The 72089-nt window shown below is 45.2% G+C and overlaps 1 protein-coding gene and 1 pseudogene across 2 annotated transcripts; both read left to right on the forward strand.

Annotated features, from left to right (window-relative positions):
* Nucleotides 1–12520: 12520 nt before the first annotated feature.
* Nucleotides 12521–13175, forward strand: LOC311615067 (securin-like; annotated as a pseudogene). The gene has a single exon. The product of its transcript is annotated as a securin-like (transcript).
* Nucleotides 13176–18191: 5016 nt separating this feature from the next.
* Nucleotides 18192–48922, forward strand: LOC311615079 (mucin-13-like; the record flags this gene model as incomplete). The annotated part of the gene is made up of 12 exons (XM_084870275.1): nt 18192–18196; nt 27642–27769; nt 30815–30928; nt 33859–33965; nt 36071–36126; nt 37921–38081; nt 40599–40724; nt 41090–41219; nt 41858–41895; nt 43378–43459; nt 45867–46083; nt 47719–48922. The coding sequence occupies 11 exons, from the start codon at nt 18192–18194 to the stop codon at nt 46081–46083; spliced, it is 1164 nt and encodes a 387-aa protein (XP_084726401.1). The 3' UTR covers nt 47719–48922.
* Nucleotides 48923–72089: the final 23167 nt, after the last annotated feature.

Here is a 72089-nt window from a genome sequence, read left to right on the forward strand (position 1 = left end):
CTGAAGGAAATTATCCAGCCAGTGTTGTGATGCTTTGAAGTCTTCGGGGGCTATGTCAAACTGTGGTGCCATTGCAAGGGCAAATTCTTGAATCTGAGCCCTAGTTACAAAGCCTTTGCTCTCCTGTCAACAACCCATTCACAGATCAGGTCTTCTAGCCCCGAAAATAATGGTTGCCGACCTGATCCACACTTGTCCACTTGTTCAATGAGGTTACCATACTCTGCTCGCCATTTTCGAACCAATCGGATACTCAGCATCTTCTCTTTGCAAAAAGCAGTAAGATTTTGGCTCAAGAGTCTTCCACGATTCCCTTCTTGTACTCCACGGAGTAGCTTTCTCTTTTTGCACTCATTTTTAGGGGTTAAAAAAAAGGAATTAGGGTATCAAGGTGGGGGGAGGGGGATCACTTAAAATGACACAGGGTTTGGCTCAGTGGTAGAGCATTGGTCTGCGGACTGAAAGGTCCCAAGTTCGATTCCAGTCAAGGGCATGTAACATTGGTTGCGGGCACATCCCCAGTAGGGGATGTGCAAGAGGCAGCTGGTCGATGTTTCTCTCTCATCGACGTTTCTAACTCTCTAACCCTCTCTCCTCCTCTCTGTAAAAAATAAATAAAGTATATTTAAAAAAAAAATGATACAGGGAGGATCAGAGGGGGGAATCAAAATGGCACAGGAGAATCAGAGGGGGCGATTACCATTTTAGTAACCCCTTTTGATACTCCTGTGTAATTTTGATTGCCCCCTCTGATCCTCCTGTGTCATTTTAAGTGATCGCCTCCCCTCATCCCTGTGCCACTGAACACCTTCACCAGACACCCCCCCTACCCCTTTATCAGACATTTACCCCCTGGGGCCTGCCTGGGGACTGTCACTGGGCTTGCTGGGACTGGATCTGGGGGGTCTGCCACTGACTGAGAACTTTCAGCCATCATGAGGGCGGCAGCGAGCATCAGGTAGTGTCACCAGAGACAGACCAGCACTCACCACCTTCTCCGCGTCCGTCTGCTCTACCTCTTGTTCTTCATACGCATCTGTGAAACTCTCCTCCCCCTCCCCGTGCTCACAGCTCACTCCAACCTCCGCTGCGCCTCCACACAGCAGTGACATGAGGACTCAGCGTAATGTCACTGGTTGCTAGATGCCAGTCGGGGAGGCCCTAGCGACCAGTTTACGGTAAATTAATTTTCATTCTGAGACAGAGCCTAGGGGGGGCCTTATTTTTTGGGGGATGCCTTATATTTCACTCAGAAGGAAACCTTAAGTAGGTCTTATTTTCAGAGGATGTTTTATTTTTAGGGAAACATGGTAGAAGGAGTTTGGAAGTGTTCCTTCCTCTTGAATTTTTTTGAATAGCCTGAGGAGGATAGGTTTTAGTTCTTCCTTGAATGTTTTGTAAAAGTCTCTTGTGAAGCCATCTGGCCCAGGGCTTTTGTTTGCTGGAAGCTTTTTGATGACTGTTTCAATTTCTTCCCAAGTCACTGGTCTATTGAGATTTTTAGATTCTTCCTGATTGAGTTTTGGAAGGTTGTATTTTTCTAGGAATATGTCTGTTTCCTCCAGGTTGTTCAGTTTGTTGGAATAGAGTTGTTCATAGTATTTTGTAACGATCCTTTGTGTTTCGGCGGGGTCTGTTGTTATTTCACCTCTTTCGTTTCTGATTTTGTTTATTTGAGTCTTCTCTCTTTGTTTCTTGGTTAGCCTGACTAGAGGTTCATCAATCTTGTTTATTCTTTCAAAGAACCATCTCTTGGTTTTGTTGATCTTATGTATTGTTTCTTTGGTCTCTATGTTGTTTATCTCCACTCTGATTTTTATTATTTCCTTCCTTCTGCTTACACTGGGCTTTTCTTGTTGCTCTTTTTCTAACTCTTTGAGTTGTTGAGTTAGATAATTTGTTACCGTTTTTTCTTATTTTTTGCAATAGGCTTGTAGTGATATGAACTTCCCTCTCAAAACTGCTTTTGCTGTGTCCCATAGATTTTGGATTGTTGTGTTTTCATTGTCATTTGTTTCCTGGATGTTTTTAATTTCTTCCTTGATTTCTCTGGTAACCCAGTCCTTGTTAAATAGCATGCTGTTTAGTCTCCATGTGTTTGATTTCTTTGGATTATTTTATTATAGTTAATTTCCAGTTTTATGCCACTATGATCTGAGAAGATGCTTGATATGATTTCTATCTTCTTGAATTTGAAGAGACTTTGCCTATGTCCCAACATGTGGTCTATCTTTGAAAATGACCCATGTGCACTTGAGGAGAATGTATATTCTGTGGCTTTGGGGTGGAATGTTCTGAAGATGTTGATTAATTCCATCTGGTCTAGTGAGTCATTTAGGACTTATATTTCTTTGCTGATTTTTTGTTTAGATGATTTGTCCAAAGGTGACAGTGGGATATTAAAATCTCCTACTATGATTGTATTGCTATTAATCTCTCCCTTAATGTCCTGCAGCAGTTTTTTGTTTTGTTTTGTTTTTGTTTTATGTATTTGAGTGCTCCCATATTGGGTGCATATATATTTACCAGGGTTATTTCTTCTTCTTGGATTGCTCCCTTTAGTATTATGAAGTGGCCTTCATTTCTTTTGTTATGTCCTTCACTCTGAGATCCAATTTGTCAGATATAAGTATTGCTACCCCAGCTTTTTTTTCATTTCCATTCACCTGGAAAACCTTTTTCCATCCCTTCACCCTCAGTCCGTGTGCGTCTCTTTTTAAAAAGTGGGTTTCTTGTAGACAGCAGATATATGGGTCTTGTTTTTTATCCAATATGTTACCCTATGTCTTTTGATTGGAGCATTTAATCCATTCACATTTAAAGTTATCATTGATAGGTACTCATGTGACGCCATTTTTATTCTATACCCCTGTGTTCCTTCTTCGCTTCCTATTTCTTTATTTTTATAGTAGACCCTTTAGCATTTCTTGCATTGCTGGTTTGGTGGTGGTAAATTCCCTTATTCTGTTTTTGTCTGTGAAGCTCCTGATTTCACCTTCAATTTTGATTGATAGCCTTGCTGGGTACAGTATTCTTGGCTTCAGACCCTTCCTTTGCATGACTTTGTATATTTCATCCCATTCCCTTCTGGCCTGATGAGTTTCTGTGGAGAAATCAGTTGCTAGTCTGATGGGGGTTCCTTTATATGTAACTTTCTGTCTCTTTCTGGCTGCTTTTAAGATTCTTACTTTGTCGTTGGTGTTTGCCAGTTTAAATATAATGTGCTTTGGTGTCGGTCTTCTGGGGTTCATTTTGCTTGGGACTCTGCGAGCATCTTGGATTTGTGTGGGTTTTTTCTTCTCTATCTCAGGAAAGTTTTCTGTCATTATTTCTTGAAATACGTTTTCCATGTCTTCCTCAGTTACCTTTCCTTCTGGAACCCCTATTATTCTAATATTGTTTTATTTTGTATTGTCCCAAAGTTCCCTTAGGGCGGCTCTCCTCCTGCTTTTTAATTTTCTTCCCCAGAAGCTGCTCTAATTGGGTATTTTTTTTCCATCTTGTCTTCTAGCTCACTGATGCCTTCCTCCGCTTTTTCTAGACTACTCTTGATGCTTTCTATTGACTTCTTTACAGTAGTGATATCATTTTTTATTTCTTCTTGGTTATTCTTCATTTTCTCTTGGTTCTTACTCATATTGTCAAATTTGTCTTCCATTCTTTTTAGCCATCTTATGATCATTATTCTGAATTCTTGCTCTGGTAGGTTGCTTGCCTCTAACTCATTTATTTCCTTTTCTGGTGATTCCTGTTTTTCTTTCATATGTGGGCTGTTTCTTTGTCTCCCCATGATCTCTCTTTTCAGGATGTCTGGTTATGTAGTTCTCTCTCTCCTGCTTTGATTTAAAGGCACAAAATACAACACAACAAGGTACAACACACAAGGCACTGAATATAAATGTGTTTGCGAAATTAATAACCTTCAATAACGGTGACTATAACCCAGCTAACAAAAACATACAATCAAACAAAAAGAATAGGCAAACCAATCTTACAAAAAACCATAAAACTTCAATATAGTTAACTTTCAACATACAACTACAAAGGGATAGAGAGAAAGTCTGTTTTTTGCTTGCTTTTTTTTTTTAGGACAGCGATGAGGGAGGTGTGAATGGGCTTGGAGCAGGGGTTTGGAAAATAGATATACACAAGTAGGGTGAAATTTTAGGAGGGGGTAAACAGAAAGAATAGGGAAAATCTAGAGCAGGAAAGGGTTAAGATAAACAGGGCACCAAAGGGAAAATGTTAGGAAGAGAGTGATGGCATAAAGGTAGGGTTGAGATAGAATAAAGCGTTGGAGAAGGAAAGATAAATATAGACTGTAGAACAGTAATCCCAAAGTAAAACAAAATAATAATAATAATAATAATAATAATAATAAACAAAAGAAAATAAGATTAGAAAGATAAAATAGTAGTAGTAATAATGTTGATTATGTATACAATGTAATAATTTAAAAGGTAAAATCAAGTGAGGAAAAAAGAAAAAAAAATAGTTTCTTGAGTAAATGCAAATAATGAAAAAAAACTAAATATTAAAAAAATTTAAATAAAATTTACAGTAATGAAGGTCATTCACTTCCTCTATTGTTCTGTTTGGCATGCCTGTTTCCCAGTCCAGAGAGTATTGCATTTCCCTGTGTTTCACTGCTCCTCAGTGTTATAATCCGGTCCCGATTTTTAAGCAGGTCTTGCTTTGATTTTATTACACTAGGGTCAATTTGTGATTTAGCCCCTGGGTGGTAGTGTTTCTAGGTTGACTTCTAGGGCTCTAAAGCCTCTCTAGCTTTTTCTTTTTTTTTTCTTTTTCTTTTTTCTTTTCCCTATCTGCAGCACTGATCTATGGAGGGCAGGGGGGGGGGGGGGGCGCGGCATGTCCAAGCCAACTGTACTTCCATGTAATTCTCCGATATCCCTCCAAGTCAGATTTAAACGTGTTGCTCTTTAGATATCTCTAGGAGCCCCGTCCACTTTCAAGGGTGACACCCGCCTTACAGCCAGGGGCTTCTATTTGTAATCACTGCCTCTGTCCTCCAGTTTCCCCACACCTAGTGCGCAGCCTTTTGTCTTCACCTGGAGCACTCACTCACCCTCTCCCCCCGAAGTCTGACCTTTTCGCCCTGCGGTGGGGCACTCCTTTGAGTCCAAGTGTTCGCGCCGCCTGTGAACAATGTTCTGGGAGTCACAGCTGCTTGGTGGTCGCTGCGGCTGTTGATATTCAGGCCTCTGACACGATCCAATCTTACTCTCAAGATGGCGAGATTTCCCCGTCCAAGCCCGTAGGTAGCTCTGGGAAGGGTCCTAGCCCTGCCGTGGGTGCTTCTCCTGTTTCGGCGGCCCCCCAGTTTCTCCTGGTGTTCGGCTCTCTCTTGGCTTGCTAATAAACACTCCCAGCATAACCTTCAGCTGCTCTCTCTTTCTACTTTGGGACAAAGCTTAGAATCCACCTATCTATTCTTCAGCCATTTTGTCTCCTTCGCTCCCTGCATATCTTAATAACTCCAGTTACTAGAAAGTTCTTTCCTACTTTCAACCCAGTTATTTCCCCCTTCTGGATAAAAGTCCTCTTGGGGGGATGGATCAAAGTGCTTGAAGAGATGAAAATACTAGTTTAGGTTAGGGCTATATGGGGACAGATTTGAGTGAAGCTAACAGGAGAGAAAAGAGGTGAAGCTGGGATGGAGGGTCTGTATGAGGGCAGTGGGCCCAGGTGCAGAGACACACTGTGATAAAGGACACAGGCTCTTCTGCTCTGGGTGAGCCACAAACAGCTTCTCAGGGACACTTGAAAAGGGTGTGAGGGGAAAGAAGTCCTTGCCCACCTCTTCAACCTTCTCCCAGCCATCCTATGGGCATGACAAGGTGGAGTAGAATGGGACAGATGACCCTGGCTGCTCACATAGACTTTCTGGATTCACATCCCCATTTATAATATCACTTATTAGCTCTGTGCCCCTGTGCAATTTTTTATCTCTTTTTAATTTCTCAGGTGTAATAATATAGAATGTACCTCTTAGAGTTGTCATGAGAATTAAATTACCATTACTTTACGTGTAATAAGTGCTGTGTGTCTGTTAAAGGGAAAACATTTTAGAGTTCAAACTAAAGGAACCAAGAGTTGGGATTTATGTTTCTGTAGATGATTTCATGTACTGTCATGTTTATTTTATTTTCTTTTTTATTTTTATTTTATTGATTTTTCGCAGAGAGGAAGAGAGAGGGATAGAGAGTTAGAAACATCGATGGAGAGAGAATCATCGATCAGCTGCCCCTTGCACACCCCCTACTGGGGATGTGCCTACAACCAAGGTACATGCCCTTGACTGGAATAAAACCCGGGACCTTTGAGTGCACATTCCGACGCTCTATCCACTGAGCCAAACTGGTCCCGGCTGTCATGTTTCTTTTTTAATTACATTCCTGACAACCTCTTAAATTATGAAACAAGTTGAGAAGCACATTATAATGAAAGAGGCATTATATTGAAAGTTACTGAAAGGGTAAATCTTGAAAGTTCTCACCACAAAAAACAAATGTTATGTGAGGTGATGGATGTTAACTGAATTTATTGTAGTAATCATCTATACTAATAAAGGGTAATATGCTAATTAGACTAGGAGACCTTCTGAACATCCTTCCGGACAAAGCCATGGTGGTGGGGCTGAGGCAGAGGCAGTTAGGGGTGATCAGGTCAGTGGGGGAGGGGGAGAGTTTGGGGTGAGCAGGCTGGCAGGCAGAGTGGTTAGGGGTGATCAATCAGGCAGACAGTTGAGTGGTTAGGAGACAGTGGTCTCAAATTGTGAGGGGATGTGCAATTGCTGGTTTAAGTCTAATCCCCGAGGAGTCACAGATTGGAGAGGGTGCAGGCTGGACTGATGGATGCACACACCTCCTCTGCATGAATTTTTGTGCACCAGTCCACTAATTTCACTATATAACCACCTATCAAACTATTATGTTGCATACCTAAAACTAATATGATGTTATATTTCAACTGGTGCCCTGGTGCATGGATTCATGCACATTGAAAGGAAATTAATTAGAAGGTGGCCAGAGGGGTAGGATTGAGCGAAATGGGCCAGACATGCCCTGGAGCCAACCTTTGGAGGTCCCTCCCCAGCTGCACCTGGGGTGGTGCCACAGCTTGAAGGGCATCTGAGAAGTGAGTGAGGTCCCTCCAGAAGGTGAGGGTCTCTTGGCCTGGCATGTGGGGTTTAGGTCAAAACCAGCTCTATGACATCCCCCAAGGAGTCCCAGATTATGAGAAGGCAGTTCCCGGGTTACACAACTCAGAATCGGGATCCCTCCTCTGGGTTCTGGGGTGCATTACCTGAGAATCACCACTGCCATGTCACTGCAGCTCAGCAGCTCCTGCATTGAGTATTTATCCCCTGGGGGTCAGTGCACATTATACCTACTGGCCAGTTGGACAGTAGAACAGCCGCTTAGCCTTTTATATATATAGACTAGAGTCCCAGTGCATGAAATTCATGCACAGAAGGGGTTGTCCCTCGGCCCAGCCTGCACCCTCTCCAATCTGGGACCCTTCCAAGGATGTCCAACTGCCCGTTTAGGCTCGATTCTGGTACAGTCGGGCCTAAATGGGCAGTTGGACATCCCTCTCGCAATCCAAGACTGCTGGCTCCCAACTGCTGGCCTGCCTGCCTTCCTGATTGCCCCTAACCACTCTGCCTGCCAACCTGATCACTCCCTAACCACTTCCCTGCCAGCCTTATTGATAGCTAACTGCTCCCCTGCCAGCCTTCTTGCCCCTAACTGCCCTCCCCTACAGGCCTGGTCACCCCTAACTGCCCTTCCCTGCTGGGCTGATCACCGACAACTGCCCTCCCTTACAGGCCTGGTCCCTCCCAACTACCCTCCCCTGCTGGCCATCTGTTGTGGCCATCTTGTGTCCACACAGGGGCAGGATCTTTGACCACATGGGGGCAGCCATCTTGTGTTTTGGATTGGTGGTCAATCTGCATATTACTCTTTTATTAGATAGGATAGAGGCTTAGATAGGATAGAGGCTTGGTGCACAGATGCAGGGGGGGGGGGCAAGGGGGACAAGGGCAGCTGGTTTGCCCTGAAGGGTGTTCTGGACGGGGGTAGGGGTTCTCTTGGGTCATAGGTTGGCCTGAGCGAGGGGCCTGTGGTGGTTTGCAGGCTGGCCACACACCCTGGTGACCCAAGAGGAGGTCCTGGTATCTAGAATTTATTTATATTCTATAATTGAAACTTTGTAGACTTGAGTGGTGTCCAAAGTCGGCCAGGGTGTGTGGAAAGCTTGGCTTCCTCCATTGCCAGAAAGAACCAAGCCTCCTGCTCATTCCATGTCCGCAGTCATCTTGGTTGGGTTAATTTATAGATTTTCTCCTGATTGGCTGGTGGGCAGAGGTATGGTCAATTTGCCTATTACTCTTTTATTAGCTAGGATTACATATCATTGGGGTGTGGGGGAAAGGTCTCCTGAAAGATGAAGAAAGCAGGTGGTAAGGGTTGTAAGAAGGGGAGGAGAGAACGTCTGAAATGGCTGATTCGGAATATGGGAGGAAGATGGCCAGGAAAGGAGTATATTGAACACAAGCTAAAAACAGGTTTGGGGTAGCAGCAGTCTCCACATTAAATCACTTTACTCTAGCAGGGCTCAGCAGTGGGTATTAGAGCAGAGAAGGGGTCAATGGACTCACCCAAAATGGAGGTTTTGTTTGGACGATGGCACAGAACGGGAGAGTTTAATGGACTTGACCACAAGCCTCTGGGCCTGGAAGACTTGACCTCGAGCCTGTGGGTCTGGACTTAGAAGAGGGGAAGGTTAGGTGAAAATGAAGAGCCAACAAAGGTTAATATCTTTAATCCAAACATTTACCTAAGCACCTCATGCACCTTAACTAGAACATTATGAATAACTCTCCCCTTAAAACAATAGATAAAAATCAGGAATAGGAAATACAAATAACCTAACAAATACATGGGGAATGTTTAATCTCATTAGTGGTCAAATTAATGATAATTTAAACAGTAAGGTGTCCATTTTTTACCTACCTACTTTATAAATGCATATACTTCATGCTGATGGAAGAGAGGACAACTGTAGGGGTGTAAATTAATATAAATCTTTGAGAAGGTCCTTAGGCAACAATTTCTAGAAGCTTTAAAAATCTTTAACCCTTGAATTAGTAATTTTACCCCCTAGAATTTATGCTAAATAAATTACAAAGGCAGGTAAGTCAACCCCCCACCCCTATTGATTCCTACATTTCTATAATTCCTAAGTTTCTGTTAGCTCCTTGGTTATCACCCACTAGACTGTGAACTTCTCAAGAGACCTCAGTTTTACATTGTTTTAAACCTATTTGTTTTGTATTCACCTCCACTCCCTTTGGCTAGCACTCACATGGTAGATGCCTAATAAATATTTGAAGAATTGGCTGTTATTCCAGCTGTTTCTCATTCCAAAATGCCCCATTCTCTAACTGCTTTAGTTTGTGCATTGGCTGAAGATCAAGTTGGTCTGTTTATTCAGTTAATTATTTTTTTCTTTTTTTAAAATATGTTTTTATTGATTTCAGAGAGAATAAGTAAAAGGGAGAGAGAGATAGATGACACATCAACGATGAGTGCGAATCATCAATCAGCTGCCTCCTGCATATCCCCTACTGGAGATGGAGTCCACAACCTGGGAGTATGCCCTGACCAGGAATCCAACTGAAACTCCTGGTTCATGGGTTGATGCTCAACCACTGAGCTGGGACAGTTAATCCCCCTTCTTCTTCCTCTTCTTCTTCTTCTTCTTCTTCTTCTTCTTCTTCTTCTTCTTCTTCTTCTTCTTTAAATATATTTTATTGATTTTTTTACAGAGAGGAAGAGAGGGATAGAGAGCTAGAAACATCGATGAAAGAGAATCATCAATCAGCTGCCTCTTGCACACCCCCTACTGGGGATTTTCCCCCAACCAAGGTACATGCCCTTGACCGGAATCAAACCTGGGACCTTTCAGTTGGCAGGCCAACGCCCTATCCACTGAGCCAAACCAGTTTTGGTGATTTAATTATTCTTAAATGTTCTTGTGTATGAACCATTTGGATATAAAGTCTACTAATGGATTCTTGTCATGTACCTTAAAGCAAGGTTCAGAGTCCATGCCTCTTTGAGCCTATCAATATAATTCTTACTAATAAAAGAACATGGTGATATGTGGGTAATAAAACATGGTAAGGAGTCAGTTGACTCATAGAAAGTTAAAACTAGGAAGAAGCTCAGGAAATGATGGCATTATCATTCTACAGATAAGGAAACTGACGATCAGAGAAAGGAATTTTTCCCAAAGTTGAATTCTGGTTCATTGGAAGGGTTGGGATAAAAGTCCAAAGTCTAGGCATCCAGTTTATTACTATTTCCAGTTATGTATGGGAGAGGGCAAGGCCAGCACACCCAGCTGTGTTTACTGACGGGCTCCACAATGGAGACAGAGGTCATGGTGATTCTGGAAGCAGGCCTGTTGGAGGACCTGGGAAGGATGTGGGGAAGGCATAGACGAGTGTCTATGAAATAGAACCAGTGTGGGATGGTGAGTAGAGTCTGGCCTTTGAAACCTGGAATTCAGTCCCAGGGCTGCCACACAGCCCCTCGTTACTGAACACCTCTAAGACCCAGATTTAGTCTATAAAAATTTGCCCATAGAACTGACTGCTCCGAATGGAGTTAAAGGAGACAATGAATGGGCAGTGATATTCAACACAGCCCTGGAAAAGAGCTCTGGAAGATGTGGTTTGTGACACCTTCATGGGGGTCAAGTCTTGTGGTTCTTCAATCTAGGAGGTTAAAAGTGAACACCCAACAGCAGAATTTCTTCCTAAAATTAAATAACGAAAATGAGGCTGCAATCAGAGCAAGTTTCCAAGTGGCTCATTTGTTTGCCAACCAAAGAAAGCCATTTAGATATGAGTTCATTAAATTGTGTTGGATTGAAGGAAAGAAACTTGTTTAAGACTGTCAGTCTTCAGGATGCTACGGACAGGGATGAGCTTTGACCTTGGTGAGGACCCTTCCCCACTGGGCTGACTGCACTCTAGAGCTTGTGTTGGCACATACCATCCCATGGACCAAAGTCAGTCAGCTGTCTGTTTTTGTAGAACCCACAAGCTGAGAGTCATTTTCACATTTTTAAATCACTGAAAAATATCAAAATAAGAATCATATTTTGCTTGATGTGAAAATTATGTGGAATCCAAATTTCAGTGTCCTCAAATGAAGTCTTATTGGAATGCAGCTACACGCATTTGCCTACATATCTATATACACTGAGTGGCCAGATTATTATGATCTTTGAATGCATAATAATCTGGCCACTCAGTGTATATCCTATATAATAAAAGGCTAATATGCAAATTGTCCCCTCGACCAGGAGTTCGACCAGCAGGCAGGCCGGCCAACTGCCCATGTTCCCTCCCCCTGGCCAGGCTGGCCAGACCCCACCCATGCACGAATTCATGCACCGAGCCTCTAAAATATATAGATAGATGATAAATAGATAGATAGATAGATAGATAGATAGATAGATAGATAAGATATAGATATAGATATACACACACTGAGTGGCCAGATTATTATGCATTCAGAGATCATAATAATCTGGCCAATCAGTATATATAAAAGCCCAAGCGACTGTTATTACCAATTGACTGAACTAACGGTTGATCGGTTACTATGATGTGCACTGACAACCAGGGAGCAGATGCTCACACAGAAGCTGCCCCCTGGTGGTCAATGCGTACCCTCAGCCAACCTCCTTGTGGTCCCTCTCCCCAGCCAGCCAGCAAGCCTTGATGGGCCCCAATCAGTACTGTGAAAGACAGGAACCCCACCCATGCATGAATTTATGCAACAGGCCTCTAGTTGTGCTATAATAGCAGAGTAGAGTAGTCAGATATTATATATGATGGCTGCTCCACACATTATGTGTCACAGAGATGCAGTTATAGCTCAACAATGTTTTAAATGGCATGTAATAGTCATGCTGTGACATTTTGTTTGCTTTTTTAAATTACTAGCATATAACTGTCATGTAAAAACAGGAAAAGCAAAACAAAGTGGACTTCCCATGTCATTTTTAAGTTACAGTATGGATTATTTTGAAATATGGATTATTTTGTTATCCAATTAGATGGCAAAGCATTACTCATTAGACCATGACACTATAGGTGGGCTGAAATAATAGATTCTGTTAATATTTCCAGACTAAAGACATATCACAATATTTCCAACTCAAAGGAAAGCACCCATCAGAAGAAAAAAAATAAAATTTTAAATGGAATGTCTCAGCACAGCATAATTTATTCCTAAAATTAAGTAACAAAAATTAGGCTGCAATCTGAGCAAGTTTCCAAGTGGCTCATTTGTTAGGCAAGCAAGAAAAGCCATTAGGAATGATTTAATTAAGTTGTGTTTGAGCAAAGAAGCCCACGCAATGTGTCCACAGGAAAGAAACTCGTTTAAGACTGTGGCAGCGAGGCTGAATCATGGGAAATGTGGGCTGTGGATCCCAACTTAATACAGAATGGCTACTGATCTTTGTGGATAAGGAAAATGAAGAACTAGGCGAGAGCGACTCCTAAGAGCAGCTGAAGCTGGGGTCCCTCCTGGCCTTGGCCTTCAAAGCGATAGATGGGAGATCGCAGGTTGCAACACATGTTGATGCTCCTCCAGCCTTGCTTAAGGCTCCCAGAAAGGCTTTGGGAACTGTCCACAGAGCTACAGAAAAGTCAGTAAAGAGTGATGCACCTTCAAAGAGAAACAGACAACCTTCTCTGCTATTAATAAAATGATGACCAGGAAGACTCTTACAGCAAAAGGCTCTGTTCCTGCCTCAGAGGACACCTATCCAGAAATAGAAAAATTATTTCCCTTCAATCCTCTCGATTTTGAGAGCTTCAACCTGCCTGAAGAACTCGATAGCACAGGTCCCCTTGAGTGGAGTGCCTCTCATGATCCTTGATGAGGAGAGAAAACTTGAAAAGCTGTTACACCTGGGCCCCCTTCACCCCTGAAGGCGCCTTCTCTGCCATGGGAGTCCGATCCGTTCCAGTCTCCCTCAAGCCTTCTGTCGACTCTGGATGTTGAACTGCCAACTGTTTGCTATGACTTAGAGATTTAAGTTTCTTAGTGCTTTATAGTTTGTATGTAGGAATAGTTTGTATTAATAAAGACATTCTTCAACAGGAAAAAAAAAAAAGACTGCTGCAGCAAGAACAGTTGCTCAGAGAGTTGAGAACATTGAGGATAGTATCAAATGGTTCATTAATAAACAAGGCACATAACTTTGAGTGGTTTTCCTTGGTTTATTGATGAGTTGACAGATGTTACCAATACTATTCAGCTCTTCATTCAACGAGTCAGTGACAAATTTGAAGCGACTGAAGAATTGGCCTCTGTGAAAAGCCTTTGTGAAACAACTATAAGAATGTTTTTAAATGAAATCACACACTTTAAATGAGTGTGCTGTGTGATAGGTGAATTAAACCTCAAAAAAGTTGTTTTTAAAAAAGTGATTTTCAAAGGCATTGAGAAAACATTATTTCAGTATGCACTGAAGTAGAATCTGCTAAGATGTGTTACAACTTGAGGTGGTAGAAATATGTGTGGAGCAGAAAAAACTATAGTGTAATTCATTTACAAAGCTTGTGAAAATGCTAGGCATTTCTCCTGCCATTGTTGAATGGGTCCACCTAGGACATCAATCCTCTAAAACTGCGGTTTACATATGTAGAACTGTTAGCCCAATTATTATTTCAAATTAGGAAAAGTTGTAAACAGCTTAGAGGGGAAGAGCCCCAGTGTATCTACCTCACCCTCACTGGGAAGCAATTAGAAATGTTATTTCAAACTGATATAAATTGGCAAATTGGGTTAAGTGGATATTCAGGGGAACTTAGCTGTCACCTATTAAAACATAAATTACTACAGTTTTTATATAATACCGCCATAATTATACCAAAAAATACTAGGCAGGAACCTATTCCTGGAACTTTAACTGTTTTTACTGATGGATCATCAAATGGGAAAGCTGCCTATCATACAATAAATTCAGACTGAGTCATACTGACCAGTCATACTTCTGTACAGAGAATTTAACTAGAAGCTATTAAGGCTGCATTGCAGGATTTCCAAGAGCTTCTTAATATAGTCTCTGATTCCTTTTATGCTGCGAACTTAGTGAATAGAATTGAAACTGCGCGGTTGAAATGGCTTAGTGACCAAAGTTTATTTTTACTATTCAAACAAGTTCAGCAGATTGTACAACAGAGACAATATCCTTTTTATATCACTCATATCAGGGCTCATAGTGTTTTGCCTGGTCCTTTAACCAAAGGAAATGCACAGGCTGATCACCTGGTTGCTTTATTAAAAGAAGCCTTAGCATCTCATCAGCTTTTACATCAGCCTGCCAAAATGTTGTCTAAACAATTCTCAATCACTCGACAACAGGCAAAACAGATATTAAGGAATGTCCAACTTGCATGTTACATCTACCTCAAGGGCCTAACACAGGAGTCAACCCCAGAGGTTTGCTGAGAGATCATATCTGGCAAATGGGTGTAACGCATTATAATCCCTTTGGATGCCTCGGGGCATTACATGTCTCTGTAGATACTTTTTCAAAAGTAATATGGGCTACTGCATCTACAGGCGAAACTGCAAAACAGGTCATTAATCATTACTTAGCTGCTTTTCCCCGTCATGGGAATTCCAAAAATTATTAAAACTGATAATGGGCCTGCTTACACAAGCTGTCAATTTCAGGAATTTTGTAAAAGGTGGAAAATTCAGCACATAATAGGAATATCATATAATTCCCAAGGACAGGCCATTATTTAATGACAGCATCAGCAGCTCAAATCCCAACTTGAAAAACAAAAAGGGATGATGGAGAAATCACCTGCAGGTAGGCTGCACCAAGCCTTAATTACTTTTAATTTTTTCACTTGTAATGATGAAGGTAGGACACCTATGGAACTACATTGGCATCAGAATAAAACAAAAGAAAATGGTCTAGTAAAATGGAAGGATCCCGAATCTGGTTTATGGAAGGGACCTGATCCATTATTAACCTTTTTGCAGAGGGTATGCTTGTATATTCCCAGAGAAATTTTCCAAAACAGTGTGGATTCCTGCTAAAAATATTAAACTGCAACAGGGATCCAAGAGAGAAACTAGCCAGATTAATGAGGACCTTGCACCTGGAGCAACACTATGCAGCTGCAGACAATCAACTACCTCAGCCACAGAGAGCAGCGACTCCAATGAGTCCACTGAAGATGAGAAGCAAGAGGAGGATAAGCCAGACAGCAAACAGCCCGGAGACCACCTGACACATGGTAAAGAAGACAGTACAGACGCCTAACGCCCAAGAACACCTTTCCTGCCATGCTAACAGTGATCATCTGTACGGTAATATTACCTGGGACAAATGTGGAAATATTTCATACTTATGCTCCTGACCCTTCAGGGGTAAGAACCCTTACATGGGCTGATCCCTCACCTATTGTAGTATCCAGGAGGAACATGGATGGGGCAAAGAAGTAGGGGACTATCACTAATTTCTCTTGGAAGAGGTGCAGAAAATGTAACTAAGACCTTATCTGTTAAAAAAAAAAAAAAAATTGACAGCCAGTTTAAAATTGAATTTCCATGGCCTTGAGTAAAGAATATCCTTACATGATATTATTCTACCACGTCATTATAATTTTTGACATCTTACACCAGTATATACCAAACAAACTTACAAACTAATTCTTTGAATATTTGGCAGCAATTTAAAAGCATATGAAAGGATTTAATCCCTTCCACTGTGTGAAAGACCCCCTGGGAAGGCACTTGGGCGTTCTATATTGGCCCTTCTTGCTCTTTTTGCCAAAGAGGGACTAACTTATCACAATTCGATTGCTCACAGCTGTTGCCTGAGTTTTCAAATTATGCTGAGGTTGAAGCCTCATGGTGGTTGGTACCATGGATCTCTCTCTTGCCCAATGGCATAAGCTGGACCCTCCCTGGAGAAGAAACCTGGGTTCCCCAAGATATCAATGCCAGGGCCCCACAAGCAGGCGAGGGGATCCCAAGGCACGTACTGGGCATGGAGGCCATAGGGGCATAAGCTACCAAGGCGACAGAACTAAACCTCACATCACCCTGCTTGGCCCTCGAGGATGGCTAGTTAGCCAATGATGGGTAAGATTCCTCAAGAGAGGGACAACCTAAGACAGGCACAGTCACAGAGGGGCCATCAGGAGAGGACTTGGCGGTCGACAGAGGTGGGGCACAGATCCTCACCCCCCACCCCAACATTGCAGGGGCTTGAAACTTCGCCCCTTCTGAGGGAAGTCTCCTGCCCCATGGCTGCTTCGTGCTTCCTATGCCCAGCTCAGATCAAGACCCAGGCAACAAACGAAAACTTGTCCAGCTCAGATTGGGACCCAGGCTACAGAGACTTGGCTGACAACAGCTGCCCTTTATCTAAATCTAGTCTAATACCAAGAATGTTTAGAGCTTTCTCAAGGATGCAAATAATCCTTTGCATTAATATTAACAGGGTAAACTAAAATGATTGTTAGAATATTAAGTTTTATAGTAAAATAGTAGTCAAGTTTTCAGATTAACTTAAATTGGCTATTTGAAATAAGTAAATATTCAAGAAAATTTCATTATACAAAAAGTTGTTTCTAAAGTATTAACTAGAATTTCTATTGGTAGTTCATTTTGTGATAAACTTGCTTAACAAAAAAATAAAATTTGAAGACTGCATTATAAAAATTTCCCAAAAGCCTCCTAATAATTAAATCAAAATGGGGGATAGTGGAAAAAATATTAAGGAAACATATTCAGAAAAATTTTCTTTAAAAAACTAATTAACAGCAGAAGAAAACACACATGATGTCAGAATAAGCAAAAGGAAAATCGTTTGGGCAAAAAATTAAAAGGATCCCAAGTAAAACTGATAGAAAAGATTCCATTATTAATTTTGGTCAAGAATATGTTTGTGTATTTTCAGAAAATAACTCCAAGACCATGTGGATTCCTGCAACAAAGGAATTGACAGGAATACTCTAGCCATAAAAGCAAGAGGAGAGACAATCCAGAGATGGAAGATGCTGACGACGCTTGCCATACTAGCTGTCAGCAGATATGCATCGCCACAGATTGCCCAGACCAAACCAGAGGTCAGACTTGCATTGCCACCATTTGTCCACCATCTGGATACCATTGCTGAGGTGGACTTGGAACTATTGGACATTGAAATTTGGACTAAAAAACTGTTGGACATTAAAATTTGGACTAAAAAAACTGTTGGACATTGAATCTGGGATTCAAAAACTGTTGGCCCAGAAAGAATGATTTCATTTGACTCTCAGCATATCCATTGTTGTTTGTTTCATTTTTTTGTTTATTTCTAGTCTGCATATGCAAAAGTTTTTTAAGGAAAGAAAACGGGGGAGATGCTGGAAAACAAATCAGTTTCACTAAAACAGAGATGTTGACAGGAAGCCAGGAAGTCTGGTCAACAACCTTAATTGCTCTAACCTTTAGTTGAGATATTGTTAGCTGAAGCAGCCTCCACCTTGTTTGTCCTCCCGAGGCAGTTTTTGTTATTTCCTGCCTAAGGGCTACATGTAAATTTCTGTGTATGTTGCCTGAGATGTTTTCCCCAAAGCCTCAATAAAAGGGGATGGCAGGGCCCGAGCAGGAATAGTTCTCCCACTAGAGTTGGACTACCGCCTGGCCCCCCATATCGCCGAGTTGAATGCCTTCAGGTCTCAAGTCTCTACATTTGTGTGTGGCCATTCTCCAGAAGCCAAACCCTGAACTGGAACTCTTTCCACGTGGGCCGTGAAAGAGAGTCCCACAGAACAGTATTTCCAAAATTTGTGCTCAATTACTATTATATTTTAATATTTTTTTGGAAATGTGTTTTTTCTCTTGTTTTATAAATGTCTGCATAATATCCTCAATTTCACCTCTTAGCCCACAGAGTCTAATGTACTTATTATCTGACTCTTCAAAGGAAAGGTTTGCTGACCCCGATCTAAGTCACAGTCCTACCTGTGCTTCAAGCTCCAAGCTATAATATGGGTATAATAATAGTAAATCTACTTCATGCCTTTGAGTTAATAAATGTAAAGTATGGGGAATGGTGACATGAGGTAGGTGCATTTTAGGTGTAAGTTGTTATTAATAACTACATCTCTATAGCTCTTCTCAACTATACAGAGTTATGGTCATTGCAAAAGTTCTGTGTAGGCAGAGGGAGATCTCTGGTGATACAAATTTCCTTTTAGATGGTCCTCTCTGAAATTGCACTGGTGTTGTATCTACCTAATCCATCCAGCTCACTTTGAAAAACATGTTTTTTATTGATTTACAGAGAGGGGGAGAGAGAAAAAAACATCAATAATGAGGAAAACATCAATCGGCTGCCTCTTGCACACCCCCACTGGGGATCGAGCCCACAACCCAGCATGTGCCCTGACCAGGAATCAGAATCGTGACCTCCTGGTTCATGGGTCAACACACAACCACTGAGCAACACTGACTGGACCCAGCTTACTTGTTTAAAATGTTCTTTATTTATTTGTTTCTTTGTTTATTTTGGGTAGTAGCACAGCCTTTGAAGAGGGAACATTTGCTGATATGTATTATAGACCTTTAAAAATGGATGCAACCTTTGACCCAGAAAGTCTATTATAGCAATTTATTTTTCCTAAGAAGATAGCCAGACGCTTGAGGGGCGGGGCATTTCCCCAGAAACAGGTGTTTATCTGATTAAAGCCAATCGGGAAATAACTCAGAGCTCAGCCCACCCCATTTTCTTTTACTGGTATGATGTGGCATTTTTTCGTGTTGTTGATATTGAGTATTTCTTTTTTACTTCATTCACCTGTTTGCTTCCCCTGCCTCCACACTTTTAAAGGCCCTCTCCCTCAACAGCCATTCAACCGTGTGTCCCCGCTCAGTGTTCTCCAGGCCTCAGCCCATTTTGTGTCGCCCTCAGATTCCCCTAGCTCACGGTTTCGTTTTCCTCTGTTTTACACACCTGAGGCAGGTCACAGTCCACCTGAGCGACCCGGGCGGGGCCCGCCCTGTTCTGAGCAGTGAGGACATCTCCCGCCTCCTGCTGGCTCCCTCCCTCCCTCCCTCCCTCCCTGCCTCCCTCCCTGCCTCCCAGGACACGAATTGCCCCTTTTATCTGCTCTGGACCAGCAGCCCACCTGTTCGTCACCTAGTAGCTGGCCATGTGAACGGGCGATTGTCACGGCATCCGAGCGCTCGTGTTCCAGTCACCCTCTGTTTGCTAAATCATGACCCCAAGGGCCAGAGGAGGGATGCTTGGCCACCGCCTATGCCCACCACAGGCCGCAAAGTGCTTCCTTTCAGTGAAAAGGTCAAAGTTCTCAACTTGAGGAGGAGAAAAGTGACATGTGAGATTGCTAGGATGTACGGTGAGAAAGAGTCTTCTATCCATGAGGTTGTGAAAAGGAGGGGGGAAATTCAGGCTAGTTTGGCTGCCTCACCTCCACCTGTGAGGGTTAGGGCCGCCATGCACGGGACGCGCTCAGAAGGGGAAGACGTGGACAGAAAACATGGTGTGACTGGCGCCAGCATGTTGCACCAGAAAGCATGGCACTGTGATGAGGACGTCAGCACGGGATCCCTAAAGCAGTGACAGTGAACCATTTGGTGCAGGGAAGGGATGGTTACACAGATGCAGGAACAGGTTTGGCCTGAACAATGTGGAAATCGCTGGAGAGCCTGCTCTGCCCCTGAGGACCTGCCGCTGTGGTCTGGCAGAGCTGCAGGTGGGCAGGGTTTGGGATCCTGGACCACGTGCCCTGTGGGTGAGGGGGAACTGCGCTATCGTCTTTACTTCTATTTCCATAATCCTTTTCCTTTAAGATAAGTGAATTTACTTTAAAATAAACTTTACAGCATCACCTCATATAAAACACTAGTTTTCTTTGCCATAAGTAGGAAGTCCCCATAAAATAAATACAATAAAAGTAAAGTGGTATTGGGTTCTGGGTGTGGATCTTTGATTACCAGAGGCTCCGTGCAAGGCCTGCTCTCACTTCCTCAAAAAGGAAAATGTGGGCGCATGTGAGAGCCAGGGAAAGATATACCCGCAGTGAATGAGACTTCCTCCTGGTGTAATCAGAACGGCTACAATAAGTTTGAAAGGCAATTGGTTCCCACCCCCCAACCCCCACGTAGTGAATCTGTGTCCCCTATGCTGTGTCCATGGACCACTTGAAATCCTTGGCAGATCACAGTCACCCGGGGTCTTGTTAAAACTCATCTACCAAGAGTTTCCAAGTCACTCTGGCACTGCTGGTCTGGGGAACACAGTTCCCGTGTCACATCCTCTCTCACTTTGGGAATAACTGACAGGTGCAAACCAGAAACAATTGCAAACCCCAAACAGGGGCAAACCGCTCCCATCTGTGGTTGGCAATTTTCCTCCGAAAGAGCAACAAACCCAGGCCCAGCACTAGCATCGCTGAGAGCAGTTATACCCCCTGGAACCTCTCACTTCCTCCGGGAGGGAATCTGAATGATAATTTGTAGCTGCCTGAGGACAGCTTTCTGACCTTAGTCAAGCCTCCCCAGGACCCCTCCCTTCCGGTGAGTGGAGGAGGAAGTAGGTGAGAGGTCAAACTACTTTCTGGGGAAAGCCCCATCCATATAACTTCTCCAAGAGCATGTGAATTCCAGAAGATAGATGGTGATAAGATTTTTTTTTATTTCTTTTGTTTGTTTGTTTGTTTGTTTGTTTTGAGCTGACTAAAGTCAGTGCAGTGATTAGATAAGCGATGGGAGAGTTTTATAAGCCAAAACTCCAAAATCCTATTCCTGTGCTTTTTAATTTTTTTAAACATATTTTATTGATTTTTTTTTTTTTACAGAGAGAAAGGGAGAGGGATAGAGAGAAACATCAATCAGCCACCTCCTGTACACCTCCTACTGGGGGTGTGCCCACAACCAAGGTACATGCCCTTGGCTGGATCGAACCTGGGACTCTTGAGTCTGCAGGCTGATGCTCTATCTACTGAGCCAAAGCAGTTAGGGCAATTCCTGTGGTTTGTAAATAGAACACATCTCCACTAACTAGAAGCCCACAGGGCGGCCTTTGAACCTCTCCTGAGCCTCTGACACCCTGTGTGTATGAGCAGAGAGAAACCAGGGAAGAGAGCTCAACCACACCACTGCCTCCCAACAGATCCAACCACATTCATTTCTCCCCATTGCCCTCTAGTGAGCTACCTGGTTTCTATGGAAACATGGAGTCTTTGTTCTGGACTTACAGCCTCAGCTCTGGCATGCAGCAGGGGCTGTGCTAAAGAATATCACCCCTTTTCCCCGCCCAGGGTCTGACTCATGTCAGAAAACAAAGAATGTGACAGACGGAGACAAAATATCTCTCCCCTGGGAGAACGTGGCTCCGGCTTCCAAATGCTGACCCCCTTCCCTCCCAGGCACAGCAGTTGTGAGCACCCAGGTTCTCTCCCCGAAGTGAAAAGGCAGGGTCAGAGGTGAGTAGTCCCAAAGTGTTCTGAAATAACTCACGTCGCCTCTCTCAGGGCCGTGAATAAAGCAACGCCCTGAGCCAGGAGGGTGGCCTCACTGAGTCCCCTCCATATGGAAGGACCCATGAGCAGCAAAGAAGCCTTTCCCGGAACGAGAAGCTCCGTGCGCCCCTGTCTGCAATGCTTCAGTGTGGGTGTTGCCATCGGGTGTGGTCTGTTGGGAGGGGACACAGAAAGGGATGACAGCTGGTTCGCACTATCGATACTGCCTGACTTGTTTCGTGGCTGAGCTTCCGGGTGAGGCCCGGGGTGAGTCCAGAGGGCTGGTGTTTAGCAGGCCTCCCTCCGAGCCGGGTCATCTGCGTTGTCTGCCCAGCAGAGAAGTGGTATGGAAAACCAGGGTCCGTGTTGACCGGCTGTGATATGGTGTCGCTGGCAGACACTGGCAGTCCCGCGCTGTGGGCGCTGCTCCCTGACTGCCGGGACCCAAGACAAGAAGGAGCCGTGGGCTGTTCCTGGTTTAGGAGGCAGGAATGGGGACCCTGCCTTGGAGACCCTGCAGCTCATCTTGTGACCTCAGGCCATTTCTAGATTTTCCTAGGTTCCTGGTTAGCCTTTTATAAAGTGCGTGTATAAGCTTACAATGATTGAAATGCATGTAAAAATGGCAAAGGGAGACCATCTATACAGCATACATATAAAGAACTCTTACAATTCAAAACTAAGGTGACAAACAACTCCCATTCAAGGGCATATGCCTGGTTGCAGGTTCGATCCCAGCCCCAGGTGGGGGGGGGGGGGGGGTGTGGGAAGCTACCAATCAATGTGTCACTCTTACATTAATGCTTCTCTCTCTCTCTCTCTCTTTTTCTCTCTCTCTCTCCCCCCCCCCTCTCTAAAAAAAAAAAAAGAAAGAAAAAAATGGGCAAATATTTTACAAAAGAGATGAAGTGGCTAATAAACACAGGCTGGGGAAACATGTAAGTACTCCTCGGGGATTCTCAAAACTACCAAGGGAAGAAATTGGATTTCCTCCATTCAAATGGGGTGAGTAACAGCCCAGGTTGTATTGTTGAATATTTTAAGAAATGGTGACCTCCTAAAAGGTGGTAGCTTGAGGACATTTGGGACATAAAGAGAGGAACCGCCACTCCCCCCACCCCCAACCCCGCCCCCACCACCCCAACTCCTAAGGATGCTTGGACTGTCCTGAGCTATTTTTAGACCATGCAATAAAAAAATAGATCATAAGGCCAGGCTCATCTCAGAAGTTCACCTGAGACCTATGGTGTATGACCAAACTCTAACAAGTAATTGCTTTTGGCAGATGTGACGTCAGTCAATGGCTGGACTTTGCACCTGAAAGAGAGTTAAATCGGGAGGCAGCTGGGGGAAGACCATTTCCACGTTGGGCTACCTAGCAAGAAGATCTAAAATGAAAGCCTTCACTCACCTCCCTCTTCTCATCCTCCTTTTTGGTAAGAAACATTTAAATTTTTAAAATTATTTTAATGTGTTTGTTGTCTTTGCGATTGAACCAACAGGCTTTAGCTGTGCCCAACAGATGGATTATTCTGGGGGTGAAATTTTCCCTCCAACGGGGCTCACAGACACAAGGCATTTCAGTCTGTGAGGAAGGAGCACAGAGCAGTCATAAGGAGGCCCCCGGACTAAGATTTGGGGTTCAGTAACCAGAGCTATTCCCGAGGCCGGAGAAGAGCGACTTAGTAGGTCCCAAGGGCCCAATGGCCTTCTTTGGCCCCCAGATGTCATTTGGGTCCCAGCAGTGTTTCCCAAACTTTTGAAATATGTGTACCCCTTCTATAGTTTTTGTAACGCTGAGTACCTCTTGTACTCATGAGAACATGGAATTAGGCGCAGCTAAGCACGGTGCAGTGCATATCCCCAACAAACTCTGGTGAAATGTGTATCCCCACCAAACTCTTCCCGTACCCCTGGGGGTACTCGGACCACACTTTGGGAAACACTGGGTCCCAGGAAGCAGGTTTAATCCCTGCTCCTGGCATCAAGACTTTTTGCCCCCTCACATGTGGGAATTAAGGGTTTAGCCGGTAAATTTCTTACTGCCTCTGAGTATTGGTGCACCCTTCTATCAAATGTGTCTCTCGTATCTTTGTCCCAGGGCCTGTCAGGCATAGGGTAAGCCCTTGATAAATGAGAACAGTAGGAACAGGAGGAGCAGCAGTCAACATGACTGGCTGGTGGACCATTCTCTGGCCCCTGGAAGAGCAATTGCTTTTCTCCTCCCCACCTAGGAATGCCTACGCTGGGCCCGTCAGGGTGCAGAGCCAGATTCTGCTCTCTAGAGATTCACAGGCCCAGGGGGAATCAGGGAGACTTTCAGCAGCTTTCCATACTCGAGGGTTTAGAAATTGCTTTCTCTCTAAAAATTGCTTTTTCTTTTAATCATGTGTTTAACCGATTGTCAATGTCAGAGTTCCAAAGACAATTAAGGGTTTAGGAAACTTATCAATGGGTCACTAAGCATTTACTACCCGCTACATCCAAAAGTGTCTAAGAGTTTTAAAAAATATGTATATGATGATCACCATAGCCCTTAGGGCTGCAGTTCTCAGCCTGTGGGTCGTGACCCCTTTGGGGCTCGAATGACCCTTTCACAGGGGTTGCCTAAGACATCCTGCATATCAGATATTTACATTAGGATTCATAACAGTAGCAAATTTACAGTTATGAAGTAGCAAGAAAAATAATTTTATGGTTGGGGTCACCACAACATGAGGAACTTTGTTAAAGGGTCGTGGCATTAGAAAGATTGAGAACCACTGCCTTAGGGCAAAGATCATCTCTATTCTTCTTACTCTTTAAAAAATTCATGTGATTGCAGTTTTTTGGAGTTTTAATAGACTTTTAATGAGACTTTCTAATTTCATCACCCTTTAAACACACCCTTTCCCTTCTCTTCCTTATACCTGTCAACAGCTTTGCCATGTAATGAAAAATTGGGACAATCGCCTTAAACTGTAAAAAGACAAAGAAGTCTATTTCCAGGTTATATCAGCGCCACCTGGTGACAGATTGACAATTCTGTAACATAAGTGATATTAATTGTTGGTATTCATGAACTCTATGTCATATTTTAATAACATTTTCCCAGTTTTGTCTGTTCAATTTTTAACTTAATTTAATGTGAGTTGTGTGTGTGTGTGTGTGTGTGTATCTGTGTGTGTGTGTGTGTGTGTGTGTGTTTAAAGGAGTCATGTATTTAAGTTTTTAATGTTGTCAACTAAATAGTAAGTCCTCACCTTGTTAATAAGTTCTGCAACTTAAAGCAAAATGATATATATTGAAACCAGTTTTACATAAACTAATTGATGCAAACAGGAGTTAAGTTCCGACATATCATCAACATTATTGAAAAAAAATGTTGAATCAAACAACGTTATTAAAGAACCTGTTGCATTTATTTTTCAGAAAATAATTAATTGAGTACTAATTACAGCTGACTCGTGAACAACACAGGTTTGACTTTTAAAATCCGAGTATAAGTGGACTCAGGCAGTTCAAACCTGTGTTGTTCAAGGGTCAACTGTTGTATTAACTAACTAGCGGCCCTGTACATGGATTTGTGTACCAGTGGGTTCCTTGGCCTGGCCTGTGCCCTTTCACAATCCAGAACCCCTAGGGGATGCCAGAGGCCTGGTGCACAAATTTGGCCCGATCCCCACAGGCCTGGTGGAGGGACCAGACTGGTGTATGAATCAGTTTAATCTCTTCCTGCCCTCCCTCTTCCCTCTTCCCTCTGAAATCCATCAGTCTGTTCCATGTTTCCATGCCTGTGTGTTAAACATCTGCCCCCTGGTGGTAAGTGTGCATACAGCTACTGTCAAACAGTCAAAAGGTAATTTAGGCTTTATTAGTCCTATCTAATAACAAAGGAATGTGCTAATTGACCCTTGCACCATTGCCAAGATGGCAGTAACCACAGGCAATAAGGAGGGAATATGCTAATTGACCGTCATGTACTCAAAGATGATGACACCCATAGCCAATAAGGAGGGAATATGCAAATTTAATGCCATACCCTCAAAGATGGCAGTGCCCACAGTCACAAGATGGTGACACACAGTCCCCTCAGCCCATTGGGGCACCTGCCTCCAGAGTCCCCCAATCCCCTTAGCCCCTCAGCGGCCCAGGGCCACTCAAGGCTCAGGTAACCAGGGCCGGCTGAGACTTGCGCTGTGGGTAGTGATAGCAGAAGAGGTGTGATGGGAGCATCACCTTCCCCTAATTACACGGTTGCCTCACACCCCTGAGGGCTCCTAGACTGTGAGAGGGTGCAGTATGGGCTGAGGGATAACACCCCGTACACGAATTTTATACAGCAGGCCTCTCTACAGGTAGGTAGCTAGGTAGGTAGGTAGATAGATAGATAAATAGATAGATAGATAGATAGATAGATAGATAGATAGATAGAAATGGTCATTGTATAGTTAGTGTTCTGCCTTCTATAACTAGGCATCTTTGTTCTTCCAGCCATCGCAACTACTGCAGACCATGACAAAAACCCGATTTCGTCAAACACCATGACCACCCCGTCTCCCCAATCAAAAACCACCACCGCGGCTCCCGGAACCAGCACCACCACCGCGGCTCCCGGAACCAGCACCACCACCGCGGCTCCCGGAACCAGCACCACCACCGCGGCTCCCGGAACCAGCACCACCACCGCGGCTCCCGGAACCAGCACCACCACCGCGGCTCCCGGAACCAGCACCACCACCGCGGCTCCCGGAACCAGCACCACCACCGCGGCTCCCGGAACCACCAGCACCACCGCCGCGGCTCCCGGAACCACCAGCACCACCGCCGCGGCTCCCGGAACCACCAGCACCACCACCGCGGCTCCCGGAACCAGCACCACCACCGCGGCTCCGGGAACCAGCACCACCACCGTGGCTCCCGGAACCACCAGCACCACCGCGGCTCCCGGAACCACCAGCACCACCACCGCGGCTCCCGGAACCACCAGCACCACCACCGCGGCTCCCGGAACCAGCACCACCACCGCGGCTCCCGGAACCAGCACCACCACCGCGGCTCCCGGAACCAGCACCACCACCGCGGCTCCCGGAACCAGCACCACCACCGCGGCTCCCGGAACCAGCACCACCACCGCGGCTCCCGGAACCAGCACCACCACCGCGGCTCCCGGAACCACCAGCACCACCACCGCGGCTCCGGGAACCAGCACCACCACCGCGGCTCCCGGAACCACCAGCACCACCACCGCGGCTCCCGGAACCAGCACCACCACCGCGGCTCCCGGAACCAGCACCACCACCGCGGCTCCCGGAACCAGCACCACCACCGCGGCTCCCGGAACCAGCACCACCACCGCGGCTCCCGGAACCAGCACCACCACCGCGGCTCCCGGAACCACCAGCACCACCGCCGCGGCTCCCGGAACCACCAGCACCACCACCGCGGCTCCGGGAATCAGCACCACCACCGCGGCTCCCGGAACCACCAGCACCACCACCGCGGCTCCGGGAACCAGCACCACCACCGCGGCTCCGGGAACCAGCACCACCACCGCGGCTCCGGGAACCAGCACCACCACCGCGGCTCCCGGAACCACCAGCACCACCACCGCGGCTCCCGGAACCAGCACCACCACCGCGGCTCCGGGAACCAGCACCACCACCGCGGCTCCCGGAACCACCAGCACCACCGCGGCTCCCGGAACCACCAGCACCACCACCGCGGCTCCCGGAACCACCAGCACCACCACCGCGGCTCCCGGAACCAGCACCACCACCGCGGCTCCCGGAACCAGCACCACCACCGCGGCTCCCGGAACCAGCACCACCACCGCGGCTCCCGGAACCAGCACCACCACCGCGGCTCCCGGAACCACCAGCACCACCACCGCGGCTCCGGGAACCAGCACCACCACCGCGGCTCCCGGAACCAGCACCACCACCGCGGCTCCCGGAACCACCAGCACCACCACCGCGGCTCCGGGAACCAGCACCACCACCGCGGCTCCGGGAACCAGCACCACCACCGCGGCTCCCGGAACCAGCACCACCACCGCGGCTCCGGGAACCAGCACCACCACCGCGGCTCCCGGAACCAGCACCACCACCGCGGCTCCCGGAACCAGCACCACCACCACGATCGCACCTACCTCCAGCAGTGTCATTTCACCAGGTAAGAGCAACTCCCTCAAAGACACCTCACTGAGCAGTCAGCGTTGTGGAGGGTGGCAGGCAAGCATGTTCTGCTGGGCTAGGGAAGTGGTTATAGAGACTCAGGGTTTCCTTGGTATGAGCCCTTGGAATTCAAAATTCTGAGTCACAACAGCTAGCTAGTAGTGATGGCCGAGGCCCTAAAAAAATTATCCACCGTTTCATTCTTTTCTCCTTTCCTTACTATCCATCCTCCCTCAAGCTATTTGGCAGATGTGGAATATTTTTATGAACTTGGACTTTATGAAAGGCATTTCTCTAACTGCCCCACCCCTAAGAGTTTTCAAAAATGTCTCGGCTTCTCTGTGAAGGCCAGGTCCAAATATCACCAACACTTCAGCCCCACCTCCCTCCCCCTACCTGGTCTAGCTCCTTTACCTAAGGAATGAGTCAGCTCTACCCTTATTCCTTCTCAGGTGTTATTGAAAAAGAGGACAAGTTATGATGGTGGGATTTGAGCCTGAGGGATAAAAAGCCAAGCAGCAGCAGGGCTCAGACGGTCCTAGACATGACCGTTCCATTGTCCAAAGCTAGATGTGCGGGGAGGACTGTCTAAGAGTTGAAACAAACCACTTGACTCATTTCCCAAAGCTTGGTCCAGCATACAGGTCAGCAGACTTTATCGATAAAGGCAGACTAGTAAATATTTTAGATTTTTTGTGTCACAACAGGGACTTTATTGCAACTGTTCCACTCTGCCATTTTGACATAGAAGCAGTTATAGTCAATCTATAAATGAATGAGCCTGGCAGTGCTGCACCAATAAAACTATATAAGAACAGAAGATTGACCAGATTTGGCTCATGAGTCATCATTTGTCAACCTCTGGTCTAAAAGAATCCTCAAACCTAGGCTTGAAGGGTCTCTGGATTAAACCCTGTTGCTCTCAGACAGGATAACAGAGGCCTTAAGAGGGCAGCCACTTTCCTGAGGTCACAGATCAAGTTGAGTCTCCCTACACTTACATCTTTCGACTTCCCCAATGTCCTCTGATAGATCTAAAAAAAAAAAAAAAAAAAAAAAAAAAAAGTTGCTTAAACAAATGGAGCCCTTATGTAAGACCTGGCTCCCAGTCTTTTGTGTTTGGAGGGGCCACTAGTTATGAAAAAAAGAAGCTTAAACAGGGTAAAGGGATTGTCAGTGAAAACTAAATCTGCCTCCTGTCCTTAGGCTCCAGGTTTCTAGTTTCCTTCCTCAGAGGCCAGTTGTATGGCCAATTTCTTGTGTTCTTGTGTCTCCCTCCATAGATAACCTATATAAATATAAACATACATATTTGTGTGGTTTTGTGTATTCCCCCCTCTTCCCATATATTTTTATTGATTTTAGAGAGCAAGAAAGGGAGAGGGAGAGAGAGAAACATCAATGATGAGAAGGAATCATCGATTGGCTGACCCCCGTGTGCCCCATGCTGGGGATGGAGCCCGCAATCCGGGCATGTACCCTGACCCAGGGCATTGAACCCATGGCCTCTTAGTTCATGGGTCAATGCTCAACCACTGAGCCACCGGCTGGGTGTGCATTGCCCCTTTTAATCACAGAAAGAGTATGCTATACACATTGTACCTTATATGTAGATTTTTTTAAAAAGTTTTATCTACCTATGGGTTCATAAGCAATCAGACAGCTCTGAAGGTTGTCAGACACTTCATTTATTCAGAAATCAAAGCTCAGAATCATTTATTTTGACAGAGATGAGTAAAATGGCCAGCCAAGATCATCATTTGGCCACTGACCTAACTTTCTTACTTGGATCCCATCTGATCTCTGGAGATTAAAAAAATGAAAATAAAAGACACTGCACCCTGCCTGGTCTGGGGTCCCAGCCAGCAGTGAAGAAAACAACTGCAATATTAATCCTAACCATTTATTCAAGTAATCCACTCAGAAAGCCAGAGAGTGGAGTGTCAGTTCATCAATTTCTCTTAGAATTGGCACTGACTCAGTCCACATTCTCCCCTTAGCATTCCTTCCTTTCATTATGGATCTGCATATCATGCATGCTAACCACAACATAACATCTAGTTTCTTTTTGGGGCTTCTTGCCTGTTCATCCCTATAAGACAGTTACTTATACCTTCCTTAAAATATATTCTTTCTGTAATTTGAAAGAACATATGCACCCCTATGTTCATAGCAGCTTTATTTACAATAGCTGAGATCTGGAAACAGTTCAAGTGCCCACCAGTAGATGAGTGGATAAAAAAGCTGTGGCACATTTATACAATGGAATACTACTTTGCCGTACAAAGGAAGAAAACATCACCCTTTTAGACAGCAGGGATGGACTCGGAGGACATTATGCTCAGTGAGATAAGCCAGCCAGAGAAAGACAAGTACCACATGATTTCACTCATATTTTGGCTTTAGTTAACACACTGAACTACCAAGCAGACTAGAGCCAGACTCATAGATAGAGAGTAGGCAGACAGCTAGGGAGGAAGAGTGTTGAAGGGATTGAGCAAAAATGAGAGAGAGAGAGAGAGAGAGAGAGAGAGAGAGAGAGAGAGAGAGAGACTGACTCATGGACATGGACTACAGTGTGGGGATTGCCGGTGGGGGTGGGGGTGGGGGTGGATGAGAACATAGAGATAAATGGTAATGGAGAAACAAAATAGATTTTTTAAAAATATGATGATTTCTACAAAATATTATAGTTGGGGGACCCCTATCTGGGGTTAGAGGGTCAGTCACCAAGGCTCTGGAGGTCCCCTGAGGTGCAGAGATTCCTGGCTCCTGGGAATTAGAAGACTGCTCTGAGCACAGCCTTGCCACCAAGCTCTGACCTTTGCTGTTCACAAGCACCTGATCCAGAATTTCAGCAACAAGCTCCCTAGACACATAAGGAAATATGTATTTATTTCTGGCTCCTCTCAGGGTGTGCCCTGGAATAACACAACCAAGGGATAGAAGGCTCCCAGGAGGGAGGCATGAACATTGAAAAGTGTGTTTCTGGTTGTTATTTGTTGTTCTGTGGAGTTTTCACCTCTTTCTCCTCCATCTCCAGGTCTCTGCAAAAACGATTCCTGTAGCAGTGATGCTTCGTGTGTGGAACTGAATAATAAGCACTTCTGCCTGTGTATTGATGGGTATTACTATAATTCTTCCACATGCAAGAAAGGTGAGTTATAAAGGATGAACCGTGCAGAGCTGCATCTCATACTTAAAGTGGAATAGGTCCTAGCTGGATTGGCTCAGTGGATAGAGTGAACTCAAAGGTCCCAGGTTCGATTCCTGTCAAGGGCCTATACCTGGGTTGCACGCTCCATCCAACATGCAGTAGGCAGCCAATCAATGATTCCCTCTAATCATTCCCTCTCTTCCTCTTTCTTCCTCTCTGAAATCAACAAAAATATATTTAAAAATAAAAGAAGGAAGAAAGAAAGGAAGGAAGGAAGGAAGAAAGGAAGGGAAATAGAAAACTTAATGGCAAAAGAGCTTCCAGAATAGGAGAGATAGAGGAACATTTGGAGGCAACAAAGACCAGTAAACTAGAAGGATGGCTCCTGCCTTTGTCTCCGGGGAAGCAAGTGTGAGAGGAAATGGGCTGTCAGGTTTGTGGGCTCGTCCTGAGGTCTGGGAGTGGATGTGTCCCTTCACTTTTCCTGTCCAAGGGAACGGTGCCATGAGGACAAAATGGGAGTGACAGGTGGTCGAAGGCCCTGAGAAGGTACAGCAATGGTACAAAGTAGTGCTGTCACGTGGGGACCCTGCGGCCGAATGAGGGGAAGTGCCTAAAACCACGTGGTCAGAAGGCATGGTTGGTTCTCTGCCTTAGGGTTCGCTGGCTCCATAAAGCAAACCCCATTTTCAGAGACGTCAGAGCCTCTCAGGTCTAGAAATGGACACTAGGAGCAAATGGCCATAAACCTGACGTACACCTTTGTGGTTAGGTCAGCTGGGTGCTATGAAGTTTCCAAGGCTGTTTCCTGGAATAAACTTCTATGTTTCATGAATGAGAAATCCCCCCCTTGCCAGAGCAGATCAATTGTATAGAAAACAAATGCATAGTATATTGGCCACGGGGATTTAGAGGTATTTCAAAAGCCGAAAGGATGTTGTTTTCTGTGTTAATAATCTCATTTCTAGGGATTCTCTCTAAGTCAATGACCCCAAATATAGAAAGGCGTGGGCATGAATATGTTCATTGCAACCTCCCCTCTTTTAAGTGATTAGAAGTGCTAAAAAGCAAAAAATAAAAATAACTACATCGATGAAGGGAACATATATTTCACAGAATATTATTCATCTTTAAAAAATAATAGCTATAAAGACCAGGTAATAATTTGGAAAAATGTATAAAAATCTTATTATTCAATAACTAGAGACCTGGTGCATGAAATTCGTGCATGGGAGTGGGGGTCCCTCAGCATGGCCTGATCCTCTCTAATCTTGGACATCCCTCTCATAGTCTGGAACTGCTGGTTCTTAACCGCATGCCTACCTGCCTGCCTGCCTGCCTACCCCTAACCACCTCTGCCTGCCAGCCTGATCACCCCCTAACTGCCTCTGCTTGCTGGCCTGATTGCCCCTAACCACTCTACCTGCCTTCCTAATTGCTGCTAACTGCCTCTGCTTGCCAGCCTGATCTCCTCCTTGCTGGTTTCCTGCTGGCCTGATCACCCCCTAACTGGTCCACTGCCAGCCTGGTCACCCCCTAATTGGTCCTGCCGGCCAGGTTCCCCCCTAACTGCCCCCCCTGCCAGCTTTCTCACCACCTAACTGCCCTCTCTACTGACCTGGTTGCCCCCTAATTGCTTGCTCCCCTGCCAGCCTGATCGCCCCTAACCACCTCTGCCTTGGCCCCACCACCATGGCTTTGTCCAGAAGGAAGTTGAAGATGTCTGGTCAACCAGGTCTAATTAGCATATTACCCTTTTATTATATAAGTAAGTCTATATAAGTAGAGAAGATTCACGCTATAAACTTGGAATTATAATGATATAAACTATGCATAAGAAAAAAAGGAGCTGGGAGAAATACAGATTCCCCGTTATCTGAAAGTAGAGCTTGCCACTGAAACCTTTTGTACACCGAAATGGTGCAACATGAAGAAGCAATTACCTCAGGAGACATCCTGCTAACAAAGCACAAAATACATAGAGATGAAGCGCAGACACCATGCAGAGCTCTGGCAGTTTGGTGCCGGGATGCTGAGGGGTGTTTCTAGGGAAAGAGTTGGTGGGCCACGCTCACTGCTCAGGGTGTGCACTGACTCTATAGCAGCTTGCTGCAAAATGCTGACCGCTGCTGGTTTGCTCAGGGGTTAGAGCATCAGCCCGAGGACTGAAAGGATACAGGTTTGATTCAGGTCAAGGCCACATACCATGGTTGCAGGCTTGATCCCCAGCTCTGAACTGAAGTGTTTTCTCTATCACATCGATGTTTCTCTCTCCGTATCACTCCCCCACCTTTCCACTCTCTCTAAGAATCAATGGAAAAGAAATACCCTCGGGTGAGGATTAACAAATTAATTCATTACTTAAAATGCACAACACTATTTTTCATTTTCACCTTTTTTTTAATAATAGCAAAAATCCTCTTAGGGTTTCTTTTTGTTCACGAAACAGGTCCTGATGTAGGTAGGCCTTTTGTCAAAGTGAAGTGTCATAAAGTGAACTTTTTTATTATTATTATTATTGATTTTTTACAGAGAGGAAGAGAGAGGGATAGAGTTAGAAACATTGATGAGAGAGAATCATCCATTAGCTACCTCTTGCACACCCCCTACTGGAGATGTGCCCGCAACCAAGGAACATGCCGTTGACCGGAATCGAACCTGAGACCTTTCAGTCCGCAGGCCGATGCTCGATCCACTGAGCCAAACTGGTTTCGGCTATAGCGAACTTCTGAAAAGTCGGGGATACCTTATACCAAAGAGAAAAATGGTTGTGTTAGGTTGGGTAGGATTTGGGGTAGCATTGATCGCATTTCCAGGCTTCCTGCCACAGCATCATACTGCTTAGAATTTTTTTATAGTATGTTTTTTAAAAAAGTGAAAATTACCCTCTTTACATTAAACATCACAGAGAGATTCTGCTTGAATTTCAGGAAAGGTTTTTCCCGGAACGATTAAAGTAAACGTGTCAGAAACATCTGACTTGCAAGATGAAAAGTCGGTGGCCTATGAAAACTTATATATGGATACTATGACATTTGTAAGTATTTTCCAACCTTCCTTCCTGTGTAACACTGAGTCGCAGAGCATAGCGCTGATACTCAGGTGGTACAGCTGTTCCAGTGGTTGTTCAGGTAGCGAAATGCACTCTCACTGGTTGGTGAACAGCAGCTGTCCTGAGTCCCTGGTCCCTTCCTTGGACACTGGGCCTCCCCAAAGTCCTCGCTCCAGCCCTGCCACACGGGTCGTTACATAAGCTCTTAGAATGTTTATAATGATGTTTTAAAATGCCTTATTTCCACAGAATTGAAGAGAAAACCTTTTAAAGATGTTGCTTTTTTTTTTTTCTTTCTCCCATTCCAATTTGCATACATTTCTGAACTAGTGTGAGTTTTTTAACACCTGGAAGAGGAACTCCATCTGGAGGCACATCTGGTCCTTTTTCTCCCTATTGTTCAAAACGCCAGGGCGCACAATTGCTCCTTTCCGTCGTGGTTATCGTGAGCGACTGCATCCACGCGAGATCTCCACATCAGGGCCACAGCGTGGGTCCTGGAGGGACTTGCGGGGGGCATCCCGCCAGTGTCTCTCTAAGTGTAGCCAGATTTTACCATGAAGACTAAGGCCATATTTTATCATGATATACTTCCATTTGGAATTACATCGTTATGAAAGAGTTTTGCTATTAGAATTGATAACATATAAAGAAAGAGTATCCAAACGACTTGACAGATTGTACAGAGAGAACTAGTACCCAGGATGAAACAGCTGGTGCCGGGCGCTGCTGGGATAAAACCCCTGGCTGCCCTGGCCCCGGTCATGCCCCCTGAGCCTGATGGGAAAGCTGCCCGTGACGTCTCCTCTTATTCTGGTCCACGTTCCCATTTGCCAGCTTGGATGAGAGTCAGCACGTGGAAGAAGGCAACGTCAAGGGGCTCCTCTTTCTGGAGAGCCCTGGATTTTCACATGTGCCTGGATTTTACCGAGCACTGGCCACTGAGGCCACCAAAAGGCCCCTCCAGCTTAGGGACTCGGTCTCAGTCAGGTCTTGATGGCCCCAGGGACACCAGGAAGGGGAGAGAGCGTTCTTATCATTTCCAAGAGGCTGTTAATCCAAAGGGGATGTGCCAGAACTCCCTTGCAACTCCGAGAGATAGGAACATCTGTAGAGACAATTTACCTCTCAGCAGACTTGGTAGCTGGGGCAGTCCCAGCTCAGACCTTGAGAAGTTTCCCAGGATCCATTGCTTTACCCAGCTGGACAACAAATGGATAGTCCCTGATGTGGAGTTGCCCTGTTGCATGCGGGACCTGGCGTTGCATGTGTAATATTTCTAATTCGCAAAAGAGCCCCCTGGGGGAGAGAATACTGTGCTGCCTGTTTTGTGGATTAGGCAGTCAAGGGCCAGGAAAGTGAAGTGGCCCACTGAAGGTCACCAGGCTGATGAGGGAGAAGGTTGGGATTTGAACTCAGATCTGTCTGACCTTATACTTGCCTTCTCTGCTCTTGCTGGCTGACTTGTGCAGTGGCGGCCAGGCAGGCCTGATGGGATAGCGCCTGCCTTCTCACCCCTGGTGTACTTGCCTTGCAGGCAACTTGAAGAAGTGTCCCTTAGGTGAATTGATGCATGCAGGGAGCAGGCGAATAGATAAGTCTAATAAATACGCAAAACTTTCCCGTGACTTTAAACAGACAAACCTATCATGTTTCCCCGAAAATAAGACATCCTCCGAAAATAAGACCTAGCGCATGGAAAAATAAGACATCCCCTGAAAATAAGACCTAGCAAATCCTTGGGAACAAAAATTAATATAAGACCTGTCTTATTTTCAGGGAAACAGGGTAATAAGTTAGTCACCTTAATTTTTAAGAGTATGGTCATTGATTTTGCTTTTTTAGGTTTCCAGCTTTTTCTTGGATTAAAAAAAAAGCTGGAATCCTGACTTGCATTAAATTCTTACCATTTTACAGCAGACTTTACTGAAAGGTGTTAGAGAGCATATCAAGAGTAAATAATTTCCTCTGATGAACCATGTGTATTTATATACAGAAGTTCAGAAATGTATTTGTGTTAAAACCTAGATTCAGTATCACTTTCCCTGCCTCTGTATAGTTGTTACTAAATTTGTTCTTCTCTGCCACAGTTTAATGGTGCATTTGTAAATTTGGAGTTTGGACAGACGGTGATTCATAAAGTGAGGTAAGGCTGCTATAGACCGGTGGGGTACTTTGGAGGCGGGTGTGCATTTGCTTGACTTCTCATCCTCTCTTGAGTTCCCTGTGCCGCACTAAGGCCGCCAGCGGGGAGTCACAGGTCAGGAAGAGGTGGTCAGCCTGATGTCACACTGGCCTTGGTGTGGACGGGCAGAGGGTAGCAATGGGGACAGCAAGATGCTGTCTGTGATTGGCAAGTCAGCAATGTGCATGCATGGTCCAGGGCATCACCTGGAAATGCTGGTTCGGCTTGACCCCCTGGCCAACAAACCGCTCCTGGTCAATCCCCGGGATGTGCAGTCCAGGAGGGCCAGGAAAAGGACAAGTGGCTTATGGTCATCTCTTCCCTCGGATGGGGGAGTGAGGGAGACAGCACCCACATCCCACCTGCGGCTACTGAAGAACCAGGAGTGAGCTGTTCCTGCAGCAAAGACAAGCACTTGTGAGCACACCAATCTGCAGTGACCAGTGTAGAGGGCTATTCAGGCCACAAGGAGGCAAAGGGTTCTCAAGAAGTTAGCGGTTCTGTATCAGCCTTCTCGGAAGCACATTCATACACAGGTGCTGCAGCCCGAGGAAAGGATGCTCTAAGATGAATGAAGTTGTGCAGGAACAGCAGCCCTAATGAGTTCTGCCAGGGCCAGCCTGATGATTGAACTGGGCTAAGGTAGGGAGGTGGGAATTGAGAAGAGAAAGAAAGACAGGCAAGTGGGGTCGGGAGGACTACAGGTAGCCATTGACGGACTGTAGCAAGTTTATTAACTGTGCAATGCTTTTTATACATAAAACACTGAATAGGAGGTATATCAAGAGGAATGTATTCTTTGTTCCTCCTAAGGGACAGAGCAGAAAGACAAATTCTTGGTATAGCAAATCTCAGTAAATAGTTACAGACTTCTTGGCAAGCCATGCAAGGTTGCTCTCATTCTACTGATAGGAGCCATCCAAACAAGCCTGGGAAAACTGCGTGGGTAGGGGGCCAGCCTTGCTAGCCCCCTCGAATGCAAGGACCTTGTCAGCTTACACCCTGTCTCCAAAAGAGTTCATATTTTATAGTTTGACTATTGCATCTATCTCTATAAGCTTTGTCACATTCTTGGCAGAATACAGTACAGTGTATATTTATGCATACAATTCAGAGAAAGCCTCCTGACCTTGGTGAGTTTTGAACTGATGGTGAATGAGGGGCAAGTGTGATTGGCAGCCAGGAGACCAGCAGGCAGCCTAATGGGGGGCACAGTGCCAAGTGGCGAGGGGCAGGCACCAGGCAGAGAGGCAGGGCCCTGACACAGAGGCTCTGAAGCTGGAGGTTCACAGGGGACAGCTGCTGGAGGGCTGGCACCCACGGTTTTGGGGCGTTTGCTTTGGTTTAGTGGACAACAGGGAGGGCATGCTTTCAGCATGGCTGGGTAAGTGAGGTGGGGATGGCTTCAGACAAACCTGAATCCTGGTCTTGGCATTTCCTGGCTGCGTGGATGGGCAGTTGTTTTAACCTCTCTGAACTTTGGTTACCTCATTGGTATACCTGGGATCACCTGATCGGCACAATTTTTCTAAGGATCCTCCAGTGGGATATTGCTTTAGCCATAGATTTCCTCTGAACACTCATTGAGCAGAGAACTCTGGGCCTATAAATTGCTATCTTGTTACAACCCCAGGCTCCTTATTAGGCCCCTAATTATGGCTGTATCTGGGAGATTTGGGAGGATGGGAATTTCAAAGAAGAATTTGTTGATGCTAGTGTAAAGTTCCTCAAGTGACGAATTCATTTCATTTTTAGGATACCTGCTTCAGCAAGATCTGAAATGCGTGCTGGGTACAAGCTTGTTGATGTAACAGTAGTAAACCTTTTTGCAGAAAATTCAAAAGTAAATGAGATGACCGTATCTAGCGCAATTGATAAAGCAATTAAAAACAACCCTAATGTTTCAGACTATGCTAGTAAGTATGAAATAATTTTATTCGAAGTTTACCTGAACACCTACCTACCATTTTGTAAACTTTCCCATTATATGTAAGAAGGGGGCAAGAGGAATTGAATAACTGAATCTACAGATCTCCAAGAATGGGCTTTTTACATGTCCTTTCTTACTCCCTTTCTCCTCTCACTTGCTTTCTACTCCTTTCTAACTCTCAGCTCCTCAAACTGACCAGTTTGTTTCTCTTTTCGGAAGGTAGTCTTGCACAAATAGTCTCAGGACAGGGAAAGAGGAAGCAAGGTGAAACAAGAGGACTTTATCCCAAGTTATAGCTTTCCAAGAGATTAGAGCGATTTTACCTACACTGCTTCCCCTTTAGGCGGATACACAAACTCATAGCCTTGCTGTAACAATTCACTTTTGCTGTGTTACAAACCACCCCAAAACTTAGTGGCTTATTTACTTCTTGTAATGCCATCATTCTGTGGGACAGAACTTGGACGGGGCCCAGCCGGCCAGTTCTGCTGATCTAGGCTAGCCGTGGCTGATCTCTGCTGGGCTCACGTAAGCAATTGCTGTTAGTGCTGGGTGGGTGAGCTGGGGCTGACTGATCTAAGGTGGTTCGGCGGGATGGTTTGTCTCTGCTCCACATGGTCTCTCACCCTTCAGCGTTTCAAAGGCAGCGAGAGGGTAAGTTTCAATGCATAGGTATTTCTCAGATTGCTGCTTAGCTGTCGTGGTGGCCAAAGCAATTCACATGACCAAGAGCAGTGTGTCAGGCCCTAGAAGGGCACGGGTCCAGGAACGCACGAGCAAACTGACCCCATGACAGCAGTCATCAGAAGTTCCCCATCTCAGAGATGCCAGCCATGGTGGAAGCATTGTGCAGCTGATTCTCAGTCCTGGCTGCCAAGTCCAAAGGCGTCTGCCAAGACATAGTTGGTTTGTCTGCAGCATTTGACACGGGTACTTTCTCGTCCTCTTCCCCCTGCGCCCCTCCCCCCAATCAAACTCCCAATTCATTTGTTGCCTCCCTCGTCTTTTTCGTTGATGTTTCTAAAACTCTCTAGTCTCTTTGTAATGGTTGTAACCTCCTTGACCTAGGGTCCCAAACTTCTCTTTCTGAAAATATAAATAAGTCCTGTTCATGTATGGCTTTCCAGCACCTCTGCTCTTTCTTCAAGATTTCACAAAGACCCTGACTATTCTCTCAGGACCTGGAGTGTAAATGCTCTATGAAGAGACATTTAAAGCCCACCGGAAGGGATGGGCGCTCCTCCTGCTGTCCGCTCTCCTTGGGCTGCAGTCCCGCCAGCCATGTCCATTCAACTCTTTCCGTCTAAGTGTCATTTTCTGGCAGGAAGACTGGAGTGAATAGTAGTTGGGGAGTCATTCTGTTCGTCTTATGTTTTCCATCAACATTACACCAAGCAGGCCTGGCCTCTCCTTGAGTCCCTATAGCATGGAAAACACATGTGTACACACACGCATGCACATGCACACACACACAACCCTCCATTCATTTACCCATTTTCCCACTTCATCCCTTTGCTCTTTGCTACTGGATTTTGTTGTAGTTTTGTGTTTGGCTTATGGAGCTCTTTGGGGACTCTAGCCTTCCTCTCACACTTTTAATATTCTGTCTTTGGTTTTGGAACCTTCTTTCCACGTTTGCTTGTTTTGTTTTTGTTTTATGTCTCATGTGACAGCTTCCTCTGCAAACCATGCCAGTTTCTATTCCCTGACACACATTTTCTTTTTACAGCTCATTTAGCAACTGCACAGTTAGAATGACATCTTCAGAGCTTCTAACATTCTCGAGTTGCATTCATCTTCCAAGTCTCCTGCCACAGAGTTACACCTTGTTCCCTTCTGAACATTCCAATTTTTACTCTGTCAAAGTCATACTCCTCTCTATCTGGCTATCACTTAGTTCTCATATTCCAAAAGCAAATGGTTGAACAGAGAGAGCCCATAGCCAAGAACCCAAATGGCATACCCAAGAATTTTCTATTCTTTTCCCCTTTTACCACACTGCCCTTCCCCTACTCACATACAACAGCACTACTCCCAAACAAGAATTCTTTGCTCATGCTTTGTTTTCTCTACTTAGAAAGACTTTGCCTCTCCTTTGTCTGTTCAAATCTTCCCTCCCTTTCAAGGCAGCTCAGTTCCCATCTCCATGATGTTACCTTTAGCAACTTAAGCCCCTAATGTTCTATTGCACTTAAAATCTGGATTATGAGTTGCTTGGAACAACTCTCTATGGGTTCAAGCATGTCATTCTACAAAGATGGGACCCAAAAGTCCCCTTGTGGAACCCAGCATCGAGCGAGGTACAGAAGGTATCTTGAACTGGAACATAATTGCATTGCTTTCGATGCAATTAATTAGAATTGAATAATGTAAGGAAATCATCATGGAAGAGAGGATTGGGGAGTCGGGTTTTAGAATCCCAGATTTTCATTTGTTAGATCCCAAAACTATTAAAAGACAGTTATAACAACACATATATTTTGGAATTACCTGTGCCCCTCAGCACAAGATCGATGTGAATTCTACGGTTGTAAGAAGGCGAATGACCAAGACGACTGCAGGAACTTCTTACAGTGCAAGTGCAAAGATGGGCTATCAAGGCCCAACCCACAGACCGCTTTGTGTCTTCGTAAGTATCCCCTGTGCTTCTAAATGTTCTGCACAGCCCTGCCCGCTCTCCTGTCCCATCTGCAAAACACAGACTCTCCTGCTCACGTGTCCAGGTGCAGCTCAGGTGCGAGGGCTGTGACATTTGGCTCTAGACACAAGTCTGAAGTGGGGGCTTGGCCGAGTGCTGGTGCGGTGGCCTGCGGGCAGCTTCTCAGGGCACACCCTGTGCACAGCCCAGGAGCACCCTATAAGTCTAGTACCCATCTAGTACACCTCATTTTGCCTAGAAAATGAAATGTGAAAAAAATTGCATTGCCTGACATATCACTTTGGGGTTAAAGAAGTTGGTTCTGAAGGTGACCTGGAATTCACTCTGTTTTGAAGCTTTGGGTCCAAAGTGTCCCGATAACTGCAACGCAGAGCACAACATGCAGTGCCTGGTGCGGAGTGGTGAGAGCCCTGAATGCCTGTGCCTCTCCGGCTACCAGAAGGATGCCCAGGGGAGCTGCCAAGCGTAAGAGAAACCATCCTCTTTCTATCCTGCCATGGCTGGAGCTGATGTATGGGGTAGGGGATAAGGACAGGGCTTGCAACATGGCTTAGGGTCAGGGAGCTGGAATCCTTATGTTAGTCAGTAGGTGCCACTCTGTTGACTGATGAGGTTGCACACCACTGCTCTAGAGCCATGTGCTGGGAGGTTCTCATACAACAGCACCGTCAGGAACATTTGCAGGTGAGGAAAGTGAAGCTGAGAGCATATCCATTCTTTTCTTCAGCTCAAGGGGCAGCAAATACGTGCAGAAACCCATGGCCTCCCAGCCCGAGGGGTTCGCACTCTGCTCCATGCCTCTTGGGTTCCACTCCCCTGGGATTGCTGAATATTCCCGGAGATCCAGGGATGGAGTATTCGGTCAGTAGAAAATGAGACCACCTGAGATTATGTGACCTCCCCCACACCCCCAACCTTCTAGAGCTCCATGGAGGATGCTCATCGGGAGAATGGGAGTGTCAGGAAGGAGAGAGAAAGAGGAGAAAGAACAAGGGAGGGGAAGACGAGAGAACGGTGGAAAGTAAGATGTGGGGCGGGGAGGGAACTCTGACACGCTCCCACACGATCTTTACCATGGTCTCCTGTCATGTGTTGTATCTTAGGTGTCCATTTGGCTACAGTGGAGTCAACTGTGAAGACGGTGAGTAGAAAAGTCTTGCTTTGTTGCTAAGCACCTGAAAAACACACATTAATCCCAGTCAAAACTCAGCCTGGCCCCCCACAGCCTCTGGCTCCATCACAGACTGGGAGGGACCTGCCTACAGCATGTCCTCAGGGTGGTGCCAGCCCATCCCGCCTGCCGGTCCCAGGCAGCAGCCCCTCTGCTGTGGGAAACCACAGAGCTGGGCCCCAGAGGTGGGCAGGCACCTCTGGACCAGTTCCCAGTCAGCCACGGGCACCCTACTGTCCTCTCCATTTTCCACAGTCGCTTAACGATGATGCGTTTTCTGCTACCAGAAAGGACAAAAGACCAGTGTGTTCCACACACACTTGTGGTTGTGGGAGAGGAGAACTAAACGCCAGACATTTCAATGCTGAGCTAGTTTCCAGAGCTACTTAGTAGTTTGGGATCTGTTGTTGCAAATTCAATGGCTTTGTTTCCTCCCACCCCTCACACCCACCAGGTTGGGACAATGCTAACTTCACTAGTATATTTTAAATTATTTTATATTTAAAATTTTACAAAAGGATCCGAGATGAGATCCAAAGTTAGTGATAAGAAATGCTCTCAGTTTCTACATATTTGCTGGCAGAACAGAATACTTCCTGCTGAGCTTTCGGTGTCCATACCTATGCAGTGAGAAGATCAGGCTGGGTGACCGTGGAGGTGTAATGGTCTATGGCCGCAGGCAAAGGCATACATGACAGTCATGTTGCAAAGAGAGAAAGGATACAAGGCAGCACTATCTAATAGAAACATAATGTGAGCATCCTATTTAATTTCAAATTGTAAAACTCTAAGCAAATTTTTAAAAGTAAAGACGAATGGATTTTAATGACATTTTATTTCACTCCATATATCTAAGATGGTATCACTTCAACATGTAGTCAAACATAGGAATTATTCACGGGATATATAACAGTGTTTTTCAAATATGTTTGAAATCTACTGTTACACTTACCGGCCATCTCAAAGCCGTATTGCAAGAGCTCAGCTAGACAACGGATCTGGAGAGGGAGGAGTGGTAATGAACCTGCAGTCTCTCCCCTCACCGGTTCTCCCAGGCCATTGCCTATCTCCTCTATGAGTGACAACTTAATTCCAACCTACTGGGTCCCCCGCTTATCGTCCAGGTCAGGTGTGGTGGGCAGCCAAAGGCAGCAGAGCTCAGTGTGGTCCTCGGTTGAGATCCCATCCCCCACAAAGCTTTTGGCCTCCATGGCCACCTTTGCGTTTCTGGTCTTTTATCTGGAAAAGCTTCCTCTTCTGATTGAATTCTGCAGATACGGTTGGGGTTTGGAGGTGGGGGTAGAGGTGAGGAACCCATCCAAGCTGACTCCAGAGGGGTCAGAGCTGAGAGCCTGCTTGGGTGAGCCCCCGGAGCACATGCACCTGTGCAGGAGACAGACAGTGAGGGCTTGCTTGTAGGATACTGCTCTAATCTTCTCTGTTCCCTTCCAGAATTTCAGCTGATTCTCACAATCGTGGGCGCCATTGCTGGCATCCTCATCCTTGGCTTGGTGATTACAGTTATCATCCTGAGGTATGGAATGGAAGTGTCCCTGTCCTGGGGCACAGCACCACTGGCATCACACTCTGGTTTGCAAAACACACACAGCCTTTCCCAGGCAAGAGCAGGGACGGACATGAGCGAGGCTTCTCTAAAACCATGGGACGTTTTTTCTTACCTTCTGATTACATAAGCTCTACATGATCATTGCAGGAAGTCTGAAAAACAGAGAAGGGTCTAAAGGAGCAGAATAAAACCACCCGAAAAACCTGCCACTCATTTATTCTACAAGTAATTAGATACCCTAAATACCCTTCTTTAACAGGGAGAGAGAATGCTATTAACCATTCCATTCTTGTTTGTTTGGTTTTTGTGTTTTTGGTTAATCCTCACCTGAGGATATTTTTTTCATTGATTTTTTTTTTTTTTTTTTTTTTTTTTTTTTTTAGAGAGAGCGAAAGGGAGAGGGAGAGACAGAGAGAAACATGTTATGAGAGAGACACATCGACTGGTTGTCTTCTGCTTCACCCCAACCAGAGTCAGGGAACCTGCAACCAACGTACATGCCCTTGACTGGAATCAAACTTGAGACCCTTCAGTCTGAGAGCTGACACTCTAGTCACTGAGCCAAACCGACGAGGGCCATCCAGTCCATTCTAAATGTGCCAGGTGGTGAGCCACTTAAACAGGAAACAATCTACTTTTTAAAAAGAACATTTAGCTCATACCTTACATTTTGGCAAAGTATTTTTGCACTCTAACGTGTGAGGATACGTAGATTCATAGGTTCCTAGAATATTTTGTTTTTTTCCCTTTTTAAAAATTTCACTTTGATATTACCTCTCCCCCAGAGACCATTATAAGGACAAAAAGCTGGGACTGGGACTGGATCCGTCCCTTTTCCAGGCAGAGAGCCGGAACATTCCCATCACGGCCCACAGCTGTCTCCTCCTTTCTTAAGAGAAGACCAGCTCTCTGTGCTGGGCCTCCAGGGCCCGCTGGGGCTGCTGTGGAACCTTGTGGCCCGGGACAGCCATGCCCCCTTCTTCCTGTGTGCTCTTCACTCAGCCTCAGATTCCTGGTTCTTGGGAACACACCACAGGGGGTACTTCTTGGCCATTTTGAAGGGAAGGCAGCCTCTCCTCAGGCCCCTGAGACAGGAGTTGTCAGAGGGCAGGAGCTCTATCGTGGGCTGGGCTGGCCTTTAGGATCCAGAGTGAGTGAGTCTTTCCTTAGGACATTCTCAATGACAGAGGAGGAGTGACTGTCATCCTGGGAGGGCCCTGTGGGCATCTTGGATGCAGCTCTCCCCAAATCCCAGTCCTACCATCTAGGCAGTGTTTCCCAAAGTGTGGTATGCGTACCCCCAGGGGTGGGGGAAGAATTTGGTGGGGATATGCACTGCACCGTGCTTAGCTGCGCCTAATTCTACGTTCTCATGAGTACGAGGGGTACTTAGCATTACGAAAATTATGGAAGGGGTACACATATGTCAAAAGTTTGGAAAACACTGGTCTAGGGCAATGGTGGGCAAACCGCGGCTCGACAGTCATGGTTTGTCGCTCTGTTGACTAATGAGTTTGCCGACCACTGAGACTATTCTCAATGTTACCGTGTAGTTGGAAGCTGTGAGGATTAGGCAATTGTGGCATATTGTGTGCAAAGAGGTAAAGGGTAGTATATGACAGTGGTCGGCAAACTCATTAGTCAACAGAGCGGCAAACAGTGGCTCACAAGCCGAGGTTTGCCGACCACTGGTCTAGGGCACTGCAGGGACAGGTCTGTGGCCCGAGGGACAGAAGGAAGAATAGGGTCACGATCAGGGTGAATTGGGGCAGATGCCGCCTTCACCTGCAAGCCCTTCACTTGGCTTGAAATGCTTATCCCCGAGAGGCCAATACGGAAAGGTAGTGAGACCTGTATACCTTGAACTTGTTTCCTTCACTGAGGTGCTTCTATAGACATAGACTTTGCTTGAATGGAAAAATGTATCACAAACCATCTTTCCTCTTTGACTTCTATTGTTATTTCCATAAATAATTCAAAAGGACACTTAAGAATACTAACATTAGCGATATCTATGTGGCCTGGTGGAATTAGATGGTAATGTTGGATCCCTGTTAGCTCTCTGGTTTTGATGGTCACGTGAATCTTATGAGGAGACAGTCCTTAGACTTCCTACTGACTCTACACTGAAATATTATAGGTAATAGGACATAAGGTCTGCGACTTAGGCCTAAATGGTTCAGAAATGTTAACAAGTGGGGAATCTGGGTGATGATGTATGAGAACTTTACAATATGTATATATTGGTAATTCACATGTAAATTTTAAAATATTTGCAAATTTTAAAACATTAAAAAAAAGAGTATTGGCATTAACATTTGCTTTCAGGAACTTTCTGCTATTGTCAGATCCTAATTCCCGTTACTAATTACAGATCAAAGAAGACTAAGAGTGTTGAAGAACAGAACCTGATTGAGGACGACCTTCAGAGTCATAGAATGATGACAACAGGCTTCACAAATCTCGGAGCAGAAGGGAGCATCTTCCCTAAAATCCGAGCCACCCTCAAGGAGGATGGCCCCTCGCAGAACCCCTACTTGCACTCGCAGAATCCCTACGTACAGAGAAGCATGCCCCGCCCCGACTACTAGGTGAATCCCTGGGCTTGGTTTGGCCTTCCTGAGTGTAAGGCCCCAGAGCAGAGTAGGGATTTGGCTGGTGTATGTTCACCAAGCTCTGGCTGCCTCAAGGGCCTTTTATTTTTTTTTTTTATCAAAAGAAAAAGAGCAGAAGAAGCTCTCTGCTGTTGTAAATAGCCACCATTTGGTCCCTAACACTGACCATCTTTGTGACTTTAGCTACATCTCTTAATTCCTTCACCAACTATTTCCTCAACAACAAAATAACAATAATAATAATAATAAGCTTAATTTAGATTCCCTTAAGGTCCCTTGAAATTGCAAGCTTCTGTGGTTATGACCCCTGTGGTTTTGTGGGGGTGTTACAATTCCCAGGCTGTTTAAGGACCCAGGACACAGGCCAGAGGGCCTGAGGAGGACTGTTGGAGGTAAACATGGTTCTGTGGATCCTTTCCAATCAGACCATGTGACCCCTCCCCACTTCCTGCCCCCCACCTGACTTCAAGGCAACCTGACCACTTTCAGGGCATGGGACCAGCTCAACCAACTGAGCTGATCACTTTCTAAAGAGAAAAGGTGCTTTTGGCTGGCGGTCCTATATTTCCCAGGGAAGGTCTGTCAAGGAGAATGAATGGCTTGTACTCATTCGATTTGTAGCTGGTGTTGCTCAGTGTAATTGATCCAAAGCAAATGCTGAAAGAAGGAAGCCTGTAAGAGGCGATTCTCATGGAGAGAGTGACCAAGGGACTGAGATGGACAGAGGAGAGATGGTGAAGGAGGAGGACACGGGAGTGGGGGAGGGGAGGGCAGAGAAGAGCCAGAAAAATGAAGGCAAGGAAAAAAATTATACTTTTCTTTTTGCTAAAAAGGAATGGCAAGGGGTGCAAGGGAAAGAAGAAAGGGTTAGGGTGAGGCATATCCAGAGGAGTAGATAAATAGAGGATAAAGGAGGAGGATCCAGAGTGGGTGGAGGGGCTGAGGTGGGCAGGCATAGGCTCCGAGGTCTCTGTGGGGACATTTCACCTCTGCGGCTTCCCAGGGGAGCACACTGCCCTTTGAGGATCTAAGCATGCTGGGGAAACGTGCATTTTATTTTCAAATCCTGTGATTTATGTTGTGCATCAACTTTCCTTACCAAGGAAATCCAAGTGATTAATGTGATGACTTGAACCATAGGCACCATGTTGGGTCAGATGCGGGCTAGCCAGCAATAGCCACAAACAGATGTCCTTGAGGAGTGCCTATTGGCCCCACCTAAGGTGAACACAAAACATCAAACTCATTAGAGACCTCCTCTCCTCCTTATCAGTGGAGCCCTCACTTTAAGTATAACCTCTAAAGAGAGTCCTTTCATGGTAGAATAAGTGTGGGATTAAGAGTCAGCCAGACCTGGGTTCAAAGCCTTGCCCTTCCCATTACTGGTTCTGTGGTCTCAGACAAGTTCATTTGTTTTCTCACCTATGAAATGGGCAAAACCCATCCTAGCTCACAGGACAAAGATCTCACACAGTGACAGGTTCTAGATTAAAAATAGTATTCAAAGAATGTTCATCAGAATAATGTTAATAATTTATGCATCTAAATTTCCTCATGTTTCTGTTGGGACACTACCTTTCTAAGAGTTTTTCTTTCTCTCTTTTTGTCTAGGAAGGTAAAACAGTTGGAACCATCCAGGGCCCGTAACTCAGTGTCTGAGCTTTTCTTTGACTAAGAGACTGGTGGAGCCGTGAAGAGCAGTGAAGACCTGGCCTGGTATTGTTCTCCCACCTGACATCCAGCCTCTGAGTGGAAGTTGGGAATGTTGGCAATGACGACAGCTTGTTTGCTATCTAAGTCCCTATGAAATTAAAAACACTCAGATGCTATTAGCACTTCTAATACAGTTGATTTTCTCCCATCAGTACAATGGTTAGGGTTTTGTTGTTTGGTATATGTATTTTTTTTCCTGGTGGACAACAATAACCATTTCCAATCTAGAGGAAAGTTCCCAAGATTGTTTACTCCTGAGGAAATGTTGCTCTTGAGTTGATAGCCTGTGGATGAGTGACCCACTTCTAGGAGATGCTCACACAGCAGCTGTGGGGGTGCCATTGGAAGACACCACCTGCAAGGTTCTTCTATCCCTCAGCTGTAGGGATTGCATTGCTCTTGAATTGCCAGTGCCTGTGACATGGCCTCACACCAAGAAGACAGAAAACAGACATGTCTCAGATATCTGGAGGAGAGATGGAACACAGGACCTTTTTGTGAATTGTAAGGCTTGGTCTAGCAGTGTCCATCAAGGGGTGCATTGTCGAGTTTTTGAAATGCCAGTAGGTGAGAGCGGCAGGGAGAAAAGTCATGAGCAGGAGCAGGAGGGACAGGGGCAGAAGGAAGCTGGACTGGGAGATAAGTGAGGGCAAGGTGCCCAGGTTGCCTTCGTCCTCAGCTTCCCCTTGTCAGTGAGCAAATGGGCACTTCCTCTAGTCACTATTCAAGGCCCAGAGCCCAGGGGAAGGTGTGAAGACAAAAACCTCAGGGGAAAGAGCTTGAAGACACATTGACATTGCAGACATCCTGACTGGCTGATGGTGGGAGAGCTTGTGCTCTGGATCCGGATATCCAGCCTTGTGATGGGGGTTCCAGAGGCCCTTCACTGAGGCCTCCGCCTTCCCTGGCGACAGAGGCCTAGCTGTGGCTGCCACACACCCAAGAAGCCACCTCTAGCATGGCCTGTCTTTAATGTCAGCAGCGTCCTTGTGTATGTCTGATGTCTGGTGCCCTTGCAAGTTATTTTTATTTGTTGTTACTATTGTTTGTGGTTGACTGTTCATGTGAAAGGTAACAAATAAAATGTCTTTGTTAGATGGCATCCTTCTTTGTGTCCCTTGTGATCGGAGCTTTTGGTGCTGCACACACTGCTGTCAGTCTCACTTGCAGTAGCAACCATGATACATGGCACACCAGCCTGACACCTGCTGTCCTCCTCAGGGGCTGTGGGATGACCCAAGGTGTTTTTAAACTGATAGTAGATGCTTTCAGCTGCTTCCTGGTGCACATCCCACTCCCCTCCCATTAGGAAACAGCCAAGCCCTTCCAGTGGGAATGATTGGAGCCTCAGCTCCCAGGGGCGGGCTTTGGTTAGCCTGAGCCAATCAGCAGAATCCTATTCCCCCTTGCTAGAGTGACTGACTGAAGAGGGAATTACATGACATAAATGGATGTAATTAGAATGAAGTCCAGACTGGGGCAGGAGACTTGGAGGAAGAGAAACGCGTTCTTCTGGAGAATGGGCTAGAGGAGGTGAAGCCTCGAACTGCTCCCGTTTTGCTGAGTTGACGAAGAGGAAGACAGAGCTGAGGAAACCATGGGAATATGGGTCCGGAGTATATAACCAGGCCAAACTGAGAGGGCAGGATGGGATGAGAGGGCACGGCGGGGTGAGAGGGCAGGGTAACTTGACCCTAGCCCTAACCCAACCAATCAGGTCAGCCAAGGTAGTGGCACCAGCCTCCCTATAAAACCCATTGATATGTTAAATTCTTTCTCTTTCTCGCCATGCCCTCGCTGGTGTAAGTGGGACTGAGCTCGGACTAGTCTGAAATAAATACAGGCTTTCTGCAATTGTATCCAATTTGGCTCCCTGGTAGTCTTTGGGGTTTATGACACTTGGGCATTACATATGGGGGCTCATCCAGGATCTCCAAGACGGAGGGACACTGAATCCGGAGCGCCTGTCTGGCTGCCGTAGAAGTGTGTGAAGGGATCCCCCTGGGAAGTGCCTGAAAGGTCTAGTGGACACGCTATTGAAGGCCTCAGACCGGAGAGATCAAAAGACGTTTTGATCCTCCTTTAGGAGGGACATAGAATTTTCTCTCAGGACGAGGTAGTCGGCCTGAGGCCGTCGTTTAGTTTTAGGCGCCGCTTCCACGGAGTTGGAAAGCTGTTCTTGGTGCCCCCCATCTGTTTCTGTGTTCTTTGTTTGTTTGTTTGTATGTTTGTATAAGTAAGGGAAAGGTTTCAGTTTGCTCATGTTTGTAAATTTGCTACAAAAACTTAAATCTGAATGTATTGAATTGTTATAATACTGAAAATGTTGATGTGGGGAGTTCTTCTCCTGGTGGCTGTTGTAATTTTATGTGTTATTTTATGGACTCACTGTATGGATGTTATGGGACAGACTCAGATTACTCCTTTGAGCATTGTGATTAATCATTTTCAGGAAGTAAAGGAAAGAGCTAACGATTTTAGTATGGAGGTCTGGAAGAATGAATGGCAGACTTGTTCAAATGAGTGGCCAGCTTTCAATGTCAGATGGCCACCACAGGGAACATTCGATCTCCCTACCATTCACTGGGTTCGGAGTGTCGTCTCTCAACCCAAGACAGGTTACCCCGATCAGCTCCCATACATTATAATGTGGCAGGACCTTGTGGAGAACCCACCCTTTTGGCTTAAGCCCTTTGTGGCTCTGCACCCCTCGGAGCCAGAACCTATTTTTGCCTCACAGGGAACGGAGAGGACAGAGAAGAAAATCACCCTGCCATCAGCTCCCCCCTACTCTGTCTTGCAGGGGGGAACTGAAGAAGAATTAACTTTTCCTCCCCCGTATCAGTTCCCTAGGGTGCCAGAGGAGGGACCTGACCTTCCCCCATTAAGGGAAACAGACGCCACGAGGAGAGCTGGAAGCCTGCCGTATACCAGACAAAGAGCCCAGAGGGAACAATCTGCCTTTGCTGCCGACTCCACTGTTAAGACTTTACCCCTGTGAGCCACTGGTCCCCCAGATGAGAGGGGCGATCAGCCCCATCACTACTGGCCTTTCTCCACTAGCGACCGTTATCATTGGAAAGCTCAAAATCCTGAGTTTTCTGAGAAGCCAGCGGGACTTATTAATCTGTTGGATTCTATCATTTTTACCCATCAGCCAACCTGGGACGACTGCCAGCAGCTCTTGCAGGTCCTGTTCACCACCGAGGAGAGGGAGAGGATCCTTAATGAGGCCCGGAAGCTGGTTCCAGGTGTGGATGGGAATCCTACCACCAACCAGGCTCAGATAGATACCTCTTTTCCTCTAACTAAGCCTGAAAGGGATTTCAACACAGCAGAAGATAAGGAAAGGCTCCGGGTCTACCGCCAGGCTCTAATGGGGGCTCTCCGGGCAGCTGCCAGAAAGCCGACTAATCTGGCTAAGGTAGGGAGTGTACAGCAGGAGAAAGATGAATCTCCAACAGCCTTTTTAGAGCGGATCATGGAGGCATTCCACACCTATACCCCCATGAATTCAGAGGCTCCTGAGAGTAAGGCAGCTGTTATTGTAGCCTTTGTAAACCAGTCTGCTGCAGATATTAGGAGAAAATTGCAAAGAATAGATAGACTGGAGAGAAGAGTCTGCAGGACTTGGTGGTGGTGGCTGAAAAGGTGTCCAATAACCGGGAGCCCCCTGAAGATAAATAGGCTCGCAGGCAGACTCGAGACCTGGCTAGGATCCTGTGGGCCACCACTACGGACTCCCCTGAGAAACATGACCTCTGCCTCCGACATCTTGCAAACGATCGAAAGAAGGGTAAGGAGACCTCCGGGGAAGAGAAGTGGAAACTGCAGAAGGATCAATGTGCATACTGCAAGAAGATAGGGCATTGGGCTCAAGAATGTCCTAAGAGAGGCAGTGGGAAGGGGAGCAAGACAGACCGAGTAAAGGTCTTGGGGCCTGATGAACTAAGTGATTAGGGGATTCAGGGTTCGGACCCCCTCCCTGAGCCTAGGGTAACTCTTAGAATGGAAGGGACCCCTGTTGACTTCCTTGTTGACACCGGAGCACAGCATTCGGTCCTCTGCATTCCACAAGGAAAACTAACTAGTAGCAAAAAGTCCTGGGTGCAAGGGGCAACTGGTATGAACCAGTATTCGTGGACTACCCGAAGAACAGTGGATTTAGGGATGGGCAGGGTAACCCACTCCTTCATGGTAATACCAGAATGCCCCTACCCATGGTTAGGATGAGACTTACTGACCAAGATTGGAGCTCAGATAACTTTCAGACAAGGGGGGCCTCAGGTCACCGATGGCGAGGGCCACCCCATCCACGTTCTGACTCTGAGGCCAGAGAATGAGTACCGCCTCCACCAGGAGGTGCTCCCAAGGGGGGATAACATGGATAGATGGCTACAAGAATTCCCCACAGCCTGGGCAGAGACAGGAGGGATAGGACTAGCTGCTCACAGGACCCCAGTCCTAGTGGAGCTAAAGCCAGGAGAAGGTCCGGTAATGATTAAACAGTACCCCATGTCTCAGGAGGCCCAGGAGGGAATTCAGCTACACATCCAGAGACTGCGGATTCTAGGGTGCTGGTTCCCTGCCAATATGCCTGGAACACCCCCCTACTGCCGGTCAAGAAGCCTCACACAAATGACTACCGACCAGTGCAAGACCTCCGGGAAGTAAATAAAAGAGTCATGGACATACACGCAACTGTCCCCAATCCATACACTCTCTTGAGCTCCCTGGTGCCCACCAGAATCTGGTATACTGTATTCGATTTAAAGGACGCCTTCTTCAGTCTGCCGCTAGCACCCAGAAGCCAACCCTTGTTTGCCTTCGAGTGACATGATCCAGAGGAGGGCTACAGCGGACAACTCACCTGGACATGACAGCCTCAGGGGTTCAAGAATTTGCCCACCATCTTTAATGAGGCACTACACGAAGACCTGGGTGAGTACAGAAGGAAGCACCCTGGCCTCACCCTCCTACAGTATGTAAATGACATCCTGATTGCTGCCCACATGGCCGAGGACTGTGAACAAGGAACCCAGGATTTGCTGGTCACCCTGGGGGTCTTGGGGTATCGGGCATCCGTGAAGAAGGCACAGATATGCAGAGAGAGGGTAAGTTATCTGGGGTACATCTTGGAGGGCAGACAGCGGCGATTATCAGATGCCAAAATAGAAACAGGCCATCTATGAGGCTGGACCGATCCCGACGCCCTACCAGTACCGGCCGGGAGACTGGGTCTTTGTCAAAAGACACCGCCAGGAGATGCTTGAACCACATTGGAAAGGACCATACATCGTGGGATGCTGACTACGCCACTACCCTCAAAATGGACAGCCTTGTGATCTGGGTCCACCACACCCATGTTCAGCCAGCTGATTCTTCTACGATCCAACCGATGGAGCATCGACCTAGACTAAGACAACCCCCTCAAGCTCAAGTTATGGCGTACTCAACCTGCCTGATACTGGAAATTTTGTTTGCGGCCGCTCCAGCTGCAGGAGTCCCCACACCCCATACACTGATCCTGGGGGGGGGGGGGGGAGGGGGGGGGGGGAGACACATGACTCACTTCTGCCCTGGACACTCCTGACCCTGCTGTGTAGTCTTGTGTCTCCACTGGGCACATCTCGTGGACTCCCCCAAAATGTCAGATCAGGGCACCGGGAAGGAGGAACTTTATGCACCCTTCAGAAGTGCAAACGGTTCCATGATTGATTCTGTTAAGTCTCAAGACAAGGGGGGAATGAGAGGGCAGGGCGGGGTGAGAGGGCAGGGTGGGGCCGGGCCAGCTTCCGGTAACTGGACCCTAGCCCTAACCCAACCAATCAGGTCAGCCAAGGTAGTGGCACCACCCTCCCTATAAAACCCATTGATATGTTACATTCTTTCTCTTTCTGGCCATGCCCTCGCTGGTGTAAGTGGGACTGAGCTCGGACTAGTCTGAAATAAATACAGGCTTTCTGCAATTGCATCCGATTCAGCTCCCTGGTAGTCTTTGGGGTTTATGACACTTGGGCATTACACATACCTAAGGCCTCTGGATTCTCCTGTGAGGCCAGGTTGAGAACAGGCGTACCTCGAAGATGTTGTGGGTTCGGTTCCAAACCACTGCATTAAAGCAAGATGTAACCTTTTTGCTGGTGAAGGCTCTTGCTTTCAATTTGTAAAAAAAAAAATGCAACATCTGTGAAGTGTAATATACTAACGTGAAGAAAAAAAAAAACGAGGTAAGTATATTTAGCCTTGTTCACAATTCCTGCTTCACAGTTTCTGAAACTCTTAAGTGTTGAGAGTGAAAAACAAAGACACACGTGTCTTTTGTTATGTTAATGAGGTGACTTTTGGAAAGCACTCACTTAAGGGGCCAATGGAACCAATCAACTTTCAGTTCCACCCCTAAATCAACTCGCCAATGACCAGTGATTTGATCAATCATTACTAGGTAACTGAAGCTCCCATAAGAACCCACTAGGCTAGGGTTTGGAGAGCGTGGGGATGGGGGTGGAGGGGTAGGAGTGGGGGGGTGGACAGTAAAGATTGAGGGAGTGTAGCATACCTAGAGGACATGTGTCTGCCCCTTCCCACCTACCTTCCCTTTGCATCTCTCCTGTCTGGCTATTCCTGGGCTAAATCCTTCATTAAACCAGTTGAGAGGGCAGGGCGGAGTTATCCTCCATTCTGTAATTGAACTCTAGCCCTCACCCAACCAATCAGGGTCAGCTGAGGCAGTGACATCACCACCGACCGGAGTAAAACCCCTGGACTGGGCGAAATTCACTCTCTCTTCTGCCATGCTGCCGGCGTGAGTGGGACAGAGCCCATGCTAGCATGGAAAAGGCTCTTTTGTTTATTGCATCGGACTCGGCTCCCTAGTGGTCCTTGGGGATCACGAAGTCTGGGCGTAACACAGTGATCTAGTAAGTAATGTTTCTCTAAATTCTGTGAGCACTTCTAGCAAATTCATTGAACCCTAGGAGGGGTGGTAGAAACCTCTGATTTGTGGCCAGTTGGCAGGAGTACAGATGACAACCTGGAGTTGTGATTAGCATTCTGAGTTGGAGGGGGTCGTTGGAACCTCCAGTCTGTGGCCAGTAGGTCAGAGCACAGTGGGAAGCTGGTGGCTGAAGCAGGTGGAGGTGGGGAGCCGGGCAGTCTTGCAGACCTGAATCCTTAACCCATGGAATCCAATGCTAGCTCCAGGTGGATAGTGTCTGAACTGAGTTGAATTCGTGGACACCCTGCTGGTTTCTGAGAACTGATGATTGGTTTGGGGGAACACCATGGTAGATTTGGGCCTCCAACCCAGTTTACTTGATAAATCTCCAGATTTTTGCGTGTGAGTTTTTGTTTGTTTGTTTGTTTTTAAGTGCAGGGACCTCTCTGACCTTAAAAAGACATCCTGAGATCACAGGCCTAACACAGGGCAGGAGCAAATACATGCCATTCTGCTGATCTCTGCACTAGACAGAAAGTTCTTTGAGGTGAGCAAGGGGTGAAACCAACTGGGCAAGGGCCACAGTCCTGACAGCCACTGGTCTCAGCACACATTGGAGTCACCTGAGGAGATTTAAAAATCCCTGATGCCTGGGCCCGGATCCCATGCCAGAGCACTTCACTGGTGTAGGGTAGGCCAGAGTGTCCTGATTTTTAAACTCTCCAGGTGATTCAAATGTGCAGAGGCATTTGAGATTGTTAACGGGGGAAAAAACAATTGAAACCTGTAAAGAATTTTTGTGAGTTTATTTAAGCCAAACTGTCGACATATGGCGGGGAGCAGAACCTCAACGGATTGAGATAATGCTCTGGAGAATGGCGGGTTATGTTTCTATATTAATACATTGCAATCAAAGGAAAGGGACGTAGGTGAGTTACATGAAATTCATTGGTGATAGATTAGGGAGGTGGGACAGAGTGAAGCGGAGGGTGGGGGGAACTTCTGGGATAAGATAAAAGGTTAAATGATGGACATGAGCATCTTTTACAGACATGGATACAAGATAGTCTAATGTAATTAACAGTTGACAATTAACTTGATAACAATAACAATGAGGGAATGTCTTGAGGCCATATGTTGTGCCCTGAGGGGTCCGGGGTAAAAAGGAAGTTACAAGTTACCCAGACATCTCACAGATATGTTATCTTAGATGCAGGAAGGCTGTGGGCTCAGTAAAGTAGATCAAAGTTGATCTTTGTCAGGTGAAATATCTGGGACATGACTACCTACTATAACCTGTTAGATATTTAATTTTCAAACCATCTTTTGTGGTTATCTTAGGTCTATGGGTTTGCAAGACTGCCACGCAGGCCTTCCCTGAGCTTGTCAGGTTAGCATGTGGCTCTTTTCTTTCACAATATAGATTCTTTGAGAGAACATCTCTTTGTGGTCATGAAAGGGATGATCTTGGCCTGTTGTGGAGGCTTTGTAAATATTTGTTCAGTGCATTTAGTTAGCCAACTGGAAGCTGACAGAGGGATTTCTCTACCCCCAGACAGGAAGCTCACGTGGTTGTATGTGGCTGGTGCACAGATTTGGGGTTGCATCACTTACCTTCTCTCCTCCCTCAACCCTAAACCCATGAGCCTCTGCAAAGACAGGGCTGCCACCTTGGCAGGCCAGAGAGCCTGGCCCGGTCATATTGCAGGAGAAGTCCCGCCTTAGGGGACAGCCAGCTCCTTGCCTTCCCTGCCTGTGCCCACTTCTCTGCCGGGCTCTCTGCCTCCTCACCAGTTTGTTTCTTCCCTCTTCGTCCCAGGGATTGGCCTGGATGCCTACTTCCGGCGTGGCTGCCTCTTCTTCCAGGGTCTGCCGTTTCAAACAAAAATCTGTCCTCCCCCGGAACAACCACCCACATCTCTCTCTCTCTCTCTCTCGTTAATTTAAAAATATATATATATTATTGATTTTTTACAGAGAGGAAGGGAGAAAGATAGTTAGAAATATCAATGAGAGAAGCATCAATCAGCTGCCTCCTGCACACCCACTACTGGGAATATACCTGAAACCAAGGTACATGCCCTTGACCGGAATCGAACCCGGGACCTTTCAGTCCTCAAGCCAACGATGCTCTATCCCCTGAGCCAAACCAATTTCGGCCACCCACATCTCTTTAGCATCTTAGCCTTTAGCAGGAGTAGGCGGGGTGGTCTGCAGATAAAATGTAATGACTGGTGTGGCACAGGGAGACGGCCCTGAGTGCACTGGCCAAAATGTGCTGGCTGAGATGCCAGACGGATGTGCTCAGAGCCAGCTGGGCCCTGGCCTTGCCTGCAGGAAGAGCATTAGTTAAGTATACAATTTTACCTATATGTTCCCAAAAATTCTAGTTTAGCACTTCTTAGTTGGGATTCAGGAATCTGTATTTTAACAACTCCACCAGGTGATTCTCATCATGAGAGAAGTTTGGGAAACACTGCTCTAGAGGAAGAAGATACAGGGAAACCTGCACAAATGAAGTGATGTGTTCCAGCACCATCGTTCTCTGTGGTAGGCATCGGTACTAAAGGTAGAACTAACACAAGTGGATATGAGATTTGTTTCAGGACATTAGAGAAGAGACCTTTTGCTTTAAATAATCCTATATAATAAAAGCCTAGATGGCGTTGCATGATGTTATCACAAGAGGGCCACCACAAGATGGCTGGCAGGGGAAGGCAGTTGGAGGCAATCAGGCCAGCAGGGGAGGGCAGTTGGAGGCAAGATCAGGCCAGCAAGGAAGGGCAGTTGGGGCAATTGGGCTGGCAGGGGAGCAGTTAGGCATCGATCAGGACAGCAGGGGAGCCATTAGGGGGCAATCAGGCTGGCAGGCAGAAGCAGTTAGGGGCAATCAGGCAGGCAGGCAGGCAAGCAGTTAGGAGCCAGCAGTCCCAGATTGTGAGAGGGATGTCCAACTGCTGGTTTAGGTCCAATCCCACAGGGTCCAGAACTAAACTGGCAGTCAGACATCCCCCAAGGGGTCCCAGATTGGAGAGGGTACAGGCCAGGCTAGGGACACTTCCCCACCCCCACTGCATGATTTTTTTGCACCAGGCCTCTAGTAGTAAATATAAATTAAAACAATATTAGGAAAAAAAATATGGAATCCTGGGAAGAGATCTTCGCCATCATTTATTCCAACCACCCTTAAAAATCACTTAAATTCCCTCTCCTCTGAGTAGCTGTCCCAGCAACAGGGAGCTCATTTGCTTTGAGGAAGCTCCCTGCATATATTTTTATTATTATTATTATTCTGCAATACTCTATTTATTTATTTTTTACTTTTAGGTTTTTTTAAATTAAATTATTATCTGTGTACATATCTTACCATTTCCCCCCCTCCCATATATGCCCTCCCTGCCGAGTTTTGTGCCCATTGGTTGTACTCATATGCATGTATACAAGTCCTTTGGTTGATCTCTTATCTCCCCCAGATCTTCCTACCCTCCCCGCTGTAATTTGACAGTATGCTTGTTGCTTTACTGTCTCTATATCTATCTTTTGGTTCATCAGTTTATAATGTTCTTTATTATCCATAAATGAGTGAGGTCATGTGGTGTTTCTCTTTCATTGACTGGCTTATTTCACTCAGCATGATGTTCTCCAATTCCATCCAAGTTGCTGCAAATGATGAGAATTCCTTCTTTTTTATGGCAGCATAGTATTCCATTGTGTAGATGTACCATAGTTGTTGTTTTTTATCCAATCATCTGCTGACAGGCACCTAGGCTGTTTCCAAATCCTAGCTATTGTAGATTGTGCTGCTATGAACATAGGGGTGCATATATCCTTTCTGATTGGTATTTCTAGTTTCTTGGGATATAATCCTACGAGTGGGATTACTGGGTAAAATGGGAGTTTCATTTTCAGTTTTTTGAAGAAACTCCATACTGTTCTCCACAGTGGTTGCACCAGTCTGCATTCCCACTAGCAGTGCACGAGGGTTCCTTTTTCTCTACAACCTCACCAACACTTGTCGTTTGTTGATTTGTTGATGTTGGCCATTCTGACAGGTGTGAGATGGTACTGCATTGTTGTTTTGATTTGCATCTCTCAGATAATTAGTGACTTTGAGCATGTTTTCATGTGCCTCTTGGCCTTCCTTCTGTTTTCTTTTGAAAATATTCTATTTAGGTCCCTTGCCCATTTTTTAACTGGATCATTCATCTTCCTTTTATTTAGTTGTATAAACTGTCTATAAATGTTGGAGATTAAACCTTTATCAGTGATAACATTTGCAAATATGTTCTCCCATACAGTGGGCTTTCTTGTTGTTTTGTTGATGGTTTCTTTTGCTGTAAAGAAGCTTTTTATTTTGATGTAGTCCCATTTGTTTATTTTCTCTTTAGCTTCCATTGCCCTAGGGACAGCATCAGTGAAGAAGTTCTTTTGGCATATGTCTGAGATTTTGCTGCCTGTGAATGCCTCTAAAATTTTTATGGTTTCCCATCTTATGTTTAAGTCCTATGTCCATTTTGAGTTTATTTTTGTGTACGGTGTAAGTTGGTGATCTGGTTTCATTCTTTTGCATGCATCTGTCCAATTTTCCCAACACCATTTATTGAAGACTGTCTTGACTCCATTGTATGTTCATGCCTCCTTTGTCAAATATTAATTGAGCATAGTGATTTGGGTTGATATCTGGATTCTCTATTCTATTCCATTGATCTATATGTCTGTTCTTGTGCCAGTACCAGGCTTTTTTGAGAACAGTGGCTTTGTAATACAGCTTGAAATCTGATATTGAAATCCATCCTACTTTACTCTTCTTTCTCAGGATTGCTGTGGCTATTCAGGGTCTTTTATTGTTCCAAATGAACTTTTGGAAAGTCTTTTCTAGGTCAGTGAAATATGCCATTGGTATTTTAATGGGGAGTGCATTGAACCTATAGATTTCTTTGGGAAGTATGGACATTTTAATGATGTTCATTCTACCAGTCCATGAACATGGTATGTTCTTTCATCTGTTTACATCTTCCTCTATCTCTTTTTTCAGTGTCGTGTAGTTTTCTGAATATAGGTCCTTTACTTTCTTAGTTAAGTTTATTCCTAGGTATCTTAATTTTTTTGGTGCGATGGTAAATGGAATTGCTTTTTTAGTCTCTGTTTCTATAAGTTCGCTGTTGGTGTATATAGAAATGCCATAGATTTCTTGGCATTAATTTTGTATCCTGCTACATTGCCCAACTTATTTATTAAGTCAATTAGTTTTTTAATGGAGTCTTATGGTTTTTTTATGTATCTGGTATTAGGGTGATGCTGGCTTCATACCCTGTTTCCCTGAAAATAAGACAGTGTCTTATATTAATTTTTGCTTCCAAAGATGTTCTAGGTCTTATTTTCAGGGGATGTCTTATTTTTCCATGAAGAAGAATACAGTACACATTTATTGTTAAATGAAAATAAAGGAAATTTATTACCTGTATATGGTACAGTAGTACGGTAGTTGTCAACACAAACCAGACAAACTGAATCCTACAGTATCAAGAATTTACTCATTTATTCAATGACAATCATGTCATCATCTTCTGGAACATCATCATAACAATCTAATTCCTGAATTTCCTGGTGAATTTCTTGTGACTCCATTTCTTTCAGAATCAGTGGACTAAATCTCTCATGTTTAGCAATAGCACTGTCTTTAAATGAGTACTTCTTGTCAAGGTAGCCTGCTCGCAGTGCATTTGCAATGCAACTGTCAGTGATTTTCTGCCATGAATTCTTCACCCAAGTCACAAGTTCTTGCAGTTTAGGTTTCACAAAGTTTCCACGCTGATTTCTCTCCATTCTATTTTCAATGTAGTCATTAATTTCCATGCACAAATTGTCTTTGAATGGCTTGTTTATTGCAATGTCAAGAGTCTGGAGATAGGCCATCATTCCTGCGGGAATCATTATCTGATCTATTTTTCTTTCGTGAAGAAATGTCTTCATGTCTTTAGCGTGGTGAGTGCTGGCTGCATTTCAGACTAGCAGACCTCTTTGGCTCCCTCGCATAACAAGCAGCCGCATTAAATTGACCCACTTCCTTATAACTGCTTGTGTGGCCCAGGATTTTTCAGTTTCAAGAATTAAAACACCCAAAACACATTCAATCTTTTCCTTCTTGCCCTTAGTAATGATTAAAGATGAGATTTTAGTGCCATCCAGACGAATTGCCAAAATACAGGAAACACGTGCACTTTCGTAAGCAGTGGAGGGAAATGTACACTAAGGAGGCACCCCGCTGTTCAATTGTTGTTTGAGATGATTGGCCCATAAACACTGCAGTTTCATCCATAGCAATCATGTTGGAAAGACTGTATTTAGAGAAGTCAGCATCATCAATACAGGACTTGAATGCAAGTGTTCGCTTAATAACTTGATTATCTTCCAACCTAAATAATGTAGATCTTCTTAAAGACAGTTCACTTCGCTGAAGGAAATTATCCAGCCAGTGTTGTGATGCTTTGAAGTCTTCGGGGGCTATGTCAAACTGTGGTGCCATTGCAAGGGCAAATTCTTGAATCTGAGCCCTATTCACAAAGCCTTTGCTCTCCTGTCAACAACCCATTCACAGATCAGGTCTTCTAGCCCTGAAAATAATGGTTGCCGACCTGATCAACACTTGTCCACTTGTTCAATGAGGTTACCATACTCTGTTCACCATTTTCGGACCAATCGGATACTCAACATCTTCTCTTTGCAGAAAGCAGTAAGATTTTGGCTCAAGAGTCTTCCACGATTCCTTTCTTGTACTCCACGCAGTAGCTTTTTCTTTTTGCGCTCATTTCTAGGGGTAAAAAAAAAGGAATTGGGGTATCAAGGTGGGGGGAAGGGGATCACTTAAAATGACACAGGGGGGCCAAAACTGGTTTGGCTCAGTGGTAGAGCGTTGGTCTGCGGACTGAAAGGTCCCAAGTTCGATTCCAGTCAAGGGCATGTACACTGGTTGCAGGCACATCCCCTGTAGGGGGTGTGCAAGAGGCAGCTGGTCATTGTTGCTCTCTCATCGACATTTCAAGCTCTCTATCCCTCTCTCTGTAAAAAATCAATAAAGTATATTTTAAAAATAAAAAATAAAATAAATAAAAATGACAAAGGGAGGATCAGAGGGGAGAATCAAAATGGCACAGGAGAATCAGAGGGGGGGTGGGGATTACCATTTTAGTAACCCCTTTGATTCTCCTGTGTAATTTTGATTGCCCCCTCTGATCCTCCTGTGTCATTTTAAGTGATCCCCTCCCCCATCCCTGTGCCACTGAACACCTTCACCAGACACCCCCCCCCACCCCTTTATCAGACATTTACCCCCTGGGGCCTGCCTGGGGACTGTCACTGGGCTTGCTGGGGCCTGGATCTGGGCTGGAGCAGGGTCTGCCACTGACTGAGAACCTTCAGTCATCATGAGGGCGGCCGTGAGCATCAGGTAGTGTCACCAGAGATAGACCAGCACTCACCACCTTCTCCGCGTCCCGTCCGGTCTACCTCTTGTTCTTCTACACGCATCTGTGCAAGTCTCCTCCTCTCTCCCAGCCCGTACTCACAGATCACTCCAACTTCCGCTCCGCCTCCACACGGCAGTGACATAAGGACTCAGTGTAATGTCACTGGTTGATAGACGCCAATGGGGGCGGCCCTTGCAACCAGTTTATGATAAATTAATTTTCATTCTGAGACAGAGCCTGTGGGGGGGGGGGCTTATTTTCAGGGGGATGCCTTATATTTCACTCAGAAGGAAACCTTAAGTAGGTCTTATTTTCAGAGGATGTTTTATTTTTAGGGAAACACGGTAGAAGGAGTTTGGAAGTGTTCCTTCCTCTTGAATTTTTTTGGAATAGCCTGAGGAGGATAGGTTTTAGTCCTTCCTTGAATGTTTTGTAAAACTCTTGTGAAGCCATCTGGCCCAGGCTTTTGTTTGCTGGAAGCTTTTTGATAACTTTCAATTTCTTCCCAATTGAGATTTTTAGATTCTACCTGATTGAGTTTTGGAAGGTTGTATTTTTCTAGGAATATGTCTGTTTCCTCCGGGTTGTTCAGTTTGTTGGAATAGAGTTGTTCGTAGTATTTTGTAACAATCCTCTGTGTTTCGGCGGGGTCTGATGTTATTTCACCTCTTTTGTTTCTGATTTTGTTTATTTGAGTCTTCTCTCTTTGTTTCTTGGTTAGCCTGACTAGAGGTTCATCAATCTTGTTTATTCTTTCAAAGAACCATCTCTTGGTTTTGTTGATCTTATGTATTGTTTCTTTGGTCTCTATGTTGTTTATCTCCACTCTGATTTTTATTATTTCCTTCCTTCTGCTTACACTGGGCTTTTCTTGTTGCTCTTTTTCTAACTCTTTGAGTTGTCGAGTTAGATAATTTGTTACCATTTTTTTCTTATTTTTTGCAATCGGCTTGTAGTGATATGAACTTCCCTCTCAAAACTGCTTTTGCTGTGTCCCATAGATTTTGGATTGTTGTGTTTTCATTGTCATTTGTTTCCTGGATGCTTTTAATTTCTTCCTTGATTTCTCTGGTAACCCAGTCCTTGTTTAATAGCATGCTGTTTAGTCTCCATGTGTTTGATTTCTTTGGATTACTTTTATTATAGTTAATTTCCAGTTTTATGCCACTATGATCTGAGAAGATGCTTGATGTAATTTCTATCTTCTTGAATTTGAAGAGACTTTGCCTATGTCCCAACATGTGGTCTATCTTTGAAAATGACCCATGTGAATTTGAAAAGAATGTATATTCTGTGGCTTTGGGGTGGAATGTTCTGAAGATGTCGATTAATTCCATTTGGTCTAGTGAGTCATTTAGGATTGATATTTCTTTGCTGATTTTTTGTTTAGATGATTTGTCCAAAGGTGACAGTGGGGTATTAAAATCTCCTACTATGATTGTATTGCTATTAATCTCTCCATTAATGTCCTCCAGCAGTTTTTTTTTGTTTTGTTTTGTTTTTTGTTTTATGTATTTGGGTGGTCCCATATTGGGTGCATATATATTTACCAGGGTTATTTCTTCTTGTTGGATTGCTCCCTTTAGTATTATGAAGTGGCCTTCATTTCTTTTGTTATGTCCTTCACTCTGAGATCTAATTTGTCAGATATAAGTATTGCTACCCCAGCTTTTTTCTCATTTCCATTCACCTGGAAAACCTTTTTCCATCCCTTCACCCTCAGTCTGTGTGCGTCTCTTTTTCTAAAGTGGGTTTCTTGTAGACAGCAGATATATGGGTCTTGTTTTTATCCAATCTGTTACCCTAAGTCTTTTGATTGGAGCATTTAATCCATTTACATTTAAAGTTATCATTGACAGGTACTCATGTGATGCCATTTTTATTCTATACCCCTGTGTTCCTTCTTCGCTTCCTACAATATTTCTTTATTTTTACAGTAGACCCTTTAGCATTTCTTGCATTGCTGGTTTGGTGGTGGTAAATTCCCTTAGTCTGTTTTTATCTGTGAAGCTCCTGATTTCCCCTTCAATTTTGATTGATAGCCTTGCTGGGTACAGAATTCTTGGATTCAGAGCCTTCCTTTGCATGACTTTGTATATTTCTTTCTTTTTTAAAAAATATATTTTATTGATTTTGTACAGAGAGGAAGGGAGAAAGATAGAGAGTTAGAAACATCGATGAGAGAGAGAGTCATCAATCAGCTGCCTCTTGCACACCCCCTACTGGGGATATGCCCGCAACGAAGGTACATGCCCTTGACCGGAATCGAACCCGGGACCCTTCAGTCCCCAAGCCGACGCTCTATCCATTGAGCCAAACCGGTCTTGGTGACTTTGTATATTTCATCCCATTCCCTTCTAGCCTGATGAGTTTCTGTGGAGAAATCAGTTGCTAGTCTGATGGGGGTTCCTTTATATGTAACTTTCTGTCTCTTTCTGGCTGCTTTTAAGATTCTTACTTTGTCGTTGGTGTTTGCCAGTTTAAATATAATGTGCTTTGGCGTCGGTCTTCTCGGGTTCATTTTGCTTGGGACTCTGTGAGCATCTTGGATTTGTGTGGGTTTTTTCTTCTCTATCTCAGGAAAGTTTTCTGTCATTATTTCTTGAAATACGTTTTCCATGTCTTCCTCAGTTTCCTTTCCTTTTGGAACCCCTATTATTCTAATATTGTTTTATTTTGTATTGTCCCAAAGTTCCCTTAGGCTCTCCTCCTGCTTTTTAATTTTCTTCCCCAGAAGCTGCTCTAATTGGGTATTTTTTTCCATCTTGTCTTCTAGCTCACTGATGCCTTCCTCCGCTTCTTCTAGACTACTCTTGATGCTTTCTATTGACTTCTTTACAGTAGTGATATCATTTTTCATTTCTTCTTGGTTCTTCTTCATTTTCTCTTGGTTCTTACTCATATTGTCAAATTTGTCTTCCATTCTTTTTAGCCATCTTATGATCATTATTCTGAATTCTTGCTCTGGTAGGTTGCTTGCCTCTAACTCATTTATTTCCTTTTCTGGTGATTCCTGCTTTTCTTTCATATGTGGGCTGTTTCTTTGTCTCCCCATGATCTCTCTTTTCAGGATGTCTGGTTATGTAGTTCTCTCTCCTGCTTTGATTTAAAGGCACAAAATACAACACAACACGGTACAACACACAAGGCACTGAATATAAATGTGTTTGCGAAATTAATAACCTTCAATAAAGGTGACTATAACCCAGCTAACAAAAACATACAATCAAACAAAAAGAATAGGCAAACCAATCTTACAAAAAAGCATAAAACTTCAATATAGTTAACTTTCAACATACAACTACAAAGGGATAGAGAGAAAGTCTGTTTTTTGCTTGCTTTTTTTTTTAGGACAGTGATGAGGGAGGTGTGAATGGGCTTGGAGCAGGGGGTTGGAAATTAGATATACACAAGTAGGGTGAAATTTTAGGAGGGGGTAAACAGAAAGAATAGGGAAAATCTAGAGCAGGAAAGGGTTAAGATAAACAGGGCACCAAAGGGAAAATGTTAGGAAGAGAGTGATGGCATAAAGGTAGGGTTGAGATAGAATAAAGCATTGGAGAAGGAAAGATAAATATAGACTGTAGAACAGTAATCCCAAAGTAAAACAAAATAATAATAATAAACAAAAGAAAATAAGATTAAAAAGATAAAATAGTAGTAGTAATAATGTTGATTATGTATACAATGTAATAATTAAAAAGGTAAAATCAAGTGAGGAAAAAAAAAACAGTTCCTTGAGTAAATGCAAATAATGAAAAGAAACAAAAAACAAAAATTAAATATTAAAAAAAATTAAATAAAATTTACAGTAATGAAGGTCATTCACTTCCTCTATTGTTCTGTTTGGCATGCCTGTTTCCCAGTCCGGACAGTGTTGCATTTCCCTGTGTTTCATTGCTCCTCAGTGTTATAATCCGGTCCCGATTTTTAAGCAGGTCTTGCTTTGATTTTATTACACTAGGGTCAATTTGTGATTTAGCCTCTGGGTGGTAGTGTTTCTAGGTTGACTTCCAGGGCTCTAAAGCCTCTCTAGCTTTTTATTTTTTTTATTTTTCTTTTCCCCTATCTGCAGCACTGATCTATGGAGGGCAGGGGGGGGGGGGGGGAGGGGAGGAGGGGGAGGCCAAGCAAACTGTACTCCCATGTAATTCTCCAATATCCCTCCAAGTCAGATTTAAACGTGTTGCTCTTTAGATATCTCTCCTATTTGGAGCCCCGTCCACTTTCACGGGTGACACCTGCCCAACAGCCAGGGGCTTCTACTTGTAATCACTGCCCCTGTCCTCCAGTTTCCACACGCTTTTGTCTTCGCCTGGAGCGCTCACTCACCCTCTCCCCGCGAAGTCTGAACTTTTCTCTCTATAGTGGGGCACTCCTTTGAGTCCAAGTGTTCGCACCACCTGTGATCAGTGTTCTGGGAGTCACAGCTGTTGGTGGTAGCTGCGCCTGTGGATATTCAGGCCTCTGACATGATTCAATCTTCCTCTCAAGATGGCGAGATTTCCCCGTCCAAGCCCGTAGGTAGCTCTGGGAAGGGTCCTAGCCCCGCCGTGGGTGCTTCTTCTGTCAGGGGCACCCGGATCGGCGGCCCCCCAGTTTCTCCTGGTGTTTGGCTGTCTCTTGGCTTTCTAATAAACACTCCCAGCATAACCTTCAGCTGCTCTCTCTTTCTACTTTGGGACAAAGCTCAGAATCCGCCTATCTATTCTTCAGCCATTTTGTCTCCTTCGCTCCCTGCATATCTTAATAACTCCAGTTACTAGAAAGTTCTTTCCTACTTTCAACCCAGTTATTTCCCCCTTCTGGATAAAAGTCCTCTTGGGGGGATGGATCAAAGTGCTTGAAGAGATGAAAGTACTAGTTTAGGGTAGGGCTATATGGGGACAGATTTGAGTGAAGCTAACAGGAGAGAAAAGAAGTGAAGCTGAGATGGAGGGTCTGTATGAGAGCAGTGGGCCCAGGTGCAGAGAGACACTGTGATAAAGGACACAGGCTCTTCTGCTCTGGGTGAGCCACAAACAGCTTCTCAGGGACACTTGAAAAAGGTGTGAATTGAAAGAAGTCCTTGCCCACCTCTTCAACCTTCTCCCAGCCATCCCATGGGCATGACAAGGTGGAGTAGAATGGGACAGATGACCCTGGCTGCTCACATAGGCTTTCTGGATTTATATCCCTATTTATAATATCACTTATTAGCTCTGTGCCCCTGGGCAATTTTTTATCTCTTTTGAATTTCTCAGGTGTAATAATATAGAATGTACCTCTTAGAGTTGTCATGAGAATTAAATTACCATTACTTTACGTGTAATAAGTGCTGTGTGTCTGTTAAAGGAAAAACATTTTGGAGTTCACACTAAAGGAACCGATTTATGTTTCTGTAGATGATTTCATGTACTGTCATGTTTATTTTCTTTTCTTTTTTATTTTTATTTTATTGATTTTTCGCAGAGAGGAAGAGAGAGGGAGAGTTAGAAACATCGATGGAGAGAGAATCATTGATCAGCTGCTCCTTGCACACCCCCTACTGGGGATGTGCCTACAACCAAGGTACATGCCCTTGACTGGAATAAAACCCGGGACCTTTGAGTGCACATTCCGACGCTCTATCCACTGAGCCAAACCGGTCCCGGCTGTCATGTTTTTTTTTTAATTACATTCCTGACAACCTCTTAAATTATGAAACAAGTTGAGAAGCACATTATAATGAAAGAGGCATTATTATGAAAGTTACTAAAAGCGTAAATCTTGAAAGTTCTCACCACAAAAAACAAATGTTATGTGAGGTGATGGATGTTAACTGAATTTATTGTAGTAATCATCTATACTAATAAAGGGTAATATGCTAATTAGACTAGGAGACCTTCTGAACATCCTTCCGGACAAAGCCATGGTGGTGGGGCTGAGGCAGAGGCAGTTAGGGGTGATCAGGTCAGTGGGGGAGGGGGAGAGTTTGGGGTGAGCAGGCTGGCAGGCAGAGTGGTTAGGGGTGATCAATCAGGCAGACAGTTGAGTGGTTAGGAGCCAGTGGTCTCAGATTGTGAGGGGATGTGCAATTGCTGGTTTAAGTCTAATCCCCGAGGAGTCACAGATTGGAGAGGGTGCAGGCTGGACTGATGGATGCACACACCTCCTCTGCATGAATTTTTTGCACCAGTCCACTAATTTCACTATATAACCACCTATCAAACTATTATGTTGCATACCTAAAACTAATATGATGTTATATTTCAACTGGTGCCCTGGTGCATGGATTCATGCACTTTGAAAGGAAATTAATTTGAAGGTGGCCAGAGGGGTGGGATTGAGCGAGATGGGCCAGACATGCCCTGGAGCCAACCTTTGGAGGTCCCTCCCCAGCTGCACCTGGGGTGGTGCCACAGCTTGAAGGGCATCTGAGAAGTGAGCGAGGTCTCTCCAGAAGGTGAGGGTCTCTTGGCCTGGCATGTGGGGTTTAGGTCAAAACCAGCTCTATGACATCCCCCAAGGAGTCCCAGATTATGAGAAGGCAGTTCCCGGGTTACACACCTCAGAATCGGGATCCCTCCTCTGGGTTCTGGGGTGCATTACCTGAGAATCACCACTGCCAAGTCACTGCAGCTCAGCAGCTCCTGCATTGAGCATTTATCCCCTGGTGGTCAGTGCACATTATACCTACTGGCCAGTCGGACAGTAGAACAGCCGCTTAGCCTTTTATATATATAGACTAGAGTCCCAGTGCATGAAATTCATGCACAGAAGGGGTTGTCCCTCGGCCCAGCCTGCACCCTCTCCAATCTGGGACCCTTCCAAGGATGTCCAACTGCCCGTTTAGGCTTGATTCTGGTACAGTCGGGCCTAAATGGGCAGTTGGACATCCCTCTCACAATCCAAGACTGCTGGCTCCCAACTGCTGGCCTGCCTGCCTTCCTGATTGCCCCTAACCACTCTGCCTGCCAACCTGATCACTCCCTAACCACTTCCCCGCCAGCCTTATTGATAGCTAACTGCTCCCCTGCCAGCCTTCTTGCCCCTAACTGCCCTCCCCTACAGGCCTGGTCACCCCTAACTGCCCTTCCCTGCTGGGTTGATCACCGACAACTGCCCTCCCTTACAGGCCTGGTCCCTCCCAACTACCCTCCCCTGCTGGCCATCTGTTGTGGCCATCTTGTGTCCACACAGGGGCAGGATCTTTGACCACATGGGGGCAGCCATCTTGTGTTTTGGATTGGTGGTCAATCTGCATATTACTCTTTTATTAGATAGGATAGAGGCTTAGATAGGATAGAGGCTTGGTGCACAGATGCGGGGGGCTGGGGGGGCGGCAAGGGGGACAGGGGCAGCTGGTTTTCCCTGAAGGGTGTTCTGGATGGGGGTAGGGGTTCTCTTGGGGCATAGGGTGGCCTGAGTGAGGGGCCTGTGGTGGTTTGCAGGCTGGCCACACACCCTGATGACCCAAGAGGAGGTCCTGGTATCTAGAATTTATTTATTTTCTATAATTGAAACTTTGTAGACTTGAGTGGTGTCCAAAGTCGGCCAGGGTGTGTGGAAAGCTTGGCTTCCCCCATCGCCAGGGGCAACTCAAGCCTTCTGCTCTCTCCAGCTCCATGGCTGCTGCCATTTTTATTGGGATTTATTTATCTTCAATAATTGAAACTTTGTAGCCTTGAGTGGAGTCCAAAGTGGGCCAAGGTGTGCAGAAAGTTTGGCTTCCTCCATTGCCAGAAAGAACCAAGCCTCCTGCTCATTCCATGGCCGCAGCCATCTTGGTTGGGTTAATTTATAGATTTTCTCCTGATTGGCTGGTGGGCAGAGGTATGGTCAATTTGCATATTACTCTTTTATTAGCTAGGATTACATATCATTGGGGAGTGGGGGAAAGGTCTCCTGAAAGATGAAGAAAGCAGGTGGTAAGGGTTGTAAGAAGGGGAGGAGAGAACGTCTGAAATGGCTGATTCGGAATATGGGAGGAAGATGGCCAGGAAAGGAGTATATTGAACACAAGCTAAAAACAGGTTGGGGTATTAGCAGTCTCCACATTAAATCACTTTACTCTAGCAGGGCTCAGCAGTGGGTATTAGAGCAGAGAAGGGGTCAATCGATTCACCCAAAATGGAGGTTTTGTTTGGACGATGGCACAGAACGGGAGAGTTTAATGGACTTGACCACAAGCCTCTGGGCCTGGAGGACTTGACCTCGAGCCTGTGGGTCTGGACTTAGAAGAGGGGAAGGTTAGGTGAAAATGAAGAGCCAACAAAGGTTAATATCTTTAATCCAAACATTTACCTAAGCACCTCATGCACCTTAACTAGAACATTATGAATAACTCTCCCCTTAAAACAATAGATAAAAATCAGGAATAGGAAATACAAATAACCTAACAAATACATGGGGAATGTTTAATCTCATTAGTGGTCAAATTAATGATAATTTAAACACTAAGGTATACGCTTTTTACCTACCTACTTTATAAATGCACATACTTCATGCTGATGGATGAGAGGACAACTGTAGGGGTGTAAATTAATATAAATCTTTGAGAAGGTCCTTAGGCAACAATTTCTAGAAGCTTTAAAAATCTTTAACCCTTGAATTAGTAATTTTACCCCCTAGAATTTATGCTAAATAAATTACAAAGGCAGGTAAGTCAACCCCCCACCCCTATTGATTCCTACATTTCTATAATTCCTAAGTTTCTGTTAGCTCCTTGGTTATCACCCACTAGACTGTGAACTTCTCAAGGGACCTCAGTTTTACATTGTTTTAAACCTATTTGTTTTGTATTCACCTCCACTCCCTTTTGCTAGCACTCACATGGTAGATGCCTAATAAATATTTGAAGAATTGGCTGTTATTCCAGCTGTTTCTCATTCCAAAATGCCCCATTCTCTAACTGCTTTAGTTTGTGCCTTGGCTGAAGATCAAGTTGGTCTGTTTATTCAGTTAATTATTTTTTTCTTTTTTTAAAATATGTTTTTATTGATTTCAGAGAGAATAAGTAAAAGGGAGAGAGAGATAGATGACACATCAACAATGAGTGCGAATCATCAATCAGCTGCCTCCTGGATATCCCCTACTGGAGATGGAGTCCACAACCTGGGAGTATGCCCTGACCAGGAATCCAACTGAAACTCCTGGTTCATGGGTTGATGCTCAACACTGAACTGGGACAGTTAATCCTTCTTCTTCTTCTCCTTCTTCTTCTTCTCCTCCTCCTCCTCCTCCTCCTCCTCCTCCTCCTCCTCCTCCTCCTCCTCCTCCTCCTCCTCCTCCTTCTTCTTCTTCTTCTTCTTCTTCTTCTTCTTCTTCTTCTTCTTCCTCTTCTTTTTTAAATATATTTTATTGATTTTTTTTTACAGAGAGGAAGAGAGGGATAGAGAGCTAGAAACATCGATGAAAGAGAATCATCAATCAGCTGCCTCTTGCACACCCCCTACTGGGGATGTGCCCGCAACCAAGGTACATGCCCTTGACCGGAATCGAACCTGAGACCTTTCAGTTGGCAGGCCTACGCCCTATCCACTGAGCCAAACCAGTTTTGGTGATTTAATTATTCTTAAATGTTCTTGTGTATGAACCATTTGGATATAAAGTCTACTAATGGATTCTTGTCATGTACCTTAAAGCAAGGTTCAGAGTCCATGCCTCTTTGAGCCTATCAATATAATTCTTACTAATAAAAGAACATGGTGATATGTGGGTAATAAAACATGGTAAGGAGTCAGTTGACTCATAGAAAGTTAAAACTAGGAAGAAGCTCAGGAAATGATGGCATTATCATTCTACAGATAAGGAAACTGACGATCAGAGAAAGGAATTTTTCCCAAAGTTGAATTCTGGTTCATTGGAAGGGTTGGGATAAAAGTCCAAAGTCTAGGCATCCAGTT

This window comes from Pipistrellus hanaki (genome assembly GCF_964339955.1).
Source record: "Pipistrellus hanaki genome assembly, chromosome: 2".
Lineage (NCBI taxonomy): Eukaryota > Metazoa > Chordata > Mammalia > Chiroptera > Vespertilionidae > Pipistrellus > Pipistrellus hanaki.